This window comes from Lepidochelys kempii, chromosome 1 (genome assembly GCF_965140265.1).
Source record: "Lepidochelys kempii isolate rLepKem1 chromosome 1, rLepKem1.hap2, whole genome shotgun sequence".
Lineage (NCBI taxonomy): Eukaryota > Metazoa > Chordata > Testudines > Cheloniidae > Lepidochelys > Lepidochelys kempii.
This window is the reverse complement of record NC_133256.1, coordinates 216,835,009-216,906,271: the sequence shown is the minus strand read 5'-3', so window position 1 is coordinate 216,906,271 and position 71,263 is coordinate 216,835,009. Positions and strand designations below refer to the sequence as shown.

At 47.8% G+C, this 71,263-nt stretch overlaps 2 protein-coding genes and 1 non-coding gene across 8 annotated transcripts; 1 reads left to right on the top strand and 2 right to left on the bottom strand.

Moving 5' to 3' along the window:
- Positions 1-14,131: 14,131 nt before the first annotated feature.
- TRNAK-CUU (transfer RNA lysine (anticodon CUU)) lies at positions 14,132-14,204 on the bottom strand. The gene has a single exon. It is a non-coding gene; the product is annotated as a tRNA-Lys (tRNA).
- Positions 14,205-15,462: 1,258 nt separating this feature from the next.
- Positions 15,463-20,037, top strand: C3AR1 (complement C3a receptor 1). Its single transcript, XM_073313802.1, has 2 exons — positions 15,463-15,541; positions 18,591-20,037. The coding sequence occupies exon 2, from the start codon at positions 18,603-18,605 to the stop codon at positions 19,794-19,796; it is 1,194 nt and encodes a 397-aa protein (XP_073169903.1). The 5' UTR covers positions 15,463-15,541; positions 18,591-18,602; the 3' UTR covers positions 19,797-20,037.
- Positions 20,038-24,544: 4,507 nt separating this feature from the next.
- FOXJ2 (forkhead box J2) lies at positions 24,545-58,923 on the bottom strand. Of its 6 annotated transcripts, none has more exons than XM_073313743.1 (12): positions 57,491-58,923; positions 54,321-54,518; positions 38,430-38,785; positions 37,865-37,939; positions 36,061-36,129; positions 35,553-35,693; positions 34,891-35,089; positions 31,227-31,544; positions 29,516-29,617; positions 28,765-28,965; positions 27,747-27,845; positions 24,545-27,144 (listed from the first exon to the last, which is right to left on the bottom strand). In XM_073313743.1, the coding sequence occupies exons 2-12, from the start codon at positions 54,340-54,342 to the stop codon at positions 27,056-27,058; spliced, it is 1,671 nt and encodes a 556-aa protein (XP_073169844.1). In that variant the 5' UTR covers positions 54,343-54,518; positions 57,491-58,923; the 3' UTR covers positions 24,545-27,055. The 6 variants fall into 6 exon arrangements, with proteins under 6 accessions (XP_073169844.1, XP_073169852.1, XP_073169862.1 ...); XM_073313751.1 differs by having other exon boundaries at positions 34,891-35,086; XM_073313761.1 differs by lacking the exon at positions 54,321-54,518.
- Between the last annotated feature and the right edge of the window lie 12,340 nt (positions 58,924-71,263).

Sequence of the window (71,263 nt, the reverse complement as noted above, 5' to 3'; positions counted from 1 at the left end):
GGTAAAGGCACATTTAAAGGCAAAATATGCATGAGATACAAGATTTATCTGTTGGTGGGAATAAAAGGATGGACATAAAAAGTTTTTAAAGCACAAAGTAAAATTACCAAGGGAAAAAAGGGTATGTAAAAACATTGGTTATTAAAAGAATAAGACTTGCCAACTAGTACTTCTTAGTCAACTTCCAGCATGCAAGCCCAGCTGAATGCACCTAGGTGTTGTATGACATTGGATGTAAGGAAAGAAAGGCTCAGTGAAGGTATAGCTGCCCTAATACTATCTCAGTGCGAACTACTGAAGGTTATTGGATTTTCCCTAGTAGCCAGGAGGGGTGGGTAGTCTAAAGAAAAGGCTCCCAACAAATGTATTGAACTGCTTTGGGTGGAACTGGATTAGAAGTTGGAGTGCTGGATGCTACTGACATAGAGGTATTGGAAAACAAATGAAGTTATGTTATAAATATTTCTGTCATATTATAGCAATTAGGATACGTGACTTTGAATTTCATATCCCCGATTTTAAATATAGTCAGTTAAAAGTGTCTTATACTTCGTATTCTATTGTAACACCTGTGCCTCTTGGAATGGATTTAACTGCTTTACAGACATTGCTTGTAGACCCTGATTTACAGAACCAGCTATATATTGCAAAACAGGAAGGGCGCAGAGTCATGGTTACCGTGCTTCATAATGCCAATGAAATTAAATGGGTATTTGCGAGACTTGGCCAAGACCTGTCACACCACTGGTGGGAAGTGTTATTGAGATGGTCCTCCACTGGCACAGGCATCCTGAATTTGGCCCTGCACCCCATCATAGTTGTGACGTTGCACTCTATATGATTTTATAAAAATATGCTAATGAGTGTGAATATAATGTAACTGGAATATGCTTCATGCAAAAGGTCTCTTGTAAGGTATCAATACAAAGCTTATGATCTACTGAGTGTGGTCATCCTATTTGTATAAATGTATCACTCTTGTAAATGAAACTAGAAATATGACATATAACTCTGAGGTCCTATTGTAGTTATGCAAAGTGTGGGCCATTAATGGTGGTTTGGAATCTTAATGGCTCTGATTACCCCTGACAGTTACCTGTAGATGGCTCTGTATTACTTGTAAGTCTTCCCGTAAACCTGTGGGCTGGCAAGTGGGTAATGAAGTCTTACAGTGACATGTGATCATGTCACCTGAACTGGAATCCATCTTTAACTTGGTTCTTTTCCATTGAGAGGAGGGGTGGGAACCCAGAGGGACAAAGATTCCCACCTTACGCAAAAGATATGTAAGTGGGTGGAACAGAACAAACTGGGCAGCCATCATGAGAAATCCCCTCGCTACCACCTGAGCTGGAACAAGGGCTGTACCGGGGAAAGGATTGTGCCCAGACTAGGAAGGCATCCAGTCTGTGAAAGAAAAAGACGGTTACTCATCTTTGTAACCGTTGTTCTTTGAGATGTGTTGCTCATATCCCATTCCAATTAGGGTGTGCGTGTGCAGCGTGCACGATCGTTGGAAGATTTTTACCCCAGCAACACTCGGTGGGTTGGCTGAGGCGCCCCCTGGAGTGGCGCCTTCATGGCGCCAGATATATGCCCCAGCTCACCCAGCGCCCCCTCAGTTCCTTCTTGCTGGCTACTCCAACAGGGGGGAAGGAGGGTGGGTTTGGAATGGATATGAGCAACACATCTCGAAGAACAACATTTACAAAGGTGAGTAACCATCTTTTCTTCTTTGAGTGCTTGCTCATATCGATTCCAATTAGGTGACTCCCAAGCCTTACCTAGGTGGTGGGGTTGGAGTGAGATGTTGCGAAGGATGGCTGAACCAAATGCAGCATCACCCCAGGACTGCTGAATTATCGCATAGTGGGCGGCGAAGGTATGCACTGATGACCAAGTTGCTGCCCTACATATCTCCTGTATGGGTAAGTGTGCCAGAAAAGCAGAAGATGAAGCCTGAGCCCGCGTGGAGTGGGCGGTAAGGTGCGTAGTTGGGACACCAGCCAAGTCATAGCACGCACGGATGCATGATGTGATCCAGGACAAGATGCGCTGGGAGGAGACCGGAAGGCCCTTCATCCGGTCTGCAACAGCAACAAACAGCTGCAACGTTTTCCTGAAAGGTTTAGTTTCACTCGATGTAGAAGGTGAGGGCCCTGAGAACGTCCAGGGAGTGTAGCTGTTGTTCCCGTTGAGAGGCGTGCGGCTTCGGGTAGAAGACGGGGAGGAAGATGGCCTGGTTGAGATGGAAGGCAGACACCACCTTAGGGAGGAAGGCCGGGTGGGGTCACACCTGTACCTTGTCCTTATGGAACACCGTATATGGTGGTTCCAATGTGAGTGCCCTGAGGTCAGACACACGCCTCGCCAAAGTGATAGCTACAAGGAAGGCTGTCTTCCAGGAAAGGTACAGGAGCGAGCAGGTGGCCATCGGCTCGAACGGGGCAGCCATGAGTTAGGAGAGGACCAGGTTAAGATCCTACATAGGGACCAGTTGTCAAATTTGTGGGAACAGGCGCTCCAACCCCTTGAGAAATCTGCTGACCATGGGATTGGAGAAGACCGAATGCCCGCTTTCGCCTGGGTGAAAAGCCGAAATAGCTGCCAGGTGCACTCTGATGGACGATATTGCCAAGCCCTGCTGTTTTAAGGACAGGAGGTAGTCCAAAATGATAAATACTGACGCCTGTAGCGGGGCCATATGACTCTGAGCGCACCAGCAGAAAAAACGCTTCCACTTGGCTAAGTACGTGGACCTGATAGAGGGCTTCCTGCTACCCAAAAGGACCTGCTGAACCAAGTGAGAGCAGCACAGCTCAGATTGAGTTAGCCATGCAGCATCCACGCTGTGAGGTGGAGAGATTGCAGGTCAGGATGACAGAGTTGACCGTGGTCCTGAGTGATCAGGTCTGGCCACAGCGGGAGTGGAATTGGAGTGTCCATCAACAGCTCTAGGACAGTGCTGTCTGGGCCATGCTGGGGCGACCAAAATCAGATGGGCTCTGTCTCTGCACAGCTTGAGCAGGACCCTGTGGACTAGCGGGAATGGAGGAAAGGCATAGCACAGATGATCCTTCCACTGTATTAGGAAGGCATCTGACAGGGAACCCAGAGAGCATCCTTGGAGGGAGCAGAACACCTGGCATTTCCGATTCTCACGAGAGGCAAATAGGTCTATCAGGGGAAAGCCCCACTTCAGGAAGACAGAGTGGATGATGTCCGGGCGAACCAACCACTCGTGAGTCTGGAATGATCTGCTGAGGTGGTCCGCTAAAGTGTTCTGGACTCCTGGGAGAAACAACGCCACCAAATAGATCAAGTGGGCTATACAGAATTCCCACAGTTGAGTGGCCTCCTGACAGAGGGTGGACGACTGGGCTCCCCCTTGCTTGTTGATGTACAGCATGGCTGTTGTGTTGTCTGTGAGGACTGCAACACAACGACCTTGAATGCACTCTCGGAATGCTTGACAAGCCAGGTGCACAGCTCTGAGTTCCCTATGTTGATGTGCAGGGATAACTCTCCTGCCGACCATAGCCCCTGTGTACGGAGGACTCCAAGGTGGGCTCCCCATCCCAGGGATGACGCATCCGTGACTAGGGACATGGAGGGCTGCGGGGCGTGAAATGGCACCCCTTCGCACACTGATTTGGGGTCCAGCCACCAGCCTAGAGAGGCTAATATCCCTGGCAGGATGGTAACCACCGTGCTCAAGCTGTCCCAACCTGGGCGGTATACTGTTGATAGCCAGGCTTGGAGTGGATGTAGTCGCAACCTGGTGTGCATGGTCACATACGTGCAAAAGGCCATGTGTCCCAGGAGGCATAGGCATGTTTTCACGGTCGAGGTCGGGAAGCTTTGCAGGCTGTGGATGATGTTTGCCAGGGACTGGAAGTGTGCTTCCAGCAGAAGTGCTCGGGCTAGGCCTGAGTCTAAGACTTCTCCTATGAATTCTATCCTCTGGATTGGTACCAGAGTAGATTTCGCGACACTGAGCAGGAGGCCCAGTCGATTGAACATGTTCATGGTGAGCTGGACATGAGAATGCACCTGATCCCTGGAGCTACCTCGAATAAGCCAGTCGTCGAGGAATGGGAACACTGGGATCCGTTGTCGACGAAGGGAGGCAGCCACAACAGCCATTCACTTGATAAACACTGTGGGGGCCATGGGTAGGCCAAAACGAAGGACGGTGAATTGAAAGTGCTGTTGATTGACCACAAAGCGAAGGAAGCGTCTGTGCACTGGGTAGATTGCAATGTGGAAGTACGCGTCCTTCATGTCGAGGGCAGCGTACCAGTCTCCAGGATCTAAGGAAGGAATAATGGTCCCTAGAGAAACCATGCCGAACTTCAACTTTACCATGAATTTTTTGAGTCTGCGTAGGTCCAGGATGGGCCAAAGCCCGCCCTTGGCCTTGCGGATTAGGAAGTAGCGGGAGTAAAACCCCCTGCCCCTTGACTCTCTTGGAACCTCCTCTATCGCTCCCATAGCTAGGAGTGATTGGACCTCCTGTAGAAGAAGGTGCTTGTGAGAAGGGTCCCTGAAGAGGGGGGGGGAAAGCAAATTGAAGGGAGTAACCCCTTTCCAGCATGCGTAGGACCCAACGGTCTGATGTTATGTGAGACCATGCATGGAGGAAATGGGAGAGACGATCTTGGAAAGGCGGGGAAGGATCCTGAATGGAGACTGGTGCTCCATCCTCGGGCACATCTTCAAAAGTTCTGCTTAGGCCCAACTGATGGCTTCGGAGGGCCCTGGCCTTGGCTGGCTTCGTGGCCAGTTTGTTTTCTTCTACCACCTCGGCCGCATCCTCTAAAGGAGTCCTGTCTTGGCCGAGGGGGAGGGTAGGACCTCTGAAGCTGCACTCTGAAGGGCCTTCTCTGCGTTACTGAGGTAGGCATTCCCAGAGAGCGCATGATAGTTCTCGAGTCCTTCAGACTCTGCAGCCTTGAGTCTGTTTTCTCTGAGAATAGGCCCTGTCCATCAAAGGGCAGGTCCTGGAGGGTCTGCTGCAACTCTGGTGGTAAGCCAGAGACCTGCAGCCACGCGATGCAGTGCATGGCTATGCCTGAGGCCAGGGTCCTAGCCGCCAAGTCCGCGGCGTCCAGAGAGGCTTGCAGGGAGGTTCTGGCCACCTTCTTGCCCTCTTCCACTAGAGCCCCAAATTCCTCTCTGGACTTCTGTGGAACCAACTCTTTGAATTTCTCCATAGAGTGCCATGAATTATAATCGTATTGGCTCAGGAGTGTCTGCCTGTTGGGAGGGCTGCAAGCCTCCAGCCGAGTACAGCTTGTGCCCAAACAAGTCTAGGCATCTAGCATCCTTTGATTTAGGCGCCGGGGCCTGCTGACCGTGCAGTTCCTTCTCGTTGACCGAAGCCACGACAAGGGAGCACGGTTTGGGGTGTGTGTAGAGGTACTCGTACTCCTCTGAGGGGACAGAGTACTTCCTTTCCACCTCCTTGGCTGTAGGTGGAATAGAGGCTGGCAATTGCCAGATTGTCTTGGCATTGGCCTATATAGTCCGTATGACTGGGAAGACCACCCTGGAATGTGCCTCTGCTGACAGAATGTTGACCACCGGGTCCTCTACCTCCACCACCTCCTCTACCTGGGGTTCATATTGTGCACCACCCTGTGGAGCAGTTCCTGGTGGGTGTGAAGGTCCATAGGAGGAGGGCCCAAAACCGTAGTCCCTGCCACTGCCTCATCAGCTGAGGACAACGAAGATACCCCTGGGACTAAGGGATCCTGCATGGGGTTCTCATGTGGAGGAACTTGTTGCCCAAGGTCCACCACACTAGGGGCATAGGCCTGTATTAGCACTGGAGCAATCCCCTCAAAACCCCCTGAGGGTGGAGGGGGGCGAGACACAGTGGCCTCCAGTACCTGGGGCTCTGAAGGGGCGGAACGGGAAGCCCCTGAAGGAACCCCTTGGGCCTGATGATATGCCCAGGGGGTCCAAAAAGATCACTGTGGAGGTCCTTGGCCCGGGTCCTGGCCTTTGTCCAGCCACAGGCCTGCACCGTCCGCGCCCTGGTCCTGGGCGTGATGGCTGCCTTGTGAGCGTGACGACGTGGAGGCGGACCGAGACAGCCAAGGAGGTGCTGAATGTGTCAGTGCAGAGTCCCCCAGTGCTGTATGGTGCCACGGTGCTGGGGACCGGTGGTGTGATGTAGAATGGTACTGAGACATTAATCGGTGCCTGCAGTCATATCAGTGCCAGGAGCCTGATCTGCATCTTGATGGTGACCTCCAACGAGATCGGCGCCGGGATCGGCTCCGGGTCGAGTGCTACTCTGACCGGTACCAGGAGTGGTGCCAGGAGTCTGATCAGTACCGGCTGTACCGCGATTCGGATCTCCACGAGCTGGAGCGGCGTCGCGAGTACGACCGGTGCCAAGAACGGGATCAGTGCCAGGACTGTGAGTGATGCCATGAAAGGTGCCAGGACCGAGATTGGGACCGGTGCTGCCCTGCTTCACTCGGTGACGGCGATCATATCAGGGACGGTTTTCCCTTCGACAGCTCCTCCTGCACCGGAGGTGCTGCTGGCTGCAGGGGAGTCAGCTCTGTGAGCGCAATCAAGTCCTGCGCTGTTGAAAAGGTCTCCAGCATGGAGGGCAGCCTCCGCTCGACCATGGTGTGCACCAGGAAGCTTACATGCACTGGACTCAAAGGCCCTTGCGGCACCAGAGTTGACTGTGCAGGAGCCGATACTTGTCCTGTGCGCTCCGGCAATGGATGCGGCTCCAACTGCGGTGTGGGAAGTGTTGGTGGCTGTCGAACCGACAAACAAGAAGCAGTCGGCACCCTCTTGGGCTCCTTCTTCTTCTGGCCCGGAGATAGGGACCGGCGCCGTGGTGGTGGAGGTGCCAGGGAGGCCTGACGCCGTGAGTCTTTAGCAGAGTCCAAATGCGGTGCCGGACCAGTTGGTGCTGCAGGGGCACTCTGCACCAAAGACGCCGCCGAGTCCCGGTACGTGGAGGAAGGGACTGGGCTAAGTGCCACCTCCATAAGGAGCTGCTTCAGTCTAAAGTACCCCTCCTTTTTGGTCCTCGGCTTGAAAGCTTTGCAAATGCGGCACTTGTCCGCTTGGTGGGATTCCCCCAGACACCTTACGCAAGAGTTGTGTGGGTCTCCCATTGGCATCGGCTTCAGGCAAGCCGAGCAGGGTTTGAAGCCCGGAGACCCAGGCATGGGCCCAGATACCTGGATGGGGGAGAGGGGAGAAGACCCCATTCCACCCTAATAAGTACACTAATCTAACTACACAAATTAACTATTAACAACTATTAACAACTATTAACAGGTACTAAAGAGAATGCTAGGGAAACTGGAGATCAGCTACGCTGTGCTCCACAGTTCCAACGACTGTCACAGGTGGTAAGAAGGAACTGAGTGGGTTCTGGGTCGGCTGGGGCATATATCCAATGCCATGAAGGCACCACTCCAGGAGGTGCCTCAGTTGACCCACCGAGTGTTGCTGGGGTAAAAATCTTCTGACGATCGTGCACGCGACACGCACACACCCTAATTGAAATCGATATGAGCAAGCACTTGAAGAAGAACTTATTGAAACATCTCTGAGGGAGAGATTTTATCTGTATTCAGTTTTATTACCGTACTAGACTTAGACTTGTGTGTTTTATTTTATTTTGCTTGGTAATTCACTTTGTTCTATCTGCTATTACTTGGAACCACTTAAATCCTACTTTTTGTATTTAATAAAATCACTTTTTACTTATTAATTAACTCAGAGTATATATTAATACCTGGGGAGGGGGGCAAACAGCTGTGCATACCTCTCTATCAGTGTTATAGAGGGCGAAGAACTTATGAGTTTACCCTGTATAAGCTTTATACAGGGTAAAACAGATTTATTTGGGGTTTAGACCCCATTGGGAGTTGGGCATCTGAGTGTCAAAGACAGGAACACTTCTTAAGATGCTTTCAGTTAAGTCTGCAGCTTTGGGGCACGTGGTTCAGACCCTGGGTCTGGGTTTGCATTAGGCTAGCGGGTCTGGCTCAAACCAGGCAGGGCACTGAAGTCCTAAGCTGCCAGGACACGAAAGCAGGAGTAGAAGTAGCCTTGGCACACCAGGTGGCAGCCCCCAGAGGGTTTCTGTGACCCAACCCATCACAATAATAATCTTGGGGTGCCAAATAGTAGTGGTTTTTGTTACCAGCCTGATGACATGCTGGACCTGGTGCAAAATCCGGCAATTGCAAGTCCTCTGACAGATGAGTCAGTGGTTACTGCCACCAGCACTTGTACCCCTGGGAAAGGAACATATTGAACTTGTTGCCCCTCCCTCAAATGGGAAAGGAGGCTAAAATGATTGCTTGTCAAATTGCTATGCTGGTGTACTAAGTATGGGATGACAACAAGAAGATAATTTGCTCAGTCTCGGCTGAGAGCCTTGAGCTTTCGCAGGTGCATCCAGAAAAGGTGAGACAGAGATCATGTAAAGGCCCCCTTGTGTGAAAGGTGACCTTTAAAGAGGGGAACTGTACGGGGAGATGTCAGCAATCCAATAAAGTGCCTGAAACCACTATGGCTTATTGCTAAAAGCACCAAGTCAGCAGGCGTAGCTTAACCAAGGAAGGAGGGGAGGGGGTTTTGGGTGCCACAGAAAGGGCAGCTTGACCCCGTGTCCTTCCTGATAAGAATTGTGTTGAAGTTGCTGATCCATGCATTTTAGAAGAGGAGCATGTGTCTCAGGAATGTCTATTGGGGCCTCAAGGCTGCAACCTCTGGAAAACCTCACACCTGGTTAATCAATAATCAGAAGGAACCTCTTGCTTGACCATTGTAACTGCTTACTTAACAAATTTTCTTTAAGGGACATGTCATTCTATTACTAATGTATAAATAAGGGGGGAAAGTGTGAGGTATTTTGAGGAAGTTGGACTCTTCTGGACTCTCTCTCTGGATACATCTTGCAATCGAGAGCCACTCGAGAGCCACACTCAGCTTCGATAATTATCGAGGGTTGGGGGTGTTTTACAAACCTGTTGCAGACGTGTGTGCTTGAGACTAAGTAAAGTGTAGGTTTAAGTGAAAGCACTCTTGTGTTGTCCTGTTTGTGCCAGCCATCTATCAGTTGGACGGCCGTGTCTCCCATGATTTATTTCCTGACACCACCTCACATAGTGTAAAAGTTACCAAGAGCTTTAGGTTGAAAGAACCCTGGGTAACAACATCAAGCGGGGAGTGGATGCAAAGATGTTATGGGACAGGATTAGAATCCAAAATGACCTTAACAAATTGTAGAATTGGTCTGAATTTAACAAAATGAAATTCAATCAGCCAAATGCAAAGTAATTCATTTAAGATAGAAAAATCAAATGCACGCCTATAAAAATGGGAATAACTGGCCACACGGTAGTACTGTTGAAAAGGATCTGGGGTTACAGTGGATCACAAATTGAATACGAGCCAACAATGTGAAGGCTAATATTCTAGCATATATGAACATGAGTGTCGTATTTAAGACACAGGAGGTAACTGTCCCATTCTACTCAGCCCCAGTAAGGTCTCAGGTGGAGCATTGTGTTCAGTTTTGGGCACCACAGTTTAACTACTGACTGTGGTATGTAACCTATTGCTTAAATCAGCATCTGTACCAGTTGACTGGAGGAAACCTAATGTGATGCCAATTTTTAAAAAGGATTTAAGAGGTGATCCTGGACATTACAGGCCAGTAAGCCTAACTTCAGTACCAGGCAAACTGGTTGAAACTATAGTAAAGAACAGAATTATCAAAAACACAGATGTTGGGGAAGACCCAACATGGTGTTTGGAAAGAGAAATCATGCCTCACCAATCTACTAGAATTCTTGGAGGTGTCAACAAGCACATGGACATGAGTGATCCAGTAGCTACAGTTTACTTGGACTTTCAGAAAGCCTTTGATAAAGTCCCACACCAAAGTCTCTTAAGCAAAGTAAGTAGTCATGGGATATAAGGGAAGGCCCTCTCATGGATCAGTAACTGGTTAAAAGACAGGAAACAGTGTAGGGAATAAATGATTAGTTTTCACAGTGGAGACAGGTAAATAGTGAGGTCCCCCCCAGCATCTCTGGTGGGACCAGTGCTGTTCAACATATACATAAATGATCTGGAAAAAGGAGTAAACAGTGAGATGGCAAGGTTTGCAGGAGATACAGAAATAACTCAAGATAGTTCATTCCAAAGCTGAATGCAAAGGGTTACAAACTGGGTGACTGGGCAACAAAATGGCAGATGAAATTCAATGTTAATAAATGCAAAGTTATGCAGTGCAGTGACAGGCAGATAATTAAAAATACAAACATTTCCCATTACATTTTGGGTAGTTCCATGCTGCCTTTCTGCTGTGCATCATGCAATGGACAGAATGAACAGGCTGAGACTGACTGATCTACTTGAAGTGTAAAGGTTCAACAGTGCAACTCTTTCACTAACTGTTAGGGCTGCCTTCCCTACGGAGGGTCTTGATTTCATATCTGACTTTGGTGCAGGCAACTACAATAGCTCCTCCTCTCTCTCCAGGCTATGCAGGTAGGAGCCAAACCCTAACAATAAAGTTGATAAATCTTGTGTTTCACCCGACCAGCCACCACAGGAAAATAATGGTTAAACCATAAACAGCACCAAAAGGGTTAAACCATAAACATTCACATTTTGTTTTTATTAAGAAAGCATGGACAAAAATGAACTCACGAGGCCACACCCCCTCTACTCTCTCCTTGACACAAAGCATCATGGGCCACATCAAAGTGTAAGGGTGTACAAGGGACTCCTCTCACTTGCAGGCTGATCTCCATTGACTGCATCCCTTCACTCCTGACAGGCTATGTCACCAGCTTGCAGCTCCAAGCCAGAGATCACAGCTGTGGGGAGGGCAGCTAAACGCTCATTCCTGCTTCAACATGGCTTCCCCATCCTGCTTTGCAAGTGCTCACACAGAGACTGGATTTTGGGATTTGCTACTCTTCACCCGCTCTCTCTCCAGCTGACCTATGAGGGGTCTGACCCATCCTCCCCATTCCTCCCTTTGGCTGTGCAGTTTAAATATCTGCCCCAAACCTCCTGTCCTGTCTTCTGTGCTTCTGAAACATAACAACTGTGAAGCCTCACATCTCTTCAGCTGGGAGGGGGGGGGGCCTCCAATCAATAACCCAGAAGTCCCCAAATTGCCCTCAACTCTGAGCAGTGGCTTCTTCTTTTTATCCTTGGTTCACTCCCGAAATGGTAACCAACCACTGGGTATTTATACCTATGCAGACAAGACTCCCTTTGCTTGCATCCTTACACCACAGGCAAGGACAGCCTCCAAAGAAATTAAGGGGGGGAATAACTAACAGAACAAGAACTGAGGGGTAGGGGGAGTGATTCCTAATTTGTATGTGTCTTCTTTGGATATGCAAATAAAAGCCTCACTGTATTTTTATGGAAGGTGATGGAGGTGGGGGAGGGGAAAGGTGACGTTAAAAGCCTTTGGGGAATTCTATTTGATGTGCTGTTCCCGATCCCCCCAGTGTTGGTGCAAAATACACGTGCTAAGCTTCCCCTACTTGACAGGTGGGCTTCACATTCCCAGGGACTGCAAAAGTCAGCATAGAAAACAGGTCAGGGTTCCCTCTGATCTCCTTATAAATGGCAGTGGTCTCTGAATCCCAAATGCATCTGTCATAAATATAAAGGGAAGGGTAAACCCCTTTAAAATCCCTCCTGGCCAGAGGAAAAATCCTCTCACCTGTAAAGGGTTAAGAAGCTAAAGGTAACCTCGCTGGCACCTGACCAAAATGACCAATGAGGAGACAAGATACTTTCAAAAGCTGGGAGGAGGGAGAGAAACAAAGGGTCTGTGTCTGTCTATATGCTGCTTTTGCTGGGGATAGACCAGGAATGGAGTCTTAGAACTTTTAGTAAGTTATCTAGCTAGGTATGCGTTAGATTATGATTTCTTTAAATGGCTGAGAAAAGAATTGTGCTGAATAGAATGACTATTTCTGTCTGTGTGTCTTTTTTGTAACTTAAGATTTTGCCTAGAGGGATTCTCTATGTTTTGAATCTAATTACCCTGTAAGGTATTCACCATCCTGATTTTACAGAGGTGATTCTTTTTTTACTTCTATTAAAAGTCTTCTTGTAAGGAAACTGAATGCTTTTTCATTGTTCTGAGATCCAAGGGTTTGGGTCTGTGGTCACCTATGCAAATTGGTGAGGATTTTTACCAAACCTTTCCCAGGAAGTGGGGTGCAAGGGTTGGGAAGATTTTCGGGGGAAAGACATGTCCAAACTACGTTTCCCAGTAAACCCAGTTAGAGTTTAGTGGTGGCAGTGGATATTCCAAGGACAAAGGATAAAATTAATTTGTACCTTGGAGAAGTTTTAACCTAAGCTGGTAAAAGTAAGTTTAGGAGGTTTTCATGCAGGTCCCCACATCTTTACCCTAGAGTTCAGAGTGGGGGAGGAACCTTGACAGCATCTGTGCAAGAAATTCTCCTTTTTCTGCACTCAGGGCCTTCCTCTCCCAGCTCGGCCCAAATCCCAGCTGTATCTCACCCCCATAGAGATTTTGCTTTCTTTATATTCAGGGTCTTCCTTCCTTCTCTTGCCATCCCTTGCTGGTGTGAGAATGATCACGGAGCTAAAATCACCCCTCCAGTGTCCCTTTGAGCCCCTGACCTTTACAACATTTACCAAACAACATAATTACAGGCTCCCAGGGTCCACTAGGCTCTCTCACTCCGGTAGCCAGTACAACAGATTCACCGGCAAAAAGGGATTGTTAAACACAAAATGAGGGAGGCAGAGAAAGATGCTCTTGAGGTTTCGGCCTTCTGAGGTCTTGTCATGGCATCAGGGAGCCATCTCTCTACCCTCCGCCCCACGCAGGGCACCACGCAATGTGGGGGAGCCGATCTGATGTGTCCGAGGCCAGTGGGGGAGAGCCGTGCTTGATTACTGATGATAATAATAATAATAATAATAATTAATAATAATGAAGAAAAGAAAAAAAGAAGGTAAAACAGGACGCAAGGAAGGATTATCTTCGGCAGCATCTTGCGGTGGCTTCTCTAGCGCAGAGAGAGAATATATATCTATATACAGGCAAGGCAGGGAGGCCAGGGCAGCTGGACCTGCGACCTTTCACCCCATGCCCCCCTTCCCTCCCAGGTCCCTCACAAGGGACAGGCTCTCGAGTCTGTAACGCGCTAGGTGATCAAGTCCCAGTCAAAATCGTCGGGGATTTCCTCATTGGCGCCTGGAGGAGGGACTGGAGGTCGGGGGACCAGATGGTGAGCTGAGTGGAGGGGGAAGAGGGAGAAAAAGGGAAAGAGATGGTTAGCGGAGAAGTCAAGCTCTGTCCTAGTGGGTTCTTGGGAACAATAAAAGGGGAAGGACTCAGCTGGCATGAACTTCCCCAGAGCAGTGACCTGCCAGGACACATTCCCCCCCCCCGGCAGCACACGTTTCCACCCCAAGACAGTGTCCTATCAGTGTCCAGATTGGGAGCAGGGGCTCAGGTGATCTAAGGGTAACTGCAGCAATGGGAGATTCCCCATGAGCTGCCCTCAACAGTGTTCAGTCAGCATCTAACTAAGGCCTAAGGAGTCTGGCAGCATGAGCTCCCTCACAGCAGTGCCCAGTGAGCACCCAGCTGTGGGAAAGTGGTGTGACGGGGCAACGAGATGGGGCGGGGGCGGTGAGAGGAGTCGGGCAACTGAGCTTGCTCTCACCAGTGCCGTGGCAGTGTCCTGCTGCGGGACCTCCTGCAGTCTAGGCTCCCTCAGCCCTACTCCAGCTCTCTAACAGCAGTCCTGGACTCCCTCCACCCAGCTCTGCCAATGCCCCTCAATCCTGCCCTGCAGACCCTCTGGTTCTTTACCACTGGCCCCCTCAGATATAAGGAAATAAAATGTTCATATCAGAAAATACCAAGGTTGGAAGGGACCTCAGGAGGTCATCTAGTCCAACCCCTGCTCAAAGTAGGTCCAATCCCCAATTTTTGCCCCAGATTCCTAAATGGCCCCTCAAGGATTGAACTCACAACCCTGGGTTCAGGAGGCTAATGCTCAAACCACTGAGCTATCCCTCCTCCTGAAATTATGCTTAAGGCATCAAGATCAAGTGCCCAATGTGGGGCTCGAACCCACAGCCCTGAAATTAAGAGTCTCATGCTCTACCAGCTGAACTAGTCAGGCTGTCTGCCTCATTCGATTTTCTCTGCTTGTTTCAGAACAGGAAACAACATCACTAAAAAGAGATGCAAATTCATTTCCTTCCACTTCTGCTGGGGAAAGGGTACAGAGCTTTGCAAAGCTCATCATATTTTTCTTTACTCTTTTATGTAATTTATTTATGGTGATGGGGAGGGAGCTGTTAGGAAACAACATGTTTATATCCACAAAGGGGAAAATGAGGGTGCAGTGTGTTGATATGGAGAGACCTCCTCATTTTTCCCAAGATATGCGCTAAGACATGCACTTCACTTCCCCTTGGCTGCAAATCAAGGATGTGGTCTGGCTTGAGTGAAAGTCACTGGAAGGTAGTAAAGGTATTTTTCATGTGCTGGTCATTCTCATTAGAACCTCATATGCCATCAAGTTACAGACAGGCAGACAAACAAACAGAAATGGCACTGAAGTGAGTGTAAGGTTTTGCACAGACAAACAGAAATACTGTCGAATTGAATGTAAGGCCCCACTGTGCTTGGCCAAGTAGTCTGTAACTTCTCACTGCATGATATTACTGAGGTAAAAAGCAGATTAACAGTAACAAGATTTGACACCTACATGAATCAGAAAGCTGTACTATCTTCAGTGATGCTACTTACAGTAAAAATGGCTAAGGCTATCAGTCCTATGATTCTATGATTCCTCATGCTTCAGAGTGAAATCTTATCATCAGTTGGTGGTTGGGAAGAAATTTCCTTGCGTTGAGGTGCATTATGGGGTTTTGTGTCTTCTTTTTGAGTTTTGTGTCTTCTGTGACACATGGTATTCCAAATTAGATGGTCCAGGTTAATGGGAGTTGGGATATAAGATTAGATGGATCCAATACGCAGGAGACAGTATACACAACCAGGTGGATCAATGTTCTGATCTGCTACACCAGACAAAATAGACCAGTAATGTGATGTGGTCGAGCAGGCTATGGGATACTGAACTAGATGGAGCAATGATCTGTATTATCATGGCAAGAGGCAAGAGACAAAATCTACTGCTTTGATCTCACGCGGTGAGTCCAATTTCCTTATGAAAACTTCTTGTAAGCACCATATTTGTCCACATGCCACTATTGCTTTATCTCAGCAGCATTAGGCCAGATGTTTTGCAGCTCAAGTCATCTGATTACAGAAGTGACTCATTCTTGTCCTTCCGCTTGGGTGCGAAAAATCTTCAAATAATGGATTTAAAGTCAGTTCCTAAACTGACCATATAAGTTTTTCTCTGATGACTCCAGAGCCAGTGCTTAAGACAAGACCTATGATCAAGGTGGTTCTTGCTCCCCAGTCCACTGAGGAATCTGCTGTACCAGGGTATGTACAGAAGGCAGACAGCATTCTATCTCTGTGTTCTGCAATTTCTCTCGGTTGCTCTTTCCCTCCATCTGTTGCTCTTAAAGTGTCTCTCTCTCTCTCCCTATCTTTGTAGTCATTTGTTACTGCCTCCATGCCTTCTTAAAGCATCTCTCTCTCCCTGTGCCTCTCTCTTTTAGGGATCTAGAAAACCTTGGGTGGGAGAGTGTGACAGGACCCTCTAGACGGATTCATCCAGCTCCCTGTCTTGGAGCAGGATTGATTTCAGTGTATATAAAGCATCTTCTTTTGACTATCCACTGTGTAGATTCTAAGAGGCAGCTTGGTCCAGTGGCCAGGGCAGCGTTCTGTCTTGGCTCTGTGTGTGTATCAGCGAAGGAGGTTGCTCCATAGCAGCATTCCCCTCCCCCGCAGGAAGGATAAGGGACCTGCTAGTACAATAAGCAGGACAAGGGTGATCTTTAGCTGGAATAATAATGGCCTGTGATTTGGAGTTGAAGGAGCAGGCTTTTAGCCTCAGCCCTCCAAGGGGTGTGTGGTTTATACAGTAACTTTGCCTTCTGCCTGCACAACTGGGATTTATTACAACTTGACAAGGAATAGTGAGACCTGGGTTCTATTCCCTCTGTGTCACTGACTCCATGAGGGACCCTGGGGATGTCATTTAAAGTGCATTTCTGCTCTGAAAAGCGGCATTGTGAGTCCCACATTGACCGTCTCTCTCAAGGATTTATGTATGTATCAAATGCACTGTGGTGACAAGGAAAACAATGGCCTTTTTTTCTAACTCCCAGCCCAACAAACCTGGGGCTTGTCTTCACGTACAGCGCTACAGGGACACAGCAGCACCGGTGCAGCTGCCCCACTGGAGTGCTCCTTGAGGAGGCTCCTATGCCAATGGGAGAGCTTCTCCCACCTGCATAGTTAATCCATCTCCCCATGAGACAGCAGGTGTGTTGGTGGGAGAAGCTCTCCTATCAATGTAGCGCAGTCTCCACTCGGGGGACTAGGTCGATGTAACTCTGTCGCTCAGGCCTGTGGATTTTTCACAGCCCATTGCGATGCAGTTATACAGATACAGATATAGGTCTGTAGTGTAGACCTTGCCTTCTTCTGGGATCTTGCAATGCACACCTCAAATCTATTCAAAATGCTACTCTTCCTGAGTAGTCTCTCTGACCACGTCACCCCCACACCCACCAGCCCTTTGTTTCCCTCCACTGGCTCTCTCTTCTTCACTGTATCAAATACAAACTACTAGTCTTACTTTGAAGGCAGCTTAGCCCTCCCTTACCAAGCCTTTATTGGCCATTTTCCGCAAGCACCTTCATGCTTTCAGCTATGCTGCCCCTTATCTTGGGAGCAGCTCCCCCATCACAATTCATAGTGTCCCTTCTTAAAACTCACCCCTGCTGTGATGCCTACAGATCTCTTGACAATGGGTAGGCAGTTGATGTGGTAAGACTTCTGCTTATTATGTTAACCATTATTGTTTCTCTTGTCCTCCCCTCCTTTGTGTTTCATCCATCTTTTGTTTCAGCGTATGTTACAGACTGTAAACCTTTGGGGCAGGGCCTGTTTGATTTTTATTGTGTGTGTTCAGTACCTGATTGGAGCCTAGTTGCTAGTGTAACAGAAATGCATATGATGATGATAATAACAACAACAGAATCACACTGGGTTCTCTCCTTCTCTTGCTTCACCAGCAATAATAAAGATGTTGCATGCTGAATTAGACCCTTGGTAACCCCTGTGCAACTTCACTCTCTTCCGATCATGCCCTCAGTGATACTTCTGCAACCTGATGCTTTGGGTTTGGCATCGGTCTAACTGCCTGGAACTTGTAAACAATTCTGTTAATGCACAGGAAGAAATAGAATCAAGCTCCCTTTCACTGAGCTATCTTGACTCTGCTCGGGGAACATGAGTAAAAAGCTGTCAAAACTGTTTTAGTCATTCAAGTGAGTAAATCTCGCTCTGAACACATCCAAGGGTTGAGGGAGAGGTGTTGTTTTTACATTGCCGCTTTTCAGAGTAAAACTGTACTTTAATCTCTCTGTGCCTCTTTCTTCATCTAGAGAGAATCATAGAATCACAGGACTGGAAGGGACCTCGAGAGGTCATCTAGTCCAATCCCCTGCACTCATGGCAGGACTAAGTACTATCGAATGACACTTTTTCACTCATGTAGAGGTCTTTGAGATCTATGGACAAGAAGTACCAAGTACTGTTATTACTCCATATTCCAATTTCTCTCCTTCTCTCAATATCCCTCTTTATTTACCTGTCTTTTTCTATCCATCAATTTCTTACTCTTCATCCTGTGTCTCTCCTTCCTTGGAATAGTGGGGGTTGGGAGATGCTCAGGATTAAGCTGCTAGGAAAGCAGGGGAGAAGGAAGGTTTACACAAGACTTTTGCTGGAAATCTCCCCTTCTGTATGGAATCGCTGACTCCACTGTTCTAGTTGTAACATCATGGAAACAGTTGCAAACCAGAGGCTCATGGGAATACAAAAATTGCTTTCAAGGCATAAACCTCACCACCTGAGAGAGGGAACCACTTCTATTTTAAAGGAAAGAGGAACTAAGACTAAGTTTTTGCAGTAAAGGAGAGAATTATTTATATTTTATAGAGAGTTAAAAGGAGATGAGGAGGGACAGCTGGAATTAGGGTGACCAGGAATGTAAATAAAGGATAATCTCTGCTAAGGATAGTGCTGGCATTAAAGGCTATTTTGGACATAGGAGAATCTGAGTACACCAACATTTACACTGTGGCACTATGACCCCTTCTCGTGGCTAGACCACATAGAGATGTATGATTTGGCTACAGCCTTTGCACTAATACAGCCAGGTCTTCCTGCTCAGGCAGTAGGGGGGACTTGTGCTGTCATATTTATAGCTTCTAGGTTCAACCTCTACTCCTGACAAGCCACACAAAGATGTTTTGATACATACAGAAAGCATAATCTTGGGGTTGGGCACATACAGCTGGCAATGGGGTGTGTTAATGGTATAGCAAATGATCTTCTATTTTTTTGCCACCAGTATCTAAAGACTATGTCTCTGCTCCTGAGGAGTAACAGCACCTACAAGCCAGATGATGGTGCCACGCTACAGTACGCACCAGAAATAATTTGTTCCTTAATTATCTTCATTGTCACCTTTATCCTGGGTCTCCTGGGCAATGGCTTGGTGATCTGGGTGGCTGGCCTGAAAATGAAGCGGACCGTGAACACTGTGTGGTTCCTGCACCTTGCCATGGCTGACTTCCTGTGCTGCATGTCTCTGCCATTCTCCATCATTCACCTGATCCTCCATGAGTACTGGCCATATGGCCACTTCCTCTGCAAGGTTATCCCATCAGCCATCATCCTCAACATGTTTGCCAGTGTCTTTCTCCTCACTGTCATCAGCATTGACCGGTGCTTGATGGTAATGAAACCAGTTTGGTGTCAGAACCACCGTACTGTGAGGCTTGCATCAGTGATGTGTGGTTGTATCTGGCTCCTGGCCTTTCTTATGTGCTGTCCTGCCTTCCTCTACCGTGAGACCTTCACAGATGAATTCGGCAAAACTGTGTGTCATTATCAATTTGGAGATGGTAGGGATTATGGAGATTATATGGATTACGGGAACGGGAATGATTCAGCGTTGAGCTCTGGCATATCCCTAGATGAAAATCCTGTTGGTTTCTCCAGTGCTGATATTTCTAGCAGCCTTTACAATGATACTGACTTACTGGGGAACTTGAATGATTACTTCTCCTACAGCAGTCGGCCAGCCACCCTACTGACCATCAGTATTACCAGGATTGTTTTTGGCTTCCTCCTTCCCTTTAGCATAATTGCAGCTTGCTACATCCTTATTGCCGTCAAGATGCATGGAGCCCGATTTACCAAACCCCGTGGTAAGACCCTGCGAGTGATCCTGGTTGTGGTAGTAGCATTCTTTGTCTGCTGGGCTCCATTTCACACAGTTGAGGCACTGTCTCTCCTAGCTATGCCAGGCACCAGATTTAGGGAGACAGTGGCACTGTGGGACCACCTCTCTACAGCACTAGCCTATGCCAACAGCTGCATCAACCCTTTACTCTACGTATTTGTGGGGCGGGACTTCAGGCGGAAGGCACGCCGATCAGTGCAGGGCATCTTGGAGGTCGCCTTCAACGAGGAAGTTACACGCTCCACTTCCTACTCACGGGACAGGACCAAGACTTCAGCAGACAGGGATATCAGCAGCAACACCCTCTAAAATGGGGATTCCAGACAGCACTGCCAGGGCAGGAGGAAGACATTTGCCCCTTCCATGGCTGTGACTTTTTGCTTGAGGACAGCAGAGCCAGAACAATGAGTTTGACAATAATCTGTATGGGATGCCCCTGGGGACTGGGGCAGTTCAGAACAGGCCTACCTCCCCTTTAATAGCCTCCTAAAGAGAGGGGAGATTGGCCTATTCTGAACTGAATCTTCTGATGGGACACACAAGGGAAGCAGAGAGCCCCCTATCTGAGAGAGAGAAGTGCACTTGTGAGAAGATGTGTGGTGGAATTATGCAGTTACTCCTTGACATTACTAAATAAGAATGTGGTTGCAGAATATCTATGTACCACATTTATTAAGCATGTATCACATCATCTGTGTCTGCTAAATTACAGGGAGAAGATACTTTGACATTTCTCCTTGGAATTTGTCATCATACCTTTCCCTACCCTTAACTCTTCTTCAGCTGGGACACTGAACTTTTTCACAGCAGTGCCCAGCAGGAGTGCACTCTGGGAGTGCTAGTTTTCCTCACAACAGTGCATTGTAGCAGACATCCCCTACCTGCTCACCAGCAATGGAAGCTGCCTTTCATGGCAATATTCTTAGGGTCTTTCAGTTTCAGTTAGTCATGGCCTTTCTCCTGTCCTCCTACTATTCCTCCTACTATTCCTGTCTCCAAAGGGCCACTTCTCTTATTTTCCATGCCAGCTCAAGGAGAGTTTCTACATCTCAGCTAATACATCACTGCACAAAATCAGTAACTGGGGCATAAGGGGCAATTTTCAGAAAAACGAACCTCATGCTGTGGACATGGGTTCATTAGAAATAGGACCCTCCTTTATGGCTTTAGAAGGTCCCCTTGATATTACAGCCTGTGATACAGTGATAAGGTAGGTCCCACTAGTCATGGAGATGTCCCTACTACATCTAAAGCTGCTGGATACCCAAGCAATCAGAGCAGAGGTTGCCATCCAGCATGTAACCCTGAGCAGGCTGGAGCTGGGTCACCCCTTCTGTAAAATTTCAGAAGGGAGATGGCTCTGAAAGTGCTGTGTCTGAATTCAAACTGTATGCTTCCATTAGACACAAGAAAGGACTGAGAGATATGGAAGGAAGTGGCCACACAAATACACACAGTGCTAGAAATAGTCATGCACACAAAGAGCCATAGATTCACAGATTCATAGATATTTAGGTCAGAAGGGACCATTATGATCATCTAGTCTGACCTCCTGCACAACGCAGGCCACAGAATTTCACCCACCACTCCTACAAAAAAAACTTCACACCTATATCTGTGCTATTGAAGTCCTCAAATCATAGTTTAAAGACTTCAAGGAGCAGAGAATCCTCCAGCAAGTGACCTGTGCCCCATGCTACAGAGGAAGGCAAAAAACCTCCAGGGCCTTCCAATCTGCCCTGGAGGAAAATTCCTTCCCGACCCCAAATATGGCGATCAGCTAAACCCAAGAGCCAGTTGTTTTCTTCAGTGCAAAATCTTAGAGAGAGACCAAAGCCACAGTTCTGATCAGATATAAACTTCTCCAGTGCTCAGACGTGCAAAGTAAAAGATGCATATGGAAAAGATTTAAAGCAAGGGAGCACTGTCTATACACGTGGACACTATCATGACTCCCAAGTCTCTGAGTGAAGATAAATGCTGCACCAAACAGTGGTGACATCATGATAGGGGTCTACTATACACCACAAAGCAGGAAGTGGGATGGATGAGGCATTTTTAGAACCATTAACAGAAATATCCAAAACATGAGACTTGGTAACAATGGGTGATTTTAACTACCCAGATATTTGTTGGGAAAGTGACCCAGCAAACCACAAAATTCCCTAAGTCTTGGAATGTATTGGGACATCTTTTTGTTTCAGAAGGTGGAACAAGTAACAAGTGGGGCAGCTATTTTAGCCTTGATTCTGACTAACAGGGAGGAAATTGTTGCAATCTGAAGGTAGAAGGCAAACTGGGTGAAAGTGATCATGATATTCGAGATTTCCTGATTCGAAGGAAAGGAAGGAGTGAAGCAATGGACTTCCAAAAAGCAGCCTTTAACTAACTCAGAGAACTGGTAGGCAGGGTCCCCTGGGAAGAAAATCTAAGGGAAAAGGAATGCAGCAGAGTTGGCAATTTCTTAGAGAGACAATATTAAAGGTACAACTGCAAATGATCCTGATGGAAGGAAATACAGGAAGAATAGTAAGAGGCCAATATAGCTCCATCAGGAGCTCTTTAATGACCTGAGAACCAAAAAAGTGGAAACATGGATAAATTGCTACGGATGAATGCAAAAGAATAGCACAAGCATGTAGGAGCCAAATCAAAAAAGCTAAGGCACAAAATTAATTACACCCAGCAAGAGACATAAAAGGCAATAAGAACAGGTACTACAAATGTATTAGGAGCAAGGGAAAGGTGAAGGAAAGTGTAAATCCACTACTTAGTGGAGAAGGAGAGCTAATAACTGAGACATCAAAAAGGCAGAGGTGTTCACTGCCTATTTTACTTCAGTCTTCACTAATGAGGTTAATTGTAAGCCAATATTTAGGAAGGGGCAAGGAACTCAAGCTAGAATAGGGAAAGAACACATTAAAGATTATTTAGGTAAGTTGGCTGTCTTCAAGTCAGAAGGGCCTCACAAAATTCAAGTTAGGATATTTAAGAAACTAGTTGAAGCAATCTTTGAACTGCTAGCAATTATCTTTGAGAACTCATGGAGGGCAGGTGAGGTCCCAGAGAGCTGGAGAAGGGCAAACATAGTACTTATATTTAAAAAGGGGAACAACAAGGACTCAGGGGATTATACACCAGTTAACCTAACTTCAATATCTGGAAAGACACTGGAACAGATTATTAAACAATAAATTTGTGAGCACCTAATGGATAGTAGGGTGGTAAGTAACAGCCAACATGGATTTGCCAAGAACAAATGATGCCAAACTAACCTAATTTCCTTCGTTGACATTGTTACTAGCCTAACGAATGGGGGGCAAGGGAGGGATAGCAGTAGACGTGATATATCTTGATTTTAGTAAGGTTTTGACACAGCCCCACATGACATTCTCATAAGCAAACTAGGGAAATATGGTCTAGATTAAGTTACAATACAATGGATGCACAAGTGGTTGAAAGACTGTACTCACTCAAGGAGTTATCAATGGTTTGCTGTCAAAATGGTGTAGGGAATGGAAAATATCTCATGGGTAAACACTGGGGGTCAGTCCTGGGTCCGGTGCTATTCAATATTTTCATTAATGGCTGGGATAAGTGTGCTTATGAATTTTGCAGATGATATCAAGCTGGGAGGGTTGCAAAGACTTTGGAGAACAGGATTAGAATCCAAAATGACCTTAACAAATTGTAGAATTGGTCTGAATTCAACAAAATGAAATTCAATCAGGCAAATGCTTCATTTAAGTAAGAAAAAAAAAAGTACTTCATTTAAGAAAGAAAACCCCAATGCACGCCTATAAAAATGAGAATAACTGCCTACATGGTAGTACTGTTGAAAAGGATCTGGGGTTATAGTGGATCACAAATTGAATACGAGCCAACAATGTGAAGGCTAATATTCTAGCATGTATGAACATGAGTGTCGTATTTAAGACACAGGAGGTAACTGTCCCATTCTACTCCGCCCTAGTAAGGTCTCAAGTGGAGTACTGTGTTCAGTTTTGGCCACCACAGTTTAACTACTTACTGTGGTACGTAACCTATTGCTTAAATCAGCCTCTGTACCAGTTGACTGGAGGAAACCTAATGTGATGCCAATTTTTAAAAAGGGTTTAAGAAGTGATCCTGGACATTACAGGCCAGTAAGCCTAACTTTAGTACCAGGCAATTAAAGAACAGAATTAGCAAACACACAGATGAACATATGTTGGGGAAGAACCAACATGGCATTTGGAAAGAGAAATCATGCCTCACCAATCTACTGGAATTCTTGAAGGCATCAACAAGCACATGGACCTGGGTGATCCAGTGGCTACAGTTTACTTGGACTTTCAGAAAGCCTTTGATAAAGTCCCACACCAAAGTCTCTTAAGCAAAGTAAGTTGTCATGGGATAAGAGGGAAGGCCCTCTCATGGATCAGTAACTGGTTAAAAGACAGGAAACAGTGTAAGGAATAAATGATCAGCTTTCACAGTGGAGACAGGTAAATACTGGGGTCCCCCCAGCATCTCTGGTGGGACCAGTGCTGTTCAACATATTCTTAAATGATCTGGAAAAAAGGAATAAACAGTGAGATGGCAAGGTTTTCAGGCAATACAAAAATCACTCAAGATAGTTCATTCCAAAGCTGAATGCAAAGGGTTACAAACTGGGTGACTGGGCAACAAAATGGCAGATGAAATTCAATGTTAATAAATGCAAAGTTATGCAGTGCAGTGACAGGCAGATAATTAAAAATACAAACATTTCCCATTACATTTTGGGTAGATCCATGCTGCCTTTCTGCTGTGCATCATGCAATGGACAGAATGAACAGGCTGAGACTGACTGATCTACATGAAGTGTAAAGATTCAACAGTGCAGCTCTTTCACTGTCTTCCCTACAGAGGGTCTTGATTTCATATCTGACTTTGGTGCAGGCATCTACAATAGCTCCTCCTCTCTCTCCAGGCTATGCAGGTAGGAGCCAAACCCTAACAATAAAGTTGATAAATCTTGTGTTTCGCCCGACCAGCCGCCACTGAAAAATAATTCAACACCAGCACCAAAAGGGTTAAACCATAAACATTCACTTTTTCTTTTTATTAAGAAAGCATGCACAAAAATAAACTCGTGAGGCCACACCCCTTCTCCTCTCTCCTTGACACAAAGCATCATGGGCCACACCAAAGTGCAAGGGGGTGCAAGGGACTCCTCTCACTTGCAGGCTGATCTCCTTTGACTGCATCCCTTCACTCCTGACAGGCTATGTCACCAGCTTGCAGTGCAGTTCCAGTGCGAAGCCCTTTGACTCCACGAGTCCAATCCGATGCCATCTTGCCCACAAATGATGCACGATATTTCAGGGGTGGGGGCAAGGCTAATTTGCACACTGACCGGCATATATTTACATATGCAAATGATGCACAACTGAATATGCAAACAAGGCAAATGAATATGCAAGTGAGGAGCACTTGACTATGCAAAGGAGCCATCTTGGTTTGTTTTCAGGGTTCTCTGAAAGGCCAAACGGCCTTCTGAATGACTTCCATGGGCCCGGCTCTTGGGAACATCCCCTGCAAAGCACTGAGTGGCACCCGGAGGGAGGTCATCTCTGCTGCTCTGTGCCACAGAAACCCAACCGAACACGGCTTCCTGGTCATATCATTCCCATCCTGGGCAGCAGAGGGAACCGCTGGCTAACTCCATGCTGAAGCCGACTCTGGGATTCCCCACTCCTCTTGGGAATGCTCAATGATGACCACGCCCACTTAAAAAAAAACAACAAAAAACAGTACCCCCCCACCCGCCCCTCAAATCCAACGAGACTGTCCATCTTCCCGACAAAGATCCAATTGGTTTATCTCAACAGCAAATTATAAAGCGATGCAAAATTATTTCCCCCACCCTTGGCATGTTGAGTCCCCATGATGGTTTGCTTCCAACTTGGTTCCCCTCACCGATAAACAGGGGCTAGGGAGTTACAAAATAGAAAGAGGAAACAAGAGGTTTGACAGAACAGAGCCACGCTAGAAACAGGGGGACAGCCAGGGGACACAACTGGGGGGACGGCAGCTAAACACTCATTCCTGCTTCAACACGGCTTCCCCATCCTGCTTTGCAAGTGCTCACACAGAGACTGGATTTTGGGATGTGCTAACTCTTCACCCGCTCTCTCTCCAGCTGACCTATGAGTGGCCTGACCCATCCTCCCCATTCCTCCCTTTGGCTGTGCAGTTTAAATATCTGCCCCACACCTCCTGTCCTGTCATTTGTGCTTCTGAAACATAACAACTGTGAAGCCTCACACCTCTTCAACCGGGGGGGGGAACACGGACGGACGACACACTCCAATCTCTAACCCACAAGTCCCCAAATCTTCCTCAACACAGAGCAGTGGCTTCTTCTTTTTATCCTTGGTTCACTCCTGAAATGGAAATCACCCACTGTGTATATATAACTATGCAGACAAGACTCCCTTTGCTTGCATCCTTACACCACAGGCAAGGACAGCCTCCAAAGAAATTAAGGGGGGGAATAACTAACAGAACAAGAACTGAGGGGTAGGGGGAGTGATTCCTAATTTGTATGTGTCTTCTTTGGATATGCAAATAAAAGCTTCACTATATTTTTATGGAAGGTGATGGGGCTGCGGGAGGGGAAAGGTGACGTTAAAAGCCTTTGGGGAATTCTATTTGATGTGCTGTTCCCGATCCCCCCAGTGCTGGTGCAAAATACACCTGCTAAGCTTCCCCTACTTGACAGGTGGGCTTCACATTCCCAGGGACTGCAAAAGTCAGCATAGAAAACAGGTCAGGGTTCCCGCTGATCTCCTTACAAATGGCAATGGTCTCTGAATCCCAAATGCATCTGTGCTAGAAATTCTCCTTTTTCTGCACTCAGGGCCTTCCTCTCCCAGCTCGGCCCAAATCCCAGCTGTATCTCACCCCCATAGAGATTTTGCTTTCTTTATATTCAGGGTCTTCCTTCCTTCTCTTGCCATCCCTTGCTGGTGTGAGAATGATCACGGAGCTAAAATCACCCCTCCAGTGTCCCTTTGAGCCCCTGACCTTTACAACATTTACCAAACAACATAATTACAGGCTCCCAGGGTCCACTAGGCTCTCTCACTCCGGTAGCCAGTACAACAGATTCACCGGCAAAAAGGGATTGTTAAACACAAAATGAGGGAGGCAGAGAAAGATGCTCTTGAGGTTTCGGCCTTCTGAGGTCTTGTCATGGCATCAGGGAGCCATCTCTCCACCCTCCGCCCCACGCAGGGCACCACGCAATGTGGGGGAGCCGATCTGATGTGTCCGAGGCCAGTGGGGGAGAGCCGTGCTCGATTACTGATAATAATAATAATAATAATGAAGAAAAGAAAAAAAAGAAGGTAAAACAGGACGCAAGGAAGGATTATCTTCGGCAGCATCTTGCGGTGGCTTCTCTGGCGCAGAGAGAGAATATATATCTATATACAGGCAAGGCAGGGAGGCCAGGGCAGCTGGACCTGCGACCTTTCACCCCATGCCCCCCTTCCCTCCCAGGTCCCTCACAAGGGACAGGCTCTCGAGTCTGTAACGCGCTAGGTGATCAAGTCCCAGTCAAAATCGTCGGGGATTTCCTCATTGGCGCCTGGAGGAGGGACTGGAGGTCGGGGGACCAGATGGTGAGCTGAGTGGAGGGGGAAGAGGGAGAAAAAGGGAAAGAGATGGTTAGCGGAGAAGTCAAGCTCTGTCCTAGTGGGTTCTTGGGAACAATAAAAGGGGAAGGACTCAGCTGGCGTGAACTTCCCCAGAGCAGTGACCTGCCAGGACACATTCCCTCCCCCCGGCAGCACACGTTTCCACCCCAAGACAGTGTCCTATCAGTGTCCAGATTGGGAGCAGGGGCTCAGGTGATCTAAGGGTAACTGCAGCAATGGGAGATTCCCCATGAGCTGCCCTCAACAGTGTTCAGTCAGCATCTAACTAAAGCCTAAGGAGTCTGGCAGCATGAGCTCCCTCACAGCAGTGCCCAGTGAGCACCCAGCTGTGGGAAAGTGGTGTGACGGGGCAACGAGATGGGGTGGGGGCGGTGAGAGGAGTCGGGCAACTGAGCTTGCTCTCACCAGTGCCGTGGCAGTGTCCTGCTGCGGGACCTCCTGCAGTCTAGGCTCCCTCAGCCCTACTCCAGCTCTCTGACAGAGAGGGGAAAGGCCCTGCTAGAATGTGCTGCTGGACGGCTGAGACAGCTGGGGTGAGAGTTGTATTACATGTCATCATTTCACCACTTACCTGGGCGATTATACCCTGGATTGTCCTGGGTGGAAATCTGGTACATAGGAGATGGCCCGGAGAAGAGATGGGGAGGCTGTGGCTGACCATAAGAGTTCACTGCCAAAGGAAAGGGAAAAGAACCATCAGTGATCCCCTCAGCCAGCTCGCCTGGCACTGACTGGGCGTCGCAGCTCAGCCACAGAACAGACTGACTGACACGCTCCAGGGAGAATCAGGAAGTGTTCAGTGGACAGGCCCTGACAACGTGTTACAGCTCAGCCATGGTACCAAAACCATATTGTTATTCTACTGGGTTAAAGTGGGGAATTTTGGCCCATCACCCCCTTCCTAGACATGTCCCAAGTCGGGTCAAAATCAAGCTGCTGCAAGGCCATGATCTCTCCTCACTGCCCTTGTCCGCTCCTCATAGAGCATCATCCGACTCTCTCTCCTACCACAGGATCTTCAGTGCAGGGGAGACCATCTTCTTCTCTCTAGCTCCTACCATCTGGAACAGCCACTCTGGCACCTCTCCACAGACCATCGACAAAACACCTCTCACCTCCTCTTTTTGCCTGTGTGCTTTCTAATTGCTTTCTGTCTGGGTTATTGGCTGCTCAACCACACATACCAGATAATGCCTTCACACCACTATGCACTGTGTTATGAGCACATACATCCCCATCTCTCCTGTACTAAACTCTCTAGAGCCAGGTAGGACCAGTGCTTCATTTGTGCCAAGGCTGGTCAGGCCTGAGCCCCGGCATGTCTGGGCTTGCCACGTTAGTTATAAAAGTAAAAAAATTGCTTGAGTTCCGGCACCTCTTTCATTACAAATTAAGCACTGGGTGGGACACAGTCCGTATGAAAGACACTGACGAAGTCTAAGTGGTTTAGAGCAACATAGCATGGGGCTGTTCAGTGCCATGGTGCTTGGCATGGTGACAAGGTGTCCAGCACCTCTACACAACTGGGAATCCGTCTCACCCATTTGCATGGCATCTTGGGTCCCCCTCCTACCCACCCTGCTGTGTACCTTGGTTCATGGACTGTTCCTGCTTGCCACTATTCAGGGCGCAAGAATCAGAGATTCGGGGGGGCTGCTGAGGGCCCCCCAGGTGAGGGAGCTGACCAGTCTGGGTGAGAAAGTGATTGAGGGAGTCGCAGAGGTTGGCAATGTGGTGCTGATCCAGGGTCCAGTTCTTCCGCTCAGCCTGGCGCAGGCTCTCCATCAGCTCTGCAAGGGCAATGGGGGGGATGAAATCCAGTTACTGCATGCATCGTGCGCCCTCCCCTTGCCTAATCCCTAACCCTCTGGGTACTCCCCTGGGAATCCTCCTTTCCTCATACTCAAGGGCTCACCATTTCCTTTCTCACCGCTGTATCCCCTCAGAGAGTCCCTTTCTTCACACTCAGGGCTTCCCCACCCCATGCGCACCTCTAATCTCTGCTGTGCACTCTCTGGAGAGCTGCTTTTTTCTATTCGCAGCATGATGTCTCTGACACATGAGTGGGACAAGCAGCAGCAGGGACTGGGAAGCCATTCATCTATCTTCTAGCTGCCCCCATCACTGCTGTATCTGAGGGCCACAAAAATCTTGAGTGGATTTCTCCTCCCCACAATCCATGAGGCAGGGCAATGCTATTATCTCCATTGTACAGATGGGAACTGAGGCCCAGAGAGGCTGAGTGACTTCCCCCAGGTCACACAGGAAGTGTGTGGCAGAGCAGGGAATGGAACCTGGGTCTCCCACTGGGCCAAGCAAGAGGTGGGATCTCCTACTGACCTGAGAATTGGGAGTGTTCAATGCTAGACCAGTTCAGCCGGTTCACCATCTTGAAGCTTTCCTTCAGGGAGTCAATGTTGGAGCACCACTCAGGGGGGAATGCTGGAAAGCCAGGCAGACAAGTCAGTTACAAGGAAGTAACACCCCTCTTCTCCCACCGGTCCCGGGTTAACAATGGTGCCAGGGGCGTCAGGCCCACCCACAAAAAGTGGCCTTGGCCCAGCCCACTCCACTTGCGCTGCACCCTCAGCTGCTGGCTCCTCTCCACCTCTGGCCCCTCTTCCCCCCACCCTTCACCGCTAGCTCCTCTCTGCCAGCCAGCCCAGGGCTTCTCTCCACCCCTTGCCCTGCCCACCGGCTCCTCTTCATCCCAGCTCCTCCCCCCACCCACTGCTCACTTCTCTCGGCTGACCAACCGGCTGAGTGCCCCTCTCGGGCCCCGGTGGCTGCCTGCCAGTGACAGGGGCAGAGAGGAGCCCTCAGCCTCCACCACTGCAGGCACCAGTGCCAGGAAGGCAGGGCCGGGTGGGGCCCCGGGGGACAGGACCACTCTGTGCTCCCGAGCTTCAGCTGTCCTGCTCCCTAGCACTCTGTTGGGAGGGGGGAATCCCTGCTCTGCGCTGGCTCAGCAGGGCCAGTGAGTGCACCCAGGGGGCAGGGCGTGGGGGAGCGGGTCTGTGGGAGGGTGCTGGGCTATGAGGAGGTGGGGGCACTGGGCAGTGCGGGAGGCTTGTGTGTTTTGGAGTGCTAGGCAGTGGGGGGTCTGTTGGGGGGGCATTGGGCAGTGGGGGAGGTCTGTGTGTGTTGGGGTGCTGGGCAGTGTGCGGAGGCCTGTGGGGGGCACTGTGTAGTTGTGATGGTGGGGCAGAACACTGGGCAGTGGTGGGTGGCGGAGATCTGTGTGTGTTGGGGTGCTAGCAAGTGGGGGTTCTGTGTGGGGTGCTGGGCAGTTGTGGTGGGGCTGTGGGCTAGGGGGCGCTGGCAGGGGTGGTGGTGTGCAGGGCGCTGTGCATTTGTGGTGGGGGGTGGCGTTGGGCATAAGGACTCTGGGGGGTGCTGGGCATAGGGAGTCAAATGGGTGTTGGGTGGGTGGGCCTTGTGGCACGGCATGGGCCCGCCCCTGAGGGGAAGGGGCAGGCCAGTGTGCATCTGGCGACTGCTGGTTTGTAAACAGTGCCTTGCACCGGGATGGGCAGAGCAAGACCGCCCCTGCCATGCCATGACCCATTTCCCCTTGCCAGCCCTTTGCTCCGGGACCAACCTCCCCTTGCCATGATCCACTGCCTCCAAAGGGGTCCACACATATGTTTGGCACCGCGCCCACAAAAGGTTAATCCGGCCCTGTCTTCCACCCATGTAACACAAAATAAACAGAACCTGGCCCTGTCCATTACTTGCCAAAGACCCTAAATTTGCACTGGACAGAAATTCAGCTTCCCTGGTCATTCAGTGCTCAACCCCCCCCTTATTTCTGCACCCCATGCCTTGTGGGGCTGGGTCCCCCTCTGCTGGAGGTGAAAGGGGAATGCAGTTTCCAAGTTCACTCAGACCTGAGTTTCAGCCTCTCCCCACCCTTTGTATCTCATCTTCTGAAGTGCCTGGGTGCTGCTGTGAGGGAGCTCACCACAGGAGCCCTGGGCACCCTACCGGACCCCAACACTGTCCCAGCCCCCTGTGCCCCCAGCAGCTCCCTTCCTCCCCTGCAGCTCACCAAAGCCAGCGTTGTTGATTGAAGCCTGTGACGGCTGCTGCTGGTGCTGGTGCTGCTGTTGCTGTGGGTGGGTGTGCGCGTGATGTTGCTGGTGCTGGTGGTAACCTCCATGCTGCATCGGGGGTGGGTGCATGGACATCACAGGTGGGGGGCCATAGCCATCGCCACCCTGCTGCTTGCCCCCCTGGGGTGGACAGCCCTCTGGGCTCGGGGTGTGGAGGGGGGGAGCAGCCCCCACTGACGAGGGGCCCTGCGGCTGCTGGTACATGTAGTAGTTGTGATTGGAGGGCTGCATGTCGCCAAGGAGAGAAGAGAAACCTGCAAGGGGGGAGTAACAAAAGTTAAGAGACGTGGGTAAGGCGGCTGTCAAGCTCCAACACCTGCCTGTGTGCGACTTCGTCCCACTGACCCTAATAACGCACTCAGTCCTTCGCATGCCCTCTAGAGGCTCAAACAGATAGCACATGACCCGAGCCTTTCCAAGTCTAAGTAATGGCCACGTTTCTATTTAGAATCATAGAATATCAGGGTTGGAAGGGACCTCAGGAGGTCATCTAGTCCCACCCCCTGCTCAAAGCAGGACCAATCCCCAATTTTTGCCCCAAATGGCCCCCTCAAGGATTGAACTCACAACCCTGGGTTTAGCAGGCCAGTGCTCAAACCACTGAGCTCTCCCTCCCCAAGTTTTTCCAAAACTGAACTCATTCTCCTGAAATGTCACATACGTGGGGTTCTGCTGGAGGAGACTGTGTTGCACAAAGCTGAAGTTAGACAAGACATTTAGATGTTTTGTTAGATGTTAGTTTCCTTTTGCGGGTGTGGTATGGTTTTTGTTGTTGTTGTTGTTGCATTTGTAGCTCAAAAGCACTTGGTCTAGAAACTTTGCCGCTTCTCTAATGTAAATAACTAGAGGGTTGCACATTCTGTTGTTTTGGTTGGCTCAGTGCATTGCACACGTCAGAGGCTCCTTGCCTTCCTCCATGCCCTCCATAAACTCCCTGTGTGCCACTATCCCATCCCCTCTTTTTTTAGGACTCTGCAACCCTTCCACACCATTCCCCAAGCCAGGGGCCTCTGTGTACCCCCATGTCTCCTCTCCAAAATATCACTTTCCGCATCCCCTCCCCCCATGCTAGCAGCTCTGTATTTCTCCCGTGGCCCTCGGTTCTCCCACACACTAGAGTACCCCATTCCCCCACACACACACACCATGCCAAGAATTCTGTGTGAACCCTCATTCCTCCCCCACCCCCTTCTCATTTCTTTTATTTCTGTCTGGGACATGTCATTCAAGGTGTCAACATTTTAAAACTGTATTGGGAAGAAGGGCAAAGCTGAGATGGGGATATTGTTTTGCAGGAAGGTATTAATAACTGCCATCAACTTGTCCTTTGATCTCTAGACAATTACAGAGGTGGCTGAAACTGCTGGATTTGCTAATCAGATACCAGGGGCTCTATGTGCCAGCCATTTTCTCCTTTTCGTTTTCCAGTCATCACCAAAATCTACAGGGTTCTGCCCATTAATGCCTAGAACATTCCCTGAAATCTTGCAATTGATCAGATGCAGCATTCAAATATATTGTGCTACTGACAAACATCCTAACACAGAAATGCCTGCCATCAAGCTGAATGTGAGATCTTGATTTAGCTGGCCAACAAGCCAAACAACCCCAACCCCATCTCAATTTCTCAGGCTTCTTCAGGACACTGTAAAAGTAGCAATTAAAGGGCACATGCACACTTGGTTTTGCCTTCAGAGGTCACCTTTAAGTCACTGTTACGAATGAATAACCTCAATTTTTTTGGTCTGGGTTTTCTAATACTACTCTGGCAGCTTTCATCCTCAAGTGCTCTACAGAGTCTATATAAGGGTCACTCTCACACTGCTGAAATGCAGCTGCCTCTGGGGGGAAGGCAACAACTGTTTAACAGCCACACAACACAGAAGAAGAGACAAAAACTGCCTTCAGCTGAAGCTGTGAAAGGAGTTTAGGACAGCACAAATATTTACCAAGCAGTACTTTGGCATGGAGAATGGAGAGAACACTCCTAGTCAAGATTTTCAGAACTGGCTGCCAAAAGTTAGGCTATGCCCATAGCTTGCCACCTAAATACGGGGCCTAATTTTCAGAAGAGCTGAGCACTCCGAAACTTCCACTGATTTCAAAAACCCTAACTTGACTGAAAGGGGAGCTTAGTCTCCCTGGCTGGTTCAATCCTTTGGCTCTCAGCTAAGATTGCCAAGGAGGGATTAGCTAGTTTTGGCGATGATGGGAACAGAACGGAGACCAGCCAGACAAGCCACCTGTACCACAATTGTTTTCAGGCAGTAGCAACATGAGCTGAACTTGAGCAATCTAAATGAAAGGCCAAGTATACCCCTGCCAAACCCCCGGAGCTATCCATTCCCTGCAATGGGGCTCCTGACTCAATCATCAGAAGTAGGCTTTGGTTGTACATCTTAACCAAGAGCTGCACCTCTATGGGCACAGCACCCCTGTCGCTGAGGTCAGTACAGACTCAGAGGGGAAAGCACGCCAGCTGAGTCACCAGCACAACTTCTTGCAGCACCATGAGTTTCCCTTTGGTGTCCAACTCTGGACAAAACCTGATGCTGCTTAGCTTATGAGAGCTGCTGGTCTCCCAACAGTTATGGGGTTGGACTTTTTGTACAGCACTGAGCACAATGGGGCCCTCCTCTATGACTAGGGCTTGTCGGCATTATGGTAATACAAACAATAAATCATTATTACTGTTGTCACAGAAGAGCTGTGACTGCACGGAGTCCTTCTGCTTGTAGGTTTGTTTGATTCTGCTAGAGTAGCAGGGTTTGTCTGCAGTGTGGAAAGACTGACTGAAAGTTGAGTGATTATTGATATATGGTAGGTCCTGGTTTCATAATATTGCCCTACCCATACCAGACTGATCTTTTCAAGGATGTCTCTCTTTAAATATAGGGACAGCAAGCTGAAATTGTTCAAGGTTTTCTGCATCCCCTATTCTTGTCGCAAGTGTGACACTGCCCTCTGGTGGCTGTTCCCTGAATCACAGAATCCAGAGGAATTCAAGATGAAAATGGATTAGTAGGTTATATCTTGTCCACTCCACCCTATCCCTTCCTCTACAGTTATTCTCTAGTGCTTTGTCCAGTCCTACTTTTAAGCGACACAAGTGATGGGAACTTGCACCCCTTCCTTTGAAGAGACCCTTCCACAGCCTAATATCATCCCACTACCTTTAGTTTATGCCAAATAATTGTCGGTCTCCTGCGATTTACAACTTGACAATACCTGCACCTTTAGATGGCAATTCATGACCTCAGACCGCCACATATTTATCTTTTCAAGCCTTTCTTCACAAGCTGATCCTTCCAGCCCTTTAGGAATTTTTCTTGCTCCTTCTGACTCAAGATCAGCTATTTTTAAAAATCATTGTTAGTTCTACAGAAAGAGAGAGAAGGGCTGACTCACTGAGAGAGCAGAATTTCTGGACTGCACATTGTGTGTGTGCTGGAAGGAGCTAGAGCATTTGAAAGCAGGGGAACCCTCTTTTCACATGCTGCTAGAAAGAGGATGTGACTGAGAGATGCCGGTAGGGGCATTACTAGGGGCTATCACAGGGGCACAGATACAATGCGCCATACATCTAAGCCAGGTACTCACCGTGCTGGGAAGAGGACGATTTCTCCAGCATGGATTTATAGAGGTTTCGGAAAGACCAGCTCAGGTCCTGGAAGTTGATCTCAGAGTAGGAGAACTTGAAGTCGTGGTTAGTACTGTAGAGCGGGGGTGGCACATCTGCCCCTTCACGTCCCTGCCCTCCTGCCACAGTGGCTGCCACATCCACGGGCCCTGTGCCCTGCTAAAGACCAGACAATGATATGGAAAAAAATATCTAAATAGATCGTTGGCTTTGTAACTTCAGGAATTTGAGGGGGAAGGTAGGGGCTTGCTCCCAGAAAAAGAACACCCAGCAAATCCCATATCACCTGTCTGTCTCCCCCTCAAAATCCTTGCAACTCTCCTACCAGAATGGGGGACTCCATCCTCCTCTCCCTCCCAGGGACATACTAGCTCCAGCTCATCCTCCAGCCACTTCACACCCTAATGGCTTTATCCCTGCCCAGTCTGCTCCTTTCCCCTGTTCCACTTCCTCCCTACTTCCCTCCTGGTCACTGATCTCCCCTCTTCAGCCCACTGTTTCCATTCTTCCCTATGGCCCTCCCCATCACTGATTTACTCTTCCATCTATGTCACCCTATCCCCCTTTCTCCCTTACCCTGTCTCTCACTTTGCCCATCTCCACCCCCTCCTCTGCCGCTCACCTGACTGTAGCTGGCAATGGGTGTGGTGCTCTGCAGCGATAGCTGAGGGGTAGCCTCAGGGGGCAGAGAGGCTTCTGTGCTGACTGGGAGAGCCCCCCGTGGGCTCTTATTCGCCTCTTGTTCTGGGGAGTCCTGTGATAACTGTGAGCAGGGGGACAAAAGAAGAGGCAAGGAAATCAGAAACAGACAGAGAAGGGAAGCAGCAGATGAGAAGCCAGCTCCCCATTGTACAAGCTTCTGCCCTAGGAAAGCAAGGTACTGGCTGTAGTGGAAGAACATTCAAGAGGACAAAGCCACTCTTCAGACAGGACTAGATGGCGCTCTTGGGTGACAGCAACAGAAGCCACATGGTGGGGACAAGAGGAGAATTCAGACTCCATGTTCACCTCCCCACAGACACGTCCTGTTTCCTCAATGGGACCCCAAGCAGGAAAGACTCCCTGCTGGAGTTAAGAGGGGAGTTCAGCCCTCCCCAGTCCCATCTGCTCCCGGAAAGAACCACACTCACATCATCGTCTGGAGGGTGCCGCCTCTTGCGGGAGATATCTGGGCAGGAATCTATTGTCCAATAAGAACCCTGGAAAGAAAATCCAGTGGTGAGAGGAACTCCCTGCTGCAGGATGTTACTGAGACCCACAGAGCAGAACATCAACTAATATATCAATGTCCATGCTACAGTGCATGAGCTAATGCCAGCTGGGCATCAGGAAGATGTTTTCCTCCTGTAGTATAGGACTGCACAGTGAAGTACATTGCTATTGTGGGAATTTCACGCCTTCCTCTGAAGCTCCAGGTGCCAGCTACCCTGAGAGACAGGTCAAGAGAAAACATAAACGAAGGGTCTGATCCAGCATGGCAGGAGATGGCCTAGCCTAGTGCATCCTTTATGCCTGCACACCCCATCAATGTCCTCTGCCTTTCATGGGATTTCTTTGTTAGTAATAAGAGTATAGACCAATTAAGCTATAATGATCAGAGTGGGCAAGATGACCTAAAAGCATGTTTGCTAGGAAATTTCTGAAGACCCAGTTCCAAACGGTGGTTTGGTGCTTGGCCGGCTGACTCTTGCTCGTGGTCTAACTAATAACATATGTGGGGTTGGGACTTCCCCCCGGTCAGATTGGGAGTCACCTTGGGGATTTTTCACCTTCCTCTGCAGCATGTGGGTACAGGTCACTTGCCAGGATTATCTGGGTATATCTCACTTACTCGTTTCAATGCCACTGCAGGGCCATGGGGCTCTTGTGCACCTCAGTCCCTTCTATTCTCTGCCTGTGGTGCAAACTGGTTTGGTCTCATTTTGATTGTTAGATTTAGCATGCAGGTGTTAGCGGCCTGTGACACACAAGTGGTCAGACTAGTTGGTCTGGAGGCCCCTTCTGGCCTTAAACTCTAGGACTGTTATTAACCTCCGATTGTGATTTAAATTGATCTTTACAACGGCAGGACACGATGGCCTTAGAAGTGAAGGCCAACCTCCATACTAGCATGCAGCCAGTTAGGGTTTACTGAAACAGGGCATTATCACTAACTGAGCCTCATGAGTTGTGATCCCCAAAATAATGATTACCTAGATACCCAGTCCCTTAATGGTGATCTGCAAAGAAAAAAAGAATCCAGGCTTGGGCCCTTTTCTGAAGCATTATGACATAGAAAAAAAGACTTATGAGGTTCCTGTCAATATATTTACATTAGTAATATCAGAATTTATTTTTTTCTTGGTAGTCTCCCTTGGGAACTCAGAGATGCAGCTTGGGCGTTTCGTCTTCAGCCCTTACTGAAGGTGCAGAGATGCTGAATTTTTAGCAAAGCGAGCTTTTCTTACAACTGTTTTGGGGTATTTGAGTTCAGTGGATGATAACAATATTTTTAAAACCCGAAGTTATAAAACAGCTTTAAACAAATATCAGTTCTGCTCTCAGGTGCTTGGATTTCATTTCCCTGGTATCCTTGATGTAATAATCCTTCCAGTTCTCTAGTCACCCATGATGTCTTTCAAGCAGAACAGGTAATACAAGATCTGCATTTCAAAGATTGGGGAAGAAAAAAAAAAAAAAAAGGGCAGAGAAAAAAATATTTCAATCTAAGTAAAGATCACAAGGCAGGGGGGAAAGGTGGGCTGACAGCCATTTTCATTTCTTTGCAGGTCCTTTTAGTGTATGTTTCTGGAGTCTTCAAACACAGCAGTACATCTCATTGGTTTAACATATATACTACATATTTAAAAGTTTTAACCACCTGGGCAGAAAGGGCAACACTGACTTATTCCCTGTGGTGTAAGTGACTCACCCGGGAACATGTCAATTTCTTACCTTCCCAGGATCATCCCTCGGTCGAGGCACCTTTCGAAAACATTTATTCAGAGACAGGTTGTGGCGAATGGAGTTCTGCAGAGGGACGGAGAGAAGTAAATAAATGCTATGTAGGAAGGATAAGGACTGCAGAGGAAACTGAAGACTTCTGTGTATGCCCAGGATGGGGTGAGAGATCACTCAAGGCCAAAGCTGTCTATGTACACGCAGGATGTGCCAGGACAGAGACTAAGAAAAGGAGAGGGATGGATAGTTCTGGAGACCAAGGCCTTCTGTGTATGCCCACAGAAGGTACAGTGAGGATGGTATTTGGGCCAGGAAGGGATTGGCAGAGAGTACATTTGTGGGCCCTTCTTAATAGGGAGGGGGACCTCCACATGTATAAATCAATCAATTCTAGGGAAATTAAGGGTCATTTGGCTCTGCACTTCCTCCAGCTGGTAACTAGAGCTTTGCCTTTACACCTGGCTCTTTTCTTTGCTTAGTGGGAACGTTTTGTACTGAGAAAAGAAAGTGCGCTCTCTTAAGGTGGTGCAGACTTTGCACTAGCCACAGTGTTCCTCACCTTCCATCCGATGCCAGCATTCTTGTAGTAGGGGAAGTTGTCGCAGATCCAACGGTAGATCTCGCTAAGTGTCATCTTCTTGGCAGGTGATGAGTTGATGGCATAGGTAATCAGAGTGGCATAGCTGTAGCGCGGTTTCCCATCCTGGTGCACTGCAGCCTCATCCTTACTCAGGGTGGCATTGGGGTCAGTGGGAGAGCCTGGGGGGCACTTCCGGGCAGCCCCTGGGGGCCCCGCCTGCGAGGAACCCCCTAGTTTCTCAATAGTAGCTCGCAGGGTGAGCTGGGGGAGCCAGTCTATGGAAGTGAGGCTGCTTTCCAGGTCAGAGGCCATGATGCCAGAAGCCGGAGTGTCTGCTGGGGAGAGAGGAACAAACAGGACTGATGAAATACAAGCAAATTGTGCCTTGATAGTGGAGGGAAAGATGCACTCCCCCACATCAGCGTACCTTTCTGAAGAGCTTCTTGCTCACTGGTCACAGCCAGGGAAGGTTGTGTCACTACAGACCTGGGACTGTATCCCTGGGAGGACAACCCTGCTTGCTGATAAGCTTACACAGTTTGTCCTGGAGTAGTAACCTAGTCCTGCTCTGTGTATCCTAGTCAGACTCAGGTAAGGGAACGAGGAGAGGAGAGGGATCTATCCTGGGGAGTGGGGCCATTCCACCTGCTGTAGCACACCATGACACCATCCCCTTCATCATCTGCCAGCTGTAGCCTAATAAAGTCACCTCCTCATCTCAGGAGTGGGATCATAGCTAGGGAGGAATGTCCCTCATGTTGTATCCAAGTCACACCTAAATAAGATCACCTGTATGGGTCAGGACTGGCAATATATTCATTGGGGGTGGAGGGAGGAATTTCTTCTCCATGGCCTGAGGTAATCTCTCCCTACATCATATCACATTGTATCCAACCCAGTTTGTAAGCTTCTTGGGGCAGGGATCATAAAAAATCGCCGCCCCCCCACCTATAGTGGTATATACACATAATTATATCAACCACATCAAAGACGGACTGAGACTGGACTGAAAACAGAATCATTATAATTAAGACTTTGCTTTTCTTTAGCCCTTTTTTCCTAAGGATCTCAAAGAATTTTACTGAATTAAGTCTCATGAAATGCAGGTAAGTATTATATCCCCAAGTTGAGAAATCTGAGGCACATAGAGGAGAAGTGACATGACCAATGTTACACAGTGTCAGGGATGACCTAGATAAGTTTAGTTCTGCCATGAGTTCAGGGGATTGGACTAGATGACCTCTCGAGGTCCCTTCCAGTCCTACGTACAGTGAGTCTGTAGTATGGTAGAGAACTGAACTAGGGTCTCTTGACTCTGATCTTTGCCTTAGTCACAAGACCATATTTCTCCTCATAAAAATAAAGCACCTCTGCCCAGTGTGAGCAGTAATTATACCCAAACGTTCAATTCAAGTGGACACATTTTAAAAATAAAACAATATATTTGGTAACCTGTGTGAAATGGGCAGGTACATCACCATCCAGGTTCTAGGGGTCAGGTCATCATTAAAAACCAACATCACAACTGGCACTAATTGGCTGCACCAAGGACTGAATTCCCCTCTCATCCCTGCCAGTGATGGTCCCTTTGAATTTGGGCTGAGATAGTTAGTTTGCATGACTGCAACCTGCACTGTACCTGTTCTGGAGATGAAGAGGGGAATTAAGTCTTTAGGGGCTGCAAGTTCTGCACCTTTCACCAGTATGAAACTCACTTTTAAAAAGATCGCTGTACATAGATGCATGTCAGCTCACATAAAGGTAACAGTCGAACACAAACACCACATTCCGGTAACAAATTAATCTCACACACACACACAGAGATAACAGACTAACATGAACACGCCCTACTCAGGAAAAAAACATCAGGTGGCGCCTCCTACTAAGTGCATCACCCACATTGACTGGATCAGCTGAGGCAGGGAGACACCCATCTGAGTGAGTGTCACCAGTAGATATCCTTTCTAAATATAGATCCAGACGTGCATGCATCCAGCACCTTTGTACACAGACACAATTCCCAGCTTCTTTCACACAACACCCTGCACTCACACACCACAGTGTTCTCCCAACACAAAAGCACACCCAGCCTTCACTCCCAACACACACACAACCCAGGGCTTTCAAATACATACACACACTCACACACAGGGTGAGAAAACCTGGATTTGTGCTGGAAATGGCCCAACCTGATGATCACTGTAGATAAGCTATTACCAGCAGGACAGTGGGGTGGGAGGGGGTATTGTTTCATATTCTCTGTGTGTATATAAAGTCTGCTGCAGTTTCCACGGTATGCATCCGATGAAGTGAGCTGTAGCTCACGAAAGCTCATGCTCAAATAAATTGGTTAGTCTCTAAGGTGCCACAAGTCCTCCTTTTCCATTTTCACACACACACACTCACTCACTACATAGAATATTCAGGGCTCAAACACCCATGCACCCAAACAATCAGACACTATCCAGTGCTCAAACACAACAACCAACACTGTCTCAAACATCCAGCACTCAGACAACATCTCTCTAATCACACAGCCAACATACACACACAAAAGTGAAACTATGCCATCACCACATCTGTAGCTAGTGGAAACATTATTCTGCTTCTGGAGCGGAGAGAATGAGGAAAGAAAAGGCCCAACTGCAACTTACTTATCTCCCCACCACCAGCCATTCCACCAGATACAATAGTGATGAGCTAGAGCAGGGGTGGGCAAACTTTTTGGCCTGATGGCCACATCTGGGTGGGGAAATTGCATGCAGGGCCATGAATGTAGGGCTGGGGCAGGGGTGCGGGAGGGAGTGTGGGAGGGGGTGTGGTGTGCAGGAAGGGGCTCAGGGCAAGGGGTTGGGGTGCAGGAGGGGACTCAGGGCAGGGAGCTGGGGTGCGGGGTGCAGGAGGAGTTCGGGGTACAAGCTCCGGCCCAGCACCACTTACCTTGAGCGGCTGCAGGGTGGCAGCAGTGCGCAGCAGGACTAAGGCAGGCTCCCTGCCTGCCCTGGCCCTGCGCCACTCCCGGAAGTGGCCAGCATGTCTGGTAGTGGCTCTTGGAGGTGGCGTGGGGCAGGCAGCTCTGCCATGCACTGCCCTCGCCTGCAGGTACCACCCCTGAAACTCCCACTGGCCGCGGTTCCCCGTTCCTGGCCAATGGGAGCTGCAGGGGGCGGTGCCTGCAGGCAAGGGCAGCGCTTGGAGCCCTCTGCCCCCCCAGGGGCCGCAGGGACGTGGCGCTGGCTGATTCCGGGAGCGGTGCGGGGCTAAGGCAGGCAGGGAGCCTGCCTTAGCCCCGCTATGCCACGGGGCTGGCAATCCCCTGGGCCGGACTGAAAGCCCTGAAGGGCCGGATCCGGCCCGCGGGCTGTAGTTTGCCCTCCCCTGAGCTAGAGTAATACAGCAATCTTGACAGGTACGGTTGCATCAGGCCTTCCATTGCAAGCCCATTTTCAGTTGCACATAACTTATTGAAAATATCTCCTTTCAGGCTGAAGGCTGAAACTGGTCTCATCCCAAAGAATTTTTTTTTTTTTTTTAAAGCTTAAGCAGAATCCATCCACCCTTTTTTGGAATTATACAAGGGTGAAATAACTATAAATTTTCCCAGTGTAAAAAACCATGCAAACAAACAAAAAATGTTCTTAGTGTCTATATAACTTAAAAACAGCAGAATTTCAATACCATGCAACTTTCCACATAGTGTGGCCTCATTAAGGACTCATCTCAAGGCCAACTTGGGAGAAAAGAAATACAAAATAAATAGCAACTAAATATTCCATTTTGTAAGTGTGCATTACAAAACTTCTATCATTTAATATGTACAGGACTATAGAATAACAAAACTAATATGGAGCTGTGATTTCATGCTGCTATTTCATTATGGAAATGAATATTTGTGTAAGATTTTAACTATGCAACCCTGGAATTATGAAGTAAAATAAAACAGAGCTAAAAAATTCTCTCTCTTTTTCAATGTTATGCTACTTTAAGATTCAAATTTGAAACATCCGAAATTCAGCAAATGCAAAAGTTACAGTTTTCACAGGACTTTTATCAAGCTTAATTTAGGAGTCACTAATGCATCTCCATAATTAATGCAAGTTTTGAATTTATACATACACATGGATCACCCACTGCTTAAACACAGCTGTTTCTGGGGTGAAACACAGCAACTGTTTTAAGAGTACCCAGCCACACTAAATAACAGGTTAGGATGGGACGTGAAGAAGAATCCTGTAGCCAATAGAAATTGGACGGAAAGTTTTGGGGAAAGAGTATAATTTCCAAAGGCGAAGTTTGGCCACAATTTTGGATTTATTGTTCTGTCTCTTATTAGAGGTGCTATGGGATATTTAATGACCATGAGCAGAAAGGCTGGTCAGGCTCTCAGTTATACGATTTCTCTTAATAGATTCATAGATATTTAGGTCAGAAGGGACCATTCTGATCATCTAGTCTGACCTCCTGCACAACGCAGGCCACAGAATTTCACCCACCACTCCTACAAAAAAACCTCACACCTATATCTGTGCTACTGAAGTCGTCAAATCGTAGTTTAAAGACTTCAAGGAGCAGAGAATCCTCCAACAAGTGACCGGTGCCCCATGCTACAGAGGAAGGTGAAAAACCTCCAGGGCCTCTTCCAATCTGCCCTGGAGGAAAATTCCTTCCCGATCCCAAATATGGCGTAACTCCAGCAGCATGGTAACTCTAGAACAGGGGTGGGCAAACTTTTTGGCCTGAGGGCCACAACGGGGTATGGAAATTGTATGGCAGGTCATGAATGCTCACGAAATTGGGGGTAGGGGTGCGGAAGGGGGTGAGGACTCCGGCTGGGGTATGGGGGAGGGGTGTGAGGGCTCGGGCTGGGGGTGCAGGCTCTGAGGTGGGGCCGGGGATGAGCGGTTTGGGGTACAAGAGGGGGCTCTGCACTAGGATCTAGGGGTTGGGAGGGCGAGAGGGAGATCAGGGCTGTGGCAGGGATTGGGTCGCGGGGGGAGGCTCAGGGGTGCAGGCTCCAGGCGGTGCTTACCGCAAGCAGTTCCCAGAAGCATGTCCTCCCTCCAGCTTTGAGGCATAGCCAGGTGGCTCTGCGCACCGCCTCGTCCACAGGCGCCGCCCCCGCAGCTCCCATTGGCGGCTGTTCCCAGCCAATGGGAGCTGCAGGGGCAACGCCTGTGGACGGGGCAGAGTGCAGAGCCACCTGGCCGCGCCTCTGTGTACTATGTAGGAGCCGGAGGGGAGTCATGCCGGCTGCTTCCTGGGAGCCGTGTGGAGTGGGGCAAGCCCCCAACCCTGCTCCCTGGCTGGAGCGCTGGAGCAGGGCAAACCCCGACCCCACTCCCCAGCAGGAGATGAGGGACAGATTAAATGGTCTGATGGGCCGGATGTGGCCTGTGGGCCAGAGTTTTCCTGCCCCTGCTCTAGAATCAATCTGTACTATTAAGTCACCGCTGACTTGTAGGGAAGAGTGCACTCACTCTACTTTGGCAGCACACTGGGTTTTCCTTAGATGTCTCCTATCCAAAGAGTGAACCAGCTGGATACTGCAGACCATGTAACATCTGACATCACAGGGTAAACCAGAACACCACCACCACTCATGGTTCTTTCAACTTTCACTACCCAGTCAGGCCTTTGTACTGTCTGGCAAATGTTCCCTCTACTACCTCTCTTATTCTCTCTCTCTCTCTCTCTCTCTCTCGACTACAGACAAACCTGCTACCACAGAATGAACAGGATGAACCCAAATCAATGTGTTTTTGTAGGCCTTACTAAATTATCTAGCCAGCTAGAATTCACTGTACACATCCATTTTACGGTCAGCCAAATACCTATACTCACACTATTTACATTTATGCCTATAGGTGACGTGAAGATGTACAATCATAATATCAGACAGGACTGAAAACAGGATAGAGTCTTTCACTGCTCGGGCACTAGTTCCAACATAACCCCAGCTCAGGAAGAGTCAGAGAGATGGGGACTAGAGCCTTTCACTTCGAGAGCACTCATCCAAATCTGTACTTAAGCAAACAGTGGTTTGCGTGGTTCAGACAGAGAGAAAATGACTAAGAAAAATCCGATAATCAGTTGGCATTGAAGAACCACAAATTCACCCAAGACAAATCAGCAGCTTGTTCAGTGAGCAGTAATAAACATCCTGGGTGCGGTGACTGACCAGCATGTTCGACCTGAGGCTGAAAATGGAAGCTGGCCTCCCCCATCTCAGGTTCCCTGTACTGTACATGCCACTGACTAGCTGGCAGAAGACATTATTATTTTGCCTGTCCTGCTAATTTGCAAAGTTCTTCCACTCAGTCAGTCATGCCCCTCCCTGCACCACTGCTAACTTCACACGGCAGGGCTGAAAAACTTATTAGAGGTGGTGTATGTAGCTTTAAGAACTGTGCAAATGTGCGGTTACTGCCCCTTTACAGTCCGGAATACTCTTTGAGGCAGGGCTCAAAAGACTTGTCAGTTTAGAATCAGGTGCAGCTGGAGTGAAGTCCTCCTTTTCTTTTTGCGAATACAGACTAACACGGCTGCTACTAACACTCTGAAACCTATGAATGAAATGAGGCTGGCTGTAGCTTTTAAAGGACCCCAAAACTGTACTAATTACATACTTTAGTTTTCATTTTGATCCCCCGAAAATCAGTGGCCAAAATACTCAATCCTAGGAGCCTAAAGTTAGGCTGCTAAATCTATATTTTAGGCACCTAAATGGAAGTGACCTGATTTTTACAGGTACTGAGCACTGCAGCTCATACTGAAATCAATGGGAGCTAAGGTTGCACAGCACCTCTGAAAATCAGGCCACTTCTACTTAGGTGCCTAAAATATAGATATAGAAGCATAACTTTAGGCTCCTTGGTTTGAAAAGTTTTGGCTCAGGCAGTAAAAAGGTATAGTCGGCTTTTGGGAGAAAATCACTGTTGACAATGCCAGGGTCACCTTATCTTTGAAAAAGCAAGATGATCAGAGTGACAGCGGTGAAGGAGGAAGTCTAGACAAAGAAAGGAAGAAAAAGAAAAGATAAAACTGGCCATGTATGGAAATACGGATAGTTTCTACTCCGATGAAAGAAACGAGGATTTTGAAGTTTATGTGCAAAGGTTGTGCAATACTTTTTATACCAACAACACTGAAGGGAATAACGTGGGGGGGGGGAGTCAATTTTTTAAAGTTTGTCTGTGAGAGAGAAACATTTGCCGTTTCGAGAGATTTTTGTTTTCCCTCAAGAACCAGGAGGAGATACGAATGAGGGAGACTAGAATGAAGTGCTTAAAAACGTTATCTATCCCAAACAAACTTCCTCACTAAGAGAGACACATTTCACTTAAGAAACCAGATAGGAAAAAGCATATCTGATTTCCTGGCTAGTCTCAAATCACCATCTATAACCTGCCATATTGGTAACTATCTGTGAAACTTGGGAAATTGCTTTGTTTCTGGAACTAGAAATCCAAAATGAAGAGAGAGGCTGCTGGGTATTGTTCACAAATGAAACTTAACTTGGAAGGAGTGGTGGTCACGCTACTGGTATCTGAGTCAGCCAAAAGAAAGCACTGCAGTTTGAGAGTGCACTTCTGTCTACATGCCACATGGAAAAAGGAAAGCCCAGCCCACAGGGCAAGGAGTTGTCAGGAATCACTGTACCCAGGAGTCGGTGGTTCCATTATTTAGGACTAACCCAGCAAGCAGAGTAATATTTTTTCCAACAAGCTGAAATGCTGGAGATGTGGTTACAGAGGACATGTAGCTTGTGCTGGCCATAAACTATAGCGGAGAAAGGAATTCAACAAAAGGAAGTTATTGTCACCTACAAGCATGAAGTACACCAACTAGCAAATACAGAGGAGCCTGTTACAAACTCTGAGCCTGTCCATAACAAGATGGCTACTTGGAGCTGTTTGTAGTGCAAGATTGAAGGGATTCAAATGTTTTATTCTGTGTTCATGTAGATGGATAAAAGTAATGCAGTAGTTTTGATTTTTTGAATGGGAAATTTGCTAATGTTACACTAAGAGAAACTAACACAGCACTTTAAAGCTATAATCAAGGGACAATCAAAGTTTTAGGATGTCTGCAAATAAATGTAAACTACTGGGGTACTTGTTTGCTGTTACTATTGTTGTTATATTAGGGTACAGACCTTCTCTAATTGGCACAAACTGGCTCAAGAACATAAAGTATACCACAAGTTAGGTCTCGTGGCGAAAGAAAAAGAAAAATCTATTTTTGGTACAGTCACGGGTTTAGTGAAAGGCATAACAGAATGTATTTTTAAAAGGCCAAACCAACATTTCTTAAGGCTCATCTGGTGCCTTATATTTTGTGAGAACCCGCAGAAAGGCAATTAGAAGAATTGCAGGAGCAGGGAATAATTTCATCTGCTGAATTTAGTGAATGGGCTGCACTGCCTGTGTGTGTTCCTGAAACTGATGAAGTGTGAGGATTTGTGGGGACTATAAAGTCATCATAAGCCCCAGGTTGCAAGCAGATCAGAATCCAATTCCAAAACCACAGGATTTATGTGCTAAACTGTCAAGAAGGGTAAAGTTTACAAAGCTTGACTTGCCTCAAACATATCAAGAGGTCATGTTAGAGCCAGATTCTAAAATATCCTTACTATGGAGACATATAAAAGACTGTATAGGCACAAAAGGCTACCATTCAGTGTACACAGTGACCTGCCAGATTTAAAAAAAAAAGAAGAAGAATAGATCAAGTTCACCAAGGTTTTTAATTTTCTTGTCAGCTATTTAGACATATGGTAGAAATGTAGAGGAACACTTGAGAAACGCTGAAGGGATTCTGAAAACTTTGCAAAAAATGTGCTCTTAAAGTTAAGAAAAATAACCAAGTTGCTTATTTACGGCCCAGCACAGGTGCAGGGGAAGACAACACAACCCTTACAAGAAACAACAAATGCTACTGAGAACATGGCTCTACCTAAAAATGCTTAACAGCTGAGGTCATTTTTAACTTTGTTAAAACTACTATAAAAGATTTATCCCAAATATATATACAATAAGCCTAATGTTTTCACTGTTACAGAAAAAAATGTAAAATGGTTTGGAGCAAAAGACAAAATAAGGCTTTTGGAGATGCACATTGAGGAATTCTACCGTGCTGGTACATTTTAATCCAGAGCTTTCCTCACTATTACTAAGTGATTCTTCACCAGTAGAGGTAGAAGCTGTAATTTCACACAATTGCAAAGATGAGCAAGAGAAATCTACCACATTTGCTTCAAGAACATTAACAGAACAATTACTTTTATACTGAGGAAGAGGCATTTGGTATTATTTTTGGAGTAACTCAATTTTATGAGTACTTATTTGGAATGAAATTTACTTTGGAAACCAATTACAAACCTCTGATAGGAAAAGTAATTCCAAAAGAAGGTATTCCGGGCTTAGAAGCATCCAGGATGCAGAGATGTGTTTTAATCTTAGTTGCATATCAGTATAATATCAAGTGCAAATCTTCAGTACAGCACATGCTAACACTGATACACTATCCATATTGCCTCTGAAATTAGAGACAGAATCAGAAGTGGATCACTGTTCAGAATCATCCACACAGAAGATCTCCCCATTAGTGCAAAAAAAAGATAGCCACAGAAATGAAAAGACCTATTGGGTTAAAATAACGTAATATACTCTTTCTGCAGGACAGGTCATATAGGAGAAATTTAGTTCTAATTCTTGTAACAAACATAGATTTGTCAGTGAAAAATGACTGATCACTAAGGGGTACAACAACAGTAATACAAGGCTTACACAGTAGGAGCCTGGCTGCGTTACGTGAACTTCTCCCCGGCATAGTGAAAATGAAAATCTGACTAGAAGTTGATTTTGGTGGCCAGGCTTTGAACAAAACACTGAAAGCGATTAGTCAGTGTGAACTCTGAAGTAGTCACCAACACAAGTCACAAACCGTTCCACACCGTCCACAGAAGTTGGTTACTCCGGCTACATGAGAGCGTTTATAGTGGTGCCGCTGTGTCGCTGCAGCTGCTCCACTGTAAGTGCTCTAGGGCAGCCGCTCCAAGCTGACAGGAGAGAGCTGTCCCGGCAACTTAATTCCTCCCACATGAATGGCAGCACCTATGTCAGGGGCAAAAGCTCTCCCCCTGACAGCACTATCCACACTGGTGCTTAGGTTGGTGTAACTTATGTCACTCAGGGGGATGGCCTGAGCGACAAATTAGACCGACCTAAGTGGTAGCGTAGACATAGCCTAAGACTTGGCAAAGCTTCCATGTTCATTTTGCACATAATAAGCAAATGGACTTCTAGGTGGACAGAAGGACATATGACAAACACTTCTACTGCTAAGATTACTTAGACATTGTGGCATGTGTTCACTGCATGTGGTTGCCCAAGGAGTTTGGAAGCAGATGCGCTGGAGCTGAAGTTGGAGACTGAATGTAGGAATGAAGGGATGCTAGATGTAGCTTGTAAATAAGGACTCTCTGTCTTTTTATTTTTGTTTTTATTATGATCCAGGTAAAATCACTCTAATTAATTAAAAGAAGCATATTTGACAAATTGGATTTTGGGAGGCATAACACCCAACACCCATTAGCCAGACTTCCTAGCCAAAAGTGTATATAAAACCTACGAGGAGGATGGCCAACAGCAAGGCCAAGAAGCAATGTTCTAGTGGAAAGCCTACACCTCTTAACAACACTCTATGGCTGGGAAGCTAGAATCTCTAATGGGAATTCTGCATCCTGCAGTTTTGGACTCCTAAGGGGATACATTTTTCATACCATCTTCTGAATAGTAGCTGTCTGATAAGATCTTAAATCCCCCTTCCAGTCCCCTCTAGATGCTGGAAGGAGCCTTTTCTCTCTTCCCCACCCCACAGAGCCTCCTGAACACTGTGACAGGGTCCCTCATCTTCCTGGTTGCTTTGGGGGGTGGGGTGGCAGGGTGTCTCTACTTCTCCAGTCTCTTCTTTTTTATCCTCCTCCTCTATAAGGGAAACAGGGAGGGAGGATGAGGGTAATAAACTGATAATCTGAACTTTATGAATAATTTTTAAATATATAAATACATAAATATATGATCCTCACTGGGCCCTGCGTGGCCATTACAGGTTGGCAGTTTCCTGTAGGTATCATTGTAGAAATGAGCTGAGGAGGGATTTGAAGGAGGATAAGGTAACGGCTTTGTGGACTGGCTAGACTAGGGAAGGCATTCCACAAGTATGGTGTGGAAGTAAGTATATGGAATGTTTCTGGAAGAAGAGAACAAACAGGTGGTGATATTGGTCACGTAGTATGTAACCTATCATTTAAATCAGCTTCTATACCAGATGACTGGAGGATAGCTAATGTGACGCCAATTTTTAAAAAAAAGCTCCATAGGCGATCCTGGCAATGACAGGCTGGTAAGCCTAATTTCAGTACCTGGCAAATTGGTTGAAACTATAGTAAAGAACAGAATTATCAGACATGTAGATGAACAGGTTTTGTTGGGGAAACATCAACATGTTTTTTGTAAAGGGAAATCATGCCTCTACTAGAATTCTTTGAGGGGGGTCAACAAGCATGTGGACAAGGGGGATCCAGTGGATATAGTGTACTTAGATTTTCAGAAAGCCTTTCACAAGGTCACTCACCAAAGGCTCTTAAGCAAAGTAAGCCATCCTGGGATAAGAGGGAAGGTCCTCTCATGGATCAAGAACTGGTTAAAAGATATGAAACAAAGAGCAGGAATAAATGGTCAGTTTTCAGAATGGAGAGAGGTAAATAGTGGTGTTCCTCCAGGGGTCTGTACTGGGACCAATACTGTTCAACATATTCATAAATGATCTAGAAAAAGTGGTAAACAGTGAAGTGGCAAAATTTGCAGATGATATAAAGCTATTCAATATAGTTAAGTCCAAAGCATACTGCGAAGAGTTACAAAGGGATCGCACAAAACTGCGTGACTGGGCAACAAAATGGCAGATGAAATTCAATGTTGATAAATGCAAAGTAATGCACATTGGAAAACATAATCCCAATTATACATATAAAATGATACGGTCTAAATTAGCTGTTACCACTCAAGAAAGAGATCTCGGTGTCATTATGGATAGTTCTCTGAAAACATCCACTCAATGTGCAGCGGCAGTCAAAAAAGGTAACAGAATGTAGGGAATCTTTAGGAAAGGGACAGATAATAAGACAGAAAATATCATATTGCTTCTATATAAATCCATGGTACACCCACAGCTTGAATACTGCATGTAGTTCTGGTTGCCCTATCTCAAAAAAGATATACTGGATTTGGAAAAGGTACAGAAAAGGGCAGCAAAAATGATTAGGGATATGGAACATCGTCCATATGAGGAGAGATTAATAAAACTGTGACATTTCAGCTTGGAAAAGAGATGATTAAGGGGGGGATATGATAGAGGTCTATAAAATCATAACTGGTGTGGAGAAAGTAAATAAGGAAGTGTCATTTACTCCTTCTCATAACACAAGAACTAGGAGCCACCAAATGAAATTAATAGGTAGCAGGTTTAAAACAAACAAAAGGAAGTATTTCTTCACATAATGCACAGTCAATCTGTGGAAGTCCTTGCTAAAGAATGTTGTGAAGGCCAAGCCTATAACAGGGTTCAAAACAGAACTAGATAAGTTCGTGGAGGATAGGTCTGTCAATGGCTATTAGCTAAGATGGGCAGGGATGCAAAACCATGCTCTGAAGTGTCTCTAGCCTCTGTTTGCCAGAAGCTGGGAATGGGCAACAGGAGACGGATCACTCGATGATTGCCTGTTCTCTTCTTTCCCTCTGAAGTACCTGGCATTGGCCACTGTCAGAAGACAGGGCTAGATGAACCACTGATCTGACCCAATACGGCTGTTCTTATGTTGGCATCGACGCAATAGAAGACAAGAGCAGATAAGAAGGGAGACACAGAATTGCAAAGGGCACTAAGTGAGGACAAGCTTGAACGTGATGCGGTGGACAATGGGGAGCCAACAGATGGATATGAAGAGGAGGATGATATGGCAAGAGCAACAAGTCAGGAAGATGATTTTAACAGCTGTGTTCTGCAGGGCCTGATGTTGTTTCAAGGAGGCCAGTGAGGAAGTGGCTGCAACAGTCAAGATGGGAGATGAAGAGGGCCTGGACAGGAATTTTAGTTGTATGGATAGAGAGAAATGGATGATCTTAGGTTAAGGAGGAAGAAACAGCAGGATATGGACACAACCTACATTTGTGGGGCAAGAATGGGAGTGGTCAGAAAGGATACATAGATTGTGAGTCTGGGTGACAGAAGTGTGGCGGTGTTGTAAAAAAGGGACGGGGGAGGGGGGGAAGAGACAATGGGGATGGTTTCAGAAGGAAGTTCAAAGTTCCGTTTTGGCCATGTTGAGTTGGTACTGAGTCATCCAAGGGAAGATGTCCAAGAGACAAGTTAAGATGTACGACTGGATGGAGGAAGACTGGTGAGGAGTGGAGAGGTAGATTTGCAAGTCACCGACATAAAGATGGTAGTGAAGCCAACTGAATAGATGAGATCACTAAAAGAGTGTGTACAGAAGAGAGGAGGAGTGAGCCAAGGATGGAGCCCAGTGGTATCCTTATAGAAAAGGGAAGAGGTCAGCCTAGTGAAAAAGACACTGAACGAATGACCAGAGCAATTAGGAGGGGAACCAGGAGAGGACAGACACACAAAAGTCAAGAGAGGACAAGAGGAGGATGGAATACAGACCCTTAAGACTTGGCCAAGAAAAGGTGACTGGAAATGTTAAGGAGATAGGTTTCAGGAGACCCAGAATATCTTTGCTTAAATCAATTTAAAACATATTTAAACTACTTAAAACTAGTTTAGTTTTAGTTTACTTTAGTTTAAAACAACTTAAACAACTTAAAACTACACTGACAAGCTATGGGGCCTTTCAGCTTACAGATGACCTGCAAAGGAAAAAAACTGAGTCCATGCCCTCTATTTGCTCCTTCATGATGCATAAGGAAGGTCTGAAAGGCTTTTTGTTTAATTTCACAAGGTTTTTTCTCATATTCATTACCTTAGATAGATCTGGAATAATAATATCCCCCAGCTCTTAGAAAGCACGTTTCATCCTTACATTTCAAAGTGTTTCAAAGTGTTTTATAAAGGATCAATTCATTTCATTCCTCACATTTTACTGGTGGGGAAACTGAGACACAGAAAGGGGAAGTGATTTGCCCAAGGTCCCCACAGTGGCACAGCTTAGGAGAGAATCCAGATCTCCTGAGTCCCAGTCCAGTGCTCTGTACACTAGGCTTATCTTTTCTAAGGAGTGTTTTGGAGGTCAAGAGACCTAGAAGAGATTTTTAGGCAGATTATTTCATCTCTGTTTGGTTTTTAATGCTAGATCACCAGCTACAGCCAAGCCACAGGTGGAGGGGCAGTTAAACAGGAAGGGTGGGAGACTGGATGAGTCAGAGAGATTATGGAGCCTTTCCCCTCTAAAGCACTACTATCCCACGCTGGTAGGACTGGATAATTCAGCAGAATCAGAATGATTATTCATTATACATCTGCATTAATGGACGTGGTATTTGATATAACCCAAAATAAAACAAAGTCCCTGCCCCCATAAGCATATGATCTAACAAAGGCAAAGCCAAGACAGGGTCACAACACCAGTGTGGAAGACCACTGATGAGGGGCCCAGTGCAGTGCAGCTAGGAAAGATTCCTGGAAGAAATGGGTTTTAAGGAGGAGATGGAGGATGCTTGGCATATGAGGACAGGGAGAGTGTCCTAGGCATACAGAGCAGCAGGATAGAAGGCCCAAAGAAGAGTGGAAAAAAGAGATGCAGAGCTCAGTAAAGAGAGAACGGGGAGGAGTGCAGGAGAGTAGGAGGAAATCAGAGCAGAGATGTAGGTGGGGTGAAAATGTGCAGGGCCTTAAAGGTGCAGAAGCAGTACTTAAATTTGATGCAATAACAGATAGGAAGCCACTGAAGGGATTTGAGGAGAGTGCTGACATGGAGTGAGAATCAGCAGAGGAAAACAGATAACTAGCAGCAGCAATAGGATACTGAGTCTTTCACCTTTAGGGCACCAATCCCAATCAGGCTCCATGTTGTGATGGGGCAATGGAAAATAAGCCTTTCACATTTCAATAAAGCCCCAAGAATTCCTTAAGAAGATGGTCCTGAACTCTGCTACAAGGTCTCTGGATTGAGCCCTTCTGGATATTCTGCACCAGCTTCATTTACATTTTAAAACCTCCATTTTAAAATGAGTTAAGTATGAAAATGAATAGTGTTTTCAGTACAGTCTCCCCTGTGTTATTCATTTGTACATTAAATGCAATTTATTTTAAACTGTCTCCACATTTTCACTTTTTTAATATGCCACAGATTTTTGTACTTACAGTGCATAACTGTATCATAGACATTTTCATAGTGCAAGCTGAAGATTTTGAGAGCCGGACAGGGAACAGTTGGGGCTATTGGTACCTAGGGAGGTGTGGGAGGCAGTTTGGGAATGGGACGAGCACATTAGCTGGATGTTTCTCTTAAATAATCAGCAGTGAAATAGTTAGTGATTATTGACATTTAAATGGTTATCTTTAGATTTCTGGGTTAACATCCAATAGAGACGAATGGGCAGTTCACACTTCTTAGAGCCTGAATCAGTAGCTTTTGCAGATTCAAACACTTGATTCATGTTTTCAAGGTTATCTTCAAAACCATCAGGCCTAGAAATATAATTTATTTTAAAATGAAAGCTGAGATTCTGAAGCACTATTCTGCAGCTGTAGAACTCACAGGGCTCTGCCAGTAAGGTAATGAATACAATCTGGCCCTAGGTTAGGGGGATTTGATGATTGCTGGGGAGAATTGGGGAAATGAATTACTTGTCTTAGTCCAGTTCTTCATGGACAGATGCCCACATCACAAACGGCATTAATAGATCTCCCCGCTGACATTCTCAGCGGAGGCCAAAGGCCTGAACAGGTCACGGAGACTGAACTCCCCAATACAGGTACACAAGGCCAGGGCTGAGGTCCGTTGGTGGGGGTGGTGTACCGAAGATGCCTGCATTGCTGTGGCCCCTGGGGTTAAAAAGAGAACCAAGCTGTTGCCTCTAGCATTCAAGGTCAGTAACATTTCTTAAAGCAAAAAAATGGAGTTTACAAGTGTCCAACCTCCCTCAATTCAATAATTTCCACAAGAATTAGGGGTCGCAACCAGATTCCAAATGGGGTATTAACATTCAGCTTCCTTAAACTGCCCCTGCTATTTCAGTTCAATATGGTATTGCCTGACCCCTTATCCTGATCCCAGGTACTGTCCATAAAACCATGGATTTTAACACAAAATCCAAGGAACTAACAAGACATGTGATGAGACGAATGTTATATGCTATCATTCATTTAGGTAACCTTTGTCCTGCCATACCCCTTTAATCTCCCCCATTTAATGTGAAATCTTATTTAGGGCCTGACCTCGAAAAGTACTGTGTACCCTCAACTCTCATTGACTTCCTTGGAAATTGAGGACACTCAGCACCTCAAAGGATTATACTGCTTATACTGTAAAGACGAGACTTTCAAGCCCGAGTGCCTGAAGTTAGGCTTCTAAGTCTATATTCAGGCAATTAAATAAGTAGGCCTCATTTTCAAACTGCTGAGCACCTAGCAGCTCTCACTGATGTCAACTATGGGCTGATGGACACTTACGACAATCAGGTCACTTATTTAGATGGATTTAGAAGCCTAACTGGCACCCAGGTTTGAAAGTCTTGGTTAAATTCCGAAGGACATAGACCTGTTACTTGTCTGTAGAACACCTTGCATATTTATGGAGATATATAATATTCTTCCCTTTCCCTCCCACCTTACACCTTTATGTAACATCCTTGGGGCTGCATCATTCCACCCCAGAGGCAGCAGCATTTCAGCTTTGGGTTAACAATCATAGAACTGTAGAATCATAGGACTGGGAGGGACCTCGAGAGGTTATGTAGTCCAGTGTCCTTCACTCATAGGCCGGACTAAGTATTAAGACCATCCCTGGCCCAATTCACGTAAATAAGTAGCAACAACAACAAAACCCAGCAAGCCATACACCCCTCAAATTACTCCCTCCCCCTGGATTTACCAGCATGTCCTGGCTTCTGCATATCTGTCTTTCAGACTGCAAGCTTTTCAGGGCAGAGATTGTCTTAATTTGTGTGTCTAGAACAGCACTGAGTACTCTGTCAGCAATTAATGAATAAATCACAAACAATTACGCACAGGCCCCACACAGAATTCCGCCTTGCAAAATTATCATATTTACCAGTTCAGCCACAAAATCTAAAAACTCATCCTTTATCACGATGACAGACAAGAATTAAAATACAAATCTTTTATACGCCCTTCAAAATATTACTTGCTGTGAACAAGAAGAATTTTCCAAGGCTGGCATACACATTCAGTAAAGTACTGTGGCATCCGACTGAACCAAAGGCACTAGAAAAATGTCAAGTCATTATTGTAAGCGCTGGGGCAGAAGAAGGTAAATTAACCCCAAGAGCAGGAAGAGTCAGTAAATCCCTTTGAGTGTACGAAGGCCAAAATGCCTCACTTATTGCCTTCCTTGCACGAGACAACGTATTCTACTCAAAGCAGATGGACTGCAAAACTAGAGAGCAAAAAGTGGGAGGGCATCTTATAGTGCCCCCAGAATACAAACATTATGGTTTCAGTCCCCCTTTGTAAAATCCACTGCGCCACGCTAAGAATCACAGAGAGGTCAAAATGCAATGGCAAAGGTGGGGAGTCATCTGGGGGTGACCTCACACTCCTTTCTGTGAGCTTACTGTCCAGTTACACCAAGGAATCCCTCTCGATCCTCATTCTTGGATTTCCCTGTTAATATGTATTTTCCTCCTGGAGTCTGAGTTGGTATCTGTCAGAGCAAGGGATCCTTTGGCCTTGGATTTCCTTGCAACTGTCTCAGGAGAATAAACTTGTGCCAGTATCTTGAACAGGGAAAGGGATACCTCAGGCTGGAATTTATATGGGATTGTCTTTGGGGTGCTGGATCTGCTAAAGGAATCTGCATTAGTCTCTTTTGAGGTGATGTCTCTTTTGGACTTGATTTCCCAGTGAATGACCCAGGGCAACTGTGTTTTCTTGGGAAGGAGAGGGAGCACTGTGCTAGTGTCAGAGGGCTCCCTTGGGGTGGGATTTAACGACCCCATTTTCACAAGACAGCAGGGCCTGTACCCCACGACACAAGCATCAGGATTCACATTCCCAGATCCTAAATAGAGCAGGAGTCACATGTGAAGGATAGTAGCAATGGAATGGATCCTCTTAGTTTTGAAAGTGGGTTCCACCAATACTACCCCTGAAATTTTCATCCCCAGGCCCCGGGGTACAATGGGATTCACACCAAAGGGCACCAATGCCAGGACTCATCCCACAGCGCCCCTGCGTACAGTGGGATCTACATCCGAGAGTGCCAATACTGATATTCAAACAACTCCCAGTCCCAAGCACAGTGGGTTTCTGCAACCCCTAGGATACTAGCAGCAAGATTCACACACATAGCCTCATGAGCATTGCATGATACACACCCCTAGGGAACCAATGCTAGGATTCACCCTCCCTCTCCCCAGTCTTTTAAATCAACACGATCCTCCGTATTGCCCACTGGATGACAGAAATGTATTCCATATCAGTGATGATGAAGGCTGAGTCCACAATAAAGTCAATACACTAATGACTGATGGGGAATGCCAGAGGGACTTGGATACAATTCCCTGAGGCAAGGGTCTCCAAAAAGCAATGCACTGGAAAGAAAATCAGGCCGGTTCTTTATAATGAATAAAAGGAGACAATTAATTCCAGAAATAAAGATGGAGAAAGGCACACTGAGAAAGAAGGGTGGGGAGAATTCAGAAATGGGAAGACAGAGAGAAGATGGAGAGAGCTATAGACAGAAGAGAAAAGACATGGGAAGCGAGAAGGATAGAGAGGAATAGACAGAAGGAGAACTGAGGGGAAAAGAGAGGTGATGTAATGTGGTCACTCACTCTGTCTGGAAGATTTTCTGTAGGGAGGGGGGAGTTATCTCCGGCACTGGTTTTTGGGGTGCTGCCCTTCACACTCCTCCCCTGGACTCCATCCTCAGAGCATTGCTGCCAGCTATTCCAAGATCTTCTTCAGATTTTGAGAGGGAGGGGGTTGTGGATGAAATCAGGACCCTGAGAGGTAGAATGATCTGCTTGGGGTTGTCTGCCCCCTAAATTGCTGGTGGTATCCTAGGATACGGATCTTCTCCTTTCTCTCTTCTTTAATAGCTACCTATTTAAGGGGTGTCACTCCTGGAAGATACTGTTTTCTTCTCCCCACTGGCTCTCTGGTTATATGGGAGATCAATTCCCCCTTCCCTCCCTAACTGGGGGTCCCTTTTCTCCTCCCTGTAGGTTCACGTCCCCTTTTGGGGCAGGCAAATCTCCCCCTTCTCTGAGGGAGTTCCTCTTGCTAACTCTGTGGATATTTCAGGGAAGTCTCTTTTCTCTTTCCTGGTGGCTGGCTGGTAGGTGTTTCTCCCCCCCTTTACGTGGGATATTTAGGACAGTCTCTTTATGGAAGTCCGGGGATATTTCCTCTTCCAGGGGGGAGTGCCCCTTGCCAGCTTGGTATCTAGAACTCTGTTACCTACAGTGGGCACTGCCAGTCGGTGAGGGGTGTCTCTCCCTGGGGCCTTGCTTTCTTGTTGGGTACTGAGTGGGTGTTAATTAATTACTGGGTAACTATTTGGGGTTTTGCTTCTTTCTGGCTAAGTATTTGAGGGCCGGCTCTGTCCCCGATGGACCTAAGGGGTCTCTCTCCTGGAGGTTCCCCACTGACCGTCTGGCTGGGCTTGGGAGAAATGGGGGAGGGGGCGTCTCCTTGTCTATTTTAGATCTGGAGGGATGGGGGAGGGTGTCTCTGCGCCCTCTGACGAGGTCCTGGGGAGCCGAGGGTGGCTCCACCCCGGATGGGTAGGGGGCTGCAGGGGGTCTCGGCCCGGTCAGTGGGCTGTGTCCGCCGCTTGGCAGATATTTGGGGCTGGGGATCGGGGTCTCTGCCCCGTGGCTGGGGATCAGGGAGCTGCCTATGAGGCCCTCTCCCCAGGCTGGGTTGTGGGGTCTCTCCCGCGGCGGCGGACGGGGCTGTCACCGCGGGCTGGCTAGGGGCGGTCCCTGGCTTCCTCCTCCCCAGGCCCCGGCTCCTCTCGCCCGGGCCCGGCTGCCACTGGAGGCCGCGGCGGCTCCTGGGCCTGAGCGGGGCCGGGCGGCCGCCTCCGCCACCTCCCGCCGGGCCTCGGGCCCGTCCCTGGGGGTCTCCCCGGGCTCCTTGCGGGGGGCCCCGTCCGGGCGGCGCTGAGTCTTCCCGGGCCCCGCCGCTCCCACGGCTGCTGCGGCTGCTGCTCCGGCTGCTCCGGGCTGCGGCTCCACTGCAGGCCCCGGCTCCTCCCCGGCCTCCGCTCCGCCTCCCCCGGCTCCCCCCCCGGCCGCGGCCGCCCCCGCCTCCGCGGGTTAAGGAGGCTCCTAGAGAGAGGGTTACCCAGCCTAGCCCGGGAATAACCACCCCCCAACACGCCGAGAGAATAACCCCCTTAACCCCCCCCCCGGAATAGCCCCCTCACCCGCATGGGGAATAACCCCCTTAACCCTCCCCCCAAGGAGTAATTTCCTAAACCCACCTGGAAAATAACTCCCGCAATCTGTTTGGGGTATAACGCCCCGATCCGTAATCCCAACCCACGTAATATTCTCCCTACACGATCATCTTCTCAATCACACTAACACACACAATCAGGAAATAACCAGCCTTGGAAAGATTAGATTTTTATCAGTAAATGTTAGTAAATGTCAATTTCACGGTACACACACATATACAAACCAATGAAAAAATATTTCCATCCATAATAATAAAAATGTTCAGCTAGGCAAAGTAAAATAAATGCTACTTGTCAATTTATTAAGAGTTTGATTTAATGAAATGTGTATATGTTGACATGTGATGTTGACAATTAGTTGTAAATGGTTATAAAGCTTTAACTCCTTGAATCTCAGCATCTACTTTCATTAAATACTATTATCCCCCCCTCCATTTCCCACAGCTGTACATTTTTGAATAAAAATCTAAAAAATGCTTTAAAGTAAATACTGATATTATCCATCAAAATTATTTTAAAAAATTCAGCTAAGCCTAGTAATAACTTCCCCAAGATCGTTTACACACCCCAATCCATTACACACCCCAATTCCATATATAACAACTTTCCTCCAATCCCACATGTAATAATGTCCCTCCAACCCAGATGATAATTTTATCTCAGTGAGATAATTCAGATATGCGTGATAACCTCACCCAACCCATGTAATGTCCCAGTTCATAATGATCTCTTACCATTCCTGAGCCTTTGTGCCTGTTGATCCTCTGGTAATATCCCCTCAATGTGAGATAATCTTTTAACACTACCATGTGATTATCTCCCCAAAACCATTCATCAAACCTGGTAAGAATCCCCACAAACTATTTGATAACCTGCTCCCAACCTTCCACCTAGTGGCCCAGTTTGACAATCTCCCATGGCCTTATGGGGGCCTCAACTCATATGATAATCAACCCTCAATCCAGGTGATAAATTTCCTAACCCTCTAAATCTTGTGGTAATCCCCTCCATCAAATCCCAGCCAGTGTAATAATCTTCCTTCCTTCCCAGACCTTATTGTGCAAGGTACTGAACAAACACAGAACAAAGAGATGATCTCTGCCCCCAAAGAGTTTACAATCTAAGTGTAAAACAAGAGACAACAGATGGAGACAGAAAAAGAATAGAGTAGTCCTTGTGTGATATATTTTTATATTAAATTCAATTTATGATGCCTCTACATTTTCAAGTCGTCACAGATTTTTATGTAGAAAACACTTGACTCAATGCTGAATATAACCGGGAAAGCTGGAGATTTTGACAGATGGATGGTCAGCACTTGTGGTTTCTGGTATCCAGAGAGGTATGGGAGGTGGCTTTGTTTTTGGCAATCAGGACCCCACAGCTTTTGATAGTGGGATGGTGGTTAATTTCTACATCCTGGCCAATGAAGGCCTGTTTTCTTATTCACCATTAACAGTAGTGGTAAACAGGAACCTTTGTAATCTAATGTGACCTGAAGATACTCTAATATTTTTATCTCCCCCTAACTATAGTTTTTCAAAACCACGTTTCTCTGGGCTTTACTTTACTATTCCTGAAAAAATGTACAAATGAAAATTCCCTAAATACCATGTTCCCCAGTCTCATTCTTCCTTGTTAAAATCTCATACTACCATGTGGAAATACATACTGTATATCCCTATGTAATATATTGGCTAGTGCCATCTATTCTTCGGGTGATAATCTTGACCAAGATTTTCAGAAATAGGAGCCTAAAATTGGGCAATTTAAATCCGTGTTTAGGTACTTGCCTGATTTGCAAAAATGCTGAGCTCCCAATAGGTCTCACTGAGGTCAATACCTAAACATGCATTTACAAATCTAATTTTAGGCCCCTATGTCTCCAAGTGCCATCTCTTACCTGTATAGTTTCTTGTGTCTCAACACATAAAGTTTCATGTGACAAAATCCTATTTCCCCATATGCTAAATTATTTTTCTTTGATGCAATACATCCTCCCATGTGGTAATCTTATACCCTGCACTGTGATAGCCACATATCCTGAGTAATAATTTCACAAACACAATATATGCCTTTCTGGCATAATATATCCTACATGTTAATTTCATAATTTTGTATTTTATAATCTAATATACCCCTTTAAGATAACAAAAATAATGTCATACCCCCTTAGAATAATTCATGACCCCCGTGATTACCTCTTATTTTCCTGTGGGACAATTTCATTTTCCAGTGATAATCCCCACCTGAAATAATCTATGTCCTCCACTGAATATAATAAAAGATCACCATTTAATAACATAAATGATAATGAAAGAATATCTCCTCCAAATGATAATCTTTTCTGCAGCTCCCCAGGCTCCACTCCAAATGCCTTGTTCCATATAATAATTGACCACCTCACCACAGTGTGATAAATTTACATTTTCCTGCTGTATATAACACACAGCTCTCATATGTGGTCCCATGCCATATACCTGTGTGACTCTCATATCTCCAGGATATAAAATATCTAGCCTCTTTAACCATCCACAGTTGCATAGACATAGTTTCACCCAAGGGGAGAAAAGGGGGCTGCAGAACAGGGCCAAGGGACATTGGCCAGGTGCTATGGGGTGCCCAGGGCTGGAATAGCAGGGGAGCTGCAGGGCAGGACTGAGGGGCATTGGCAGAGCTGTGTGGGGAGCCCAGGACTGGAATAGCAGGGGGCTGCAGGGCAGGATGAAGGGTCCTGGGGCTGGTTTTGTTTAACATCTACATTAATGATCTGGATCATGGGATGGATTGCACCCTCAGCAAATTCACAGATGACACTAAGTTGAGGAGAGAGGTAGATATGCTGGAAGGTAGGGATAGGATCCAGAGTGACCTAAACAAATTGGAGGTTTGGGCCAAAAGAAATTGCATGAGGTTCAACAAGGACAAGTGCAAAGTCCTGCACTTAGGACGGAAGAATCCCATGCACTGCTACAGGCTGGGGACTGACTGGCTAAGCAGCAGTTCTGCAGAAAAGGACCTGGAGATTACAGTGGATGAGAAGCTGCATATGAGTAAGAAGTATGCCCTTGTTGCCAAGAAGGCTAACGGCATATTGGGCTGCATTCAGAGGAGTATTGCCAGCAGATCAAGGGAAGTGATTATTCCCCTCTATTCGGCACTGGTGAGGACACATCTGAAGTACTGCATCGTTTTGGGCCCCCCATTACATAAAGCATGTGGACAAATTGGAGAGAGTCCAGAATAGGGCAACGAAAATTATCAGGGGGCTGGGGCACATGACTTACGAGGAGAGGCTGAGGAAACTGGGCTTGTTTAGTCTGCAGACGAGAAGAGTGAGGGGGGATTTGATAGCTGCTTTCAACTACCTGAAGGGGGGTTCCAAAGAGGATGGAGCTCGGCTGTTCTCAGTGGTGGCAGATGACAGAACAAGTAGCTGTGGTCTCAAGTTGCAGTGGGGGAGGTCTAGATTGGATATTAGGGAACACTATTTTACTAGGAGGGTGGTGAAGCACTGGAATGCGTTACCTAGGGAGGTGGTGGAATCTCCTTCCTTAGAGCTTTTTAAGGCAAAGGCTTGACAAAGCCCTGGCTGGGATGATTTAGTTGGGGTTGGTCCGGCTTTGAGCAGGGGGGTGGCTAGGTGACCTCCTGAGGTTCCTTCCAACCCTGAGATTCTATGATTCGGTGACATTGGCAGAGCTGCCTGGGGAGCCCGGCACTGGAATAGCCGGCGGGGGCGGGGGTTGCAGGGCAAGGCTGAGGGGCATTGACCAGGCTGTCTGGGGAGCTCGGAGCAGAGTAGGGGGGAGCGAGCAGCACGGCGGGGCTGTGTGGGGAGCCGCGGCGGCGGCGGGGGGGGGGGGGCGGGAGGGAGCAGCTGCGGGGACTGCAGGGATGTGCCAGGACTTTCCGGCCAATTGCGCGGATCCACCTTAAGGCGCTGACTAAGCCCCACACGCAGCGCCCGGGCGGCTCCTCCCAGGCCCGTGTCGAACCCAGCCTGGGAACGTGTGGTTGAGGCGCCGCGCCGCAGGGGGAGCCACCCGGGAAGCGCCGCGGGGCCGCGCGTTATCCGGGCTCCAGGCGGCTGCTCCCCCTCCCCCGGTGGGGGCCCGAGCCCTCCATTCCTAGGGGGGAGGGGGGGAAGCGCTGGACAAACGCTGCAGCCCGGCCCCGGCCCCGCCCCCTGCGCGGGCGCCCAGCCGGACTACGGGAGCACCGCGCTCCGGGCCCGCCCGCGCGCGCGCGCGCGCGCACTCTCCGCCCCACCCCCCCCATCAGCGGTTCCAAGGGGGATTCACACACCCCCTCTCCCAGGCCCGTTCCCGCTACCTCCCTCATTCCTCAATGCTAATTGGAGGGGGTGATAATGTAACTTCCGTCGCTGATTGGCTGCTGATCCCATCCATCAGATTGCGATGGCGAGCAATTCGCCCCTTCGATTGGTCAACGATGGGGAGGAGGCGGTTCAGAGCGAGAGCAAGAAGGAGCTCTCCCATTGGTTGCCAACGATCTGTCAATCCAGTGGCGTGTGGAGCGTGTCCGTGCGGTTTGGTGGCGGCTCAGGGGGCAGGGCCCGGGGATGAAGAAGGGGGTGGGGAGCGGCCGTTGCTTGTAAAGCGGGGGGCACGTCCTGTCCAGCGTGACGACTTCCGGCGGAAGGCGAACGGGCGGGGGCGACACAGACAGGGTGCTTGTCGCGTGGTCTCCCTGGCAGCCGCTTCTGCGCCCCGCTGGCCTGCGGGGGGGGCGGGTCCTCGGGCCGGACCTCCGGTGTTCGCGTCATCCCCGCTCTCGGCAGCGGCCCGTCCCCTGGCCCCGCCCAGGGCCGGCTCCGCTGGGGCCAGGGGCCACGTGGGCGCGCAGAAGCCCCTTGCCGCCCCTCCCCCCTCCTTAGGCGAGGTCGGCGCGGCGGCCAGGGCTGGCTTGTTCCGCCGCGGCTGTGTGCGGCGCGGGGGCTGAGCCCGAGCCCGAGCCCGGCCCCCCGGGCTGCCCTGCACCGCACCTCCCGTGTTGGTGCGTCCCTGGGCGGCCGTGTCCGTGCAGCCCTTGCTGCGCCGCCCCGGTGTTTCCTGCTGGGGCGTTGTCGCCATGTTGGTCGCAGGAGATGAGAGGGAAAGGGTGTGATTGCTTTGTGAAAAGGCCTCCCCCACAAAGCGACCTCTGTAGCTGACCCGTCAGGCCTCCTCTTCAAGGGAAAACCGCGCAGCGCTTTCAAAAGGCCTCCCTGGAAGCTTACATTCATAACTTGGCTAGACACGAAAAACACTGGACTGAAGGGAGACACTGGATTTATGGCTAATTACCACAGTCCATAACCTATAAACAATCCCAGCTGGCTTCCTCTCCCTCCCTCCTTATCACTGGAGGGGTGTTGACAGGCCACTTCACCTTGAACGATCCCTTGAAATACGTTTTAACTACTTATGCTACGCTATCTATTCCTTCTTGTATTTAGCTGCGACAGTCTGAGGGCAAGTCTGCACTAAATGTTGGCTTACAGCTGCCGCAGTAATTACGTCGCTTGTACGTGTCTACTCTCTGTTCCTCGTGTCTGTGGTGCGTGTCCTGATGAGGCACGCTTGTACCAATTGGAGTGTCGGTGTGGGATGGTTTCTGAAAGCCAATAACTGTTTATGTAAGCCAGGGGTTCTCAACCTTTGTAAGCCCCCCCCCCCCCCCCAAATGTGCTATAGAAACCTCCACGGCCCATAACTGGTTTTCTGCATGTAAAAGCCAGGGCCAGCATTAGGGGGTAGCAAGCAGGGCAACTGCCTGGGGCCCCATGCCACAGGGGCCCTCGTGAAGCTACATTGCTTCAGCCCTGGGGGATGGGGCTCAAGGCCCTGGGTTTTAGCCCCATGCGGTGGGGTTCTTGGCTTTCAGTGTAAGTCTAACACTGACCATGCTTGGAGGACCCCCTGAAACCTGGCCGTGCCCTCCCAGGGGGCCCTGGAACCCTGGCTGAGAACCACTGATGTGAGCAACACAGTGTCTACACTGGCACTCTATTGACCTAACTACATTGACATTGATTCTACACCACTCATGGAGGTGGAGTTATTAAACTGGTAGGTTGGGGCAGTTTACATCAACAGGAGTGAAATTTTAGTGTAGACACTTATGTAGGTAGTTTGACATAAGCTGCCTTGTGTCAACCTAGCTGTAGGGTAGACCAGGCCTGAGTAAGTTTCCCGGATCTGAAGCAGAGCTCTGTGTAAGCTCAAAAGCTTGTCTCTCTCACCAACAGAAGTTAGTGCACTAAAAGATATTATCTCACCCACCTTGTCCCAGTGTTTGACATTCATGTTATCGATCTATCTATTGTGCTTTCTCTCATTGTATGTCTCTCTGATTCTTGATCTGTTTGGGTCTCTCTTTGTCTTTTTTTTGGCATAACCTCTGAATTCAGTAAAGCATTTGACATGGTACCACATGGGAAATTATTAGTCAAATTAGACAAGGTGGAGGTTAGGACAAGGTTTGTAAGGTGAGTAGGGATCTGGGTAAAGGGGCGAAGGCAATGGGTTGTGCACAGAGATGAATTATTGGAATGGAGGGAGGTTACTACTGGAGTTCCTCAAGGAGTGGTCTTGGGACCGATCTTATGTAATATTTGTGCTAATAAAATTTGCTGATGCTACAAAGCTGGGAGGCAGCATCATTAATGAAGAGGAGCATCAGAATGTTGTACCATAAGATCTGGATCACCTTGAAGGCTGGAGTGACAGAAATGGGATGAAATTCAATAGAGTAGTACAGAGTGCAGGGTCATGCACTTGGGTTTAATAGTTTCTGCCACAAGCTGGGGGCTCATCAGTTGGAAGCAACAGAGGAGGAGAGAGACCTGGGAGTGTGGGTCAATCACAGGATGACTATGAGCCATCAGTGTGGTGTGGCTGAGAAAAAGGCAAATGCACTCCTCCATTGCATCAAGTCAGTCATTTCCTTTAGCAATAGAGATGTATTAATGTGATTGGTCAAAGCACTGGTAAGACCTCATTTGGAATTCTGTGTACCATTCTGGTCACCCCTGTTCAAGAAAGATGAATTTAAACTGGAACAGGTGCAAAGATGAGCTGCTAGGATGATCAAAGGAATGAAGGACTTATGAGAGGAGATTGGTAGAGCTTGGCTGTTTTAGCAAAAAGAAGGCTGGCAGGGAGGAGGGAGTAAACACCAGGGAGGGCAAAGAATTGTTTAAATTATAGGACAATGCTAGCACAAGAACAAATGGGTGTACTCTGGCCATGAAAAAATTCAGGCTGGAAACAAGAAGGTTTCTAACTATCAGAAGAGTGAAGTTCTGGAACAGCCTGCCAATAGGAGTTCTGGGGGCAAACAATTAGTTTTAAGAGACAGCTGGAAAAATTTATGAGTGGGATTGTATGATGGAGGATAGGTCTCGGCAGCCTTGGAGGTCCATTTCGGTTTATGTGTTATGCTACTAAAATCTCATGCTTCATGGCTTCAGCTACTTGCTTGCAGGGGTCAGGGAGGGATTTCTTCCCTGCACCACCCTCCTAATGTATTCTTAGGGTTTTTGTGGTGTGTGGGGTTTTTTCTCCCTCCTTCCTCTGAAGCATCAGAGATAGCCACAGCTGGAGATGGGACACTGGACAGGGTGGGCAGGTGCTCTGAGGTGGCACATCTCTCCCTCTCTCAAGTATGTGGCTAGCTGGGTCTTGTTCACATGCTCAGGGTTTAACTGATCGCCATATGGGGTTGGGAAGGAATTTCCCCTCAGGTCAGATTGGCAGTGACCGGGGCAGGGGAGGGAGGTGTTCACCTTGGTCTACTGCTTGGGGTGAGAGTCACTTGTTGGGAACATCTGGGTATATCTCACCACCAAAGTCACTTTGTGGATCCAGGCCTTAATCTGGATCAGTCTTGGAGACTGTTTTCCAGGAGGAACAATGTTAGGGTATGTCTACACTACGAAATTGGGTTGAATTTATAGAAGTCGGTTTTGTAGAAAGCGGTTTTATACAGTTGATTGTGTCCTCACACAAGTGCTCTAAGTGCATGTAGTCGGCGGAGTGTGTCCACAGTACTGAGGCAACTGTCGACTTCCAGAGCATTGCATTGTGGGTGGCTATCCCACAGTTCCCGCAGTCTCCGCCGCCCATCTGAATTCTGGGTAGAAATCCCAGTGCCTGATGGGGCTAAAACATTGTCGCGGGTGGTTCTGGGTATATATCGTCAGGCCCCCGTTCCCACCCTCCCTTCATGAAAGCAAGGGCAGACAATCGTTTTGCACCTTTTTTCTTGAGTTACCTGTGCAGACACCATACCATGGCAAGCATGGAGCCTGCTCAGCTAACTGTCACCGTATGTCTCCTGGGTGCTGGCAGACGTGGTACTGCATTGCTACATAGCAGCAGTTAATTGCCTTTTGGCAGCAGACAGTGCAGTATGACTGGTAGCCATCATCGACGTAGTCCTGGGTGCTCTTTTAATCGAGCGCCTGGGCAAACATGGGAGTGACTCAGCCAGGTCATTTCCCTTTTAAGTTTTGTCTCGTGCGATTCAGTCCTACCGGCAGTGCATTGTCTTTTAACCTCCAGCCAGCAGAAAATGATGGCTAGTCGTCATACTGCACCGTTTTTTGCCGAGCACCCAGGAGATGACAACGGCTAGCAGTCGTACTGCACAGTCTGCTGCCAGCAAGATGTATAAAGATGAAGTGGCTCAAAACAAGAAATAGACCAGATTTGTTTTGTATTCATTTTCTCCTCCCTCCCTCCTTCCCTCTGGGAAATCAACAGGCTGCCAAACCCAGTTTTGAGTTCTATCCTTGAGGTTTTGAGTTCTATCCTTGAGGGGGCCATTCAGTTTCTCGCAAAGCCACCCCCTTTGTTGATTTTAATTCCCTGTAAGCCAACCCTGTAAGCCATGTCATCAGTCACCCCTCCCTCCATCAGGGCAACGGCAGACAGTCGTTCCGCGCCTTTTTTCTGTGCAGACGCCATACCACAGCAGCATGGAACCCGCTCAGATCACTTTGGCAATTAGGAGCACATTAAACACCACGCGCATTATCCAGCAGTATATGTAGCACCGGAACCTGGCAAAGCGATACCGGGTGAGTAGGTGACGTCAGCGCGGTAACATGAGTGATGAGAACATGGACACAGACTTCTCTCAAAGCAGGGGCCCTGGCAATGTGGGCATCATGGTGCTAATGGGGCAGGTTCATGCGGTGGATCGCCGATTCTGGGCTCAGGAAACAAGCACACCCTGGTGGGTCCATATAGTGTTGTGGGTCTGGGACGATTCCCAGTGGTTGCGAAACTTTCACATGCATAAGGGCACTTTCATGGAACTTTGTGACTTGCTTTCCCCTGCCCTGAGGCGCAAGAATACCAAGATGAGAGCAGCCCTTACAGTTGAGAAGCGAGTGGCAATAGCCCTGTGGAAGCTTGCAACGCCAGACAGCTACCGGTCAGTTGGGAATCAATTTGGAGTGAGCAAATCTACTGTGGGGGTTGCTGTGATGCAAGTAGCCCACGCAATCAAAGATCTGCTGATATCAAGGGTAGTGACCCTGGGAAATGTGCAGGTCATAGTGGATGGCTTTGCTGCAATGGGATTCCCTAACTGTGGTGGGGCCATAGACAGAACCCATATCCCTATCTTGGCACCAGAGCACCAAGCTGGCGAGTACATAAACCGCAAGGGGTACTTTTCAATAGTGCTGCAAGCTCTGGTGGATCACAAGGGACGTTTCACCAACATCAATGTGGGATGGCTAGGAAAAGTACATGACGCTCTCATCTTCAGGAATTCTGGTCTGTTTCAAAAGCTGCAAGAAGGGACTTTATTCCCAGACCAGAAAATAACCGTTGGGGATGTTGAAATGCCTATATGTATCCTTGGGGACCCAGCCTACCCCTTAATGCCATGGCTCATGAAGCCATACACAGACAGCATGGACAGACGCGCTGATGCAGTTTACTGACTTGGTTATACCTCAGCGAAACTAATATTCCCACTGTTATTACTGCTTGCTGTGCGCTCCATAATATCTGTGAGAGTAAGGGGGAGATGTTTATGGCAGGGTGGGAGGTTGAGGCAAATCACCTGGCTGCTGGTTTCGCACAGCCAGACGCCAGGGCAGTTAGAAGAGCACAGGAGTGCACGGTGCGCATCTGAGAAGCTTTGAAAACCAGTTTCATGATTGGACAGGCTACGGTGTGAAAGTTCTGTTTGTTTCTCCATGATGAAACCCCCCGCCCCTTGGTTCACTCTACTTCCCTGTAAGCTAACCACCTTCCCCTCCTCCCTTCGATCACCGCTTGCAGAGGCAATAAAGTCATTGTTGTTTCACATTCATGCATTCTTTATTAATTCATCACACAAATGGGGGGATAACTACCAAGGTAGCCCGGGAGGGGTGGTGGAGGAGAGAAGCACCAGGAGGGGTGGTGGAGGATGGAAGGACAAGGCCACACAGCACTTTAAAAATTTAAAACTTATTGAATGCCAGCCTTCTGTTGCTTGGGCAATCCTCTGGGGTGGAGTGGCCGGGTGGCCGGAGGCCTCCCCACCGCATTCTTGGGCATCTGGGTGAGGAGGCTATGGAACTTGGGGAGGAGGGTGGTTGGTTACACAGGGGCTGTAGTAGCGGTCTGTGCTCCTGCTGCCTTTTCTGCAGCTGAACCATACGCTGGAGCATACTGGTTTGATCCTCCAGCAGCCTCAGCATTGAATCCTGCCTCCTCTCATCACGCTGCCGCCACACTTGAGCTTCAGCCCTGTCTTCAGCCCGCCACTTACTCTCTTCAGCCCACCACCTCTCCTCCCGGTCATTTTGTGCTTTCCTGCACTCTGCCATTATTTGCCTCCACGCATTCGTCTTTGCTCTGTCAGTGTGGGAGGACAGCATGAGCTCAGAGAACATTTCATCACGAGTGCATTTTTTTTTCTTTCTAATCTTCACTAGCCTCTGGGAAGGAGAAGATCCTGTGATCATTGAAACACATGCAGCTGGTGGAGGAAAAAAAAGGGACAGCGGTATTTAAAAAGACACATTTTATAAAACAGTGGCTACACGCTTTCAGGGTAAACCTTCCTGTTAACATTACATACATAGCACATGTGTTTTCGTTACAAGATCGCATTTTGCCTTCCCCCACCGCGTGGCTACCCCCTCAACCCTCCCCGTGGCTAACAGCGGGGAACATTTCTGTTCAGCCACAGGCAAACAGCCCAGCAGGAACGGGCACCTCTGAATGTCCCCTTAAGAAAAGCACCCTCTTTCAACCAGGTGACCATGAATGGTATCACTCTCCTGAAGATAACACAGAGAGATAAAGAATGGATGTTGTTTGAATGCCAGAAAACATACACTGCAATACTTTGTTCTACAATGATTCCCAAGTACGTGCTACTGGCCTGGTGTGGTAAAGTGCCCTACGATGGTGGGTGGAATAAGGCTGCCCTCCCCAGAAACCTTTTGCAAAGGCTTTGGGAGTACATCCAGGAGAGCCACGAATGCCAGGGCAAATTAATAATTAAACATGCTTGCTTTTAAACCATGTATAGTATTTTAAAAGGTACACTCACCAGAGGTCCCTTCTCCGCCTGGCGGGTCCAGGAGGCAGCCTTGGGTGGGTCCGGGGGGGACTGCCTCCAGGTCCAGGGTGAGAAACAGTTCCTGGCTGTCGGGAAAACCGGTTTCTCCACTTGCTTGCTGTGAGCTATCTACAACTTCATCATCATCATCTTCCTCATCCCCAAAACCTGCTTCTGTGTTGCCTCCATCTCCATTGAAGGAGTCAAACAATACAGCTGGAGTAGTGGTGGCTGAACCCCCTAATATGGCATGCAGCTCATCATAGAAGCGGCATGTTTGGGCCTCTGACCTAGAGTGGCCATTTTCCCCTCTGGTTTTCTGGTAGGCTTGCTTCAGCCCCTTAAGTTTCACGCGGCATTGCTTCGGGTCCCTGTTATGGCCTCTGTCCTTCATGCCCTGGGAGATTTTGACAAATGTTTTGGCATTTCGAAAACTTGAACGGAGTTCTGATAGCACGGATTCCTCTCCCCATACAGCGATCAGATCCCGTACCTCCCGTTCAGTCCATGCTGGAGCGCTTTTGCGATTCTGGGACTCCATCATGGTCACCCCTGCTGA

Excerpts from the sequence above, each read along its gene's own strand:
- C3AR1 (XM_073313802.1), top strand. The coding sequence starts at position 18,603 with ATGTCTCTGCTCCTGAGGAGTAACAGCACCTACAAGCCAGATGATGGT.
- FOXJ2 (XM_073313743.1), bottom strand. The coding sequence starts at position 54,342 with ATGAAGAACTGGACTAAGACAA. Across the intron at positions 29,618-31,226 it reads AATCAACAACGCTGGCTTTG|CATTCCCCCCTGAGTGGTGC; the intron begins GTGAGCTGCAGG and ends CTGGCTTTCCAG. Across the intron at positions 27,846-28,764 it reads GGAACAGTCCATGAACCAAG|TGAACTCTTATGGTCAGCCA; the intron begins GTACACAGCAGG and ends TTCCTTTGGCAG.